This window comes from Aplidium turbinatum, chromosome 18 (genome assembly GCF_918807975.1).
Source record: "Aplidium turbinatum chromosome 18, kaAplTurb1.1, whole genome shotgun sequence".
Classification (NCBI taxonomy): domain Eukaryota; kingdom Metazoa; phylum Chordata; class Ascidiacea; order Aplousobranchia; family Polyclinidae; genus Aplidium; species Aplidium turbinatum.
In genome coordinates this window covers 3496354-3567831 of record NC_137489.1, presented here as the reverse complement: position 1 = coordinate 3567831, position 71478 = coordinate 3496354, and the positions used below count along the sequence as shown (strand labels likewise).

The following is a 71478-nucleotide window of genomic DNA, read 5'->3' as shown; positions in this document are numbered from 1 at the left end:
TTGTGGGTAGTTACAAAGTACACAATTGCTTTAGACATTTTGCCAACTATAAAACGTCATTGCATTTCTCTTTATTGACCTGCCCTGAGCTGTTGCGTCATTTTTTAATGAAATTGGGTTAATTTGGTAGGAAAAAGTGACGTCTTCTATTTGAATTTACGTCACTGACGAAGTTGGTGGTCATGTAACCACAAACAATAATGCGAATTTTGCAGCAAAACGGAAATTTCCAGAAGCTGTGAGGAAGCTGAAGGAATACTTGAAACGACTCCAAATTTTTTTTTTTTTCTTGGTTAATTAGATATATGTAAACAATATTGTATCTACCCAAACCAGACCAAACTAAAAACATTTTTCGAAAAACTGCGTTTTTGACCCCCATGAGGATGCTGAAGACAATTTGCTATGAAATCTCAAACTTTCTCATGAGTTTTTTCTCACTCATTGGCACTATTTCCCCACTACCCCGAGAGAATTACTGTAAAAACAAAAAGTTCAAAAACGAGCCAACCTAATGTGCAATCACAGTACCGCTTGTGAGCAAACAATCGTCATTGTCACGCAATTACCACCATGCGGTCCATTAATGCTGATTCGTTATCGGCTATCATCAGGGTTGCCAGATTGGCCTTTTTACGGCCAAATGTCAGAAATTTGGCCTTTTTGAAAAGTGTTTGGCTGGACAATTTTTGTTTGGCCGCTTGGCCTTTTTTTGGCCTTTTTTAGTTTCTCGATTGGCATTTGTTTGGCCTTTTTTCTTTTGGTTTTCATAGTTCTTTTGGTTATCCCTAGCAACAGTGAAAAGTTTTGGTGTAGCGTTTTACATCATGCCCATTTCAAAGACCTTGCTAGCTATGCTTTAACATGTCTCTGCATCCCTGTCATGTCAGTAATGCAGTAGAAGAGAGGATTTTTCATTACTTACTGCAGTGAAAAAAAAAACACAAAACAAAATGCAGACTGAGCTTTTGGAAACGATTTTGCGAATACAAATGGACAAGCTGCTGAATGGAAAATGTTGCACAAACTTTGATGCCAGTGCCATAATGATAAGGCGTTTCACATCTGATATTGTTTATGGTGAAACTAGCAGTAACGAAATGGCAGAGGCGCTAGCATTCCCAGAATAGTAAGGAGTGTTCATTGTGGAAGGATGTTGGACATAAATGCGATTGATTTCTCTGATTTTGCAGTGTTGGGTGTTTAATGTAGCCTACAAGTAATTGTATTGGGTATATATAAATATTGTATACTATTTCATATTGCATTAAGTGATATGCCAATATTAACTCCTTCTCACTAGTCACCAGGGTCTCACTGGTGGACGTTAATGGCTTTTTAGTCTACAGGATGATGCTTAGCCTAATGTTGTATGCATATTTCAGTTGTATTGTAATTGTTTCCATACCTATCTGTTTGTATTTTATGGATTGCATTTTTTCAGGAATTTTACTAAGCGATTCTTCTTTAACAGATAACATGTAAAACAATAGAACCTGGGTAAATATTATATAATTTGTTGTTGAAAGTAAGTGCAAAAACACCACTGATTTCAACAAAGAGAATAAAACCTCAGGTTTGGCCTTTTTTTCTATAATTTGGCCTTTTTGGGGATGCATTTGGCCTTTTTTGTTTTATCAATCTGGCAACCCTGGCTATCATATGAGTGTTTTTGGAGCTTGCTTTTGTACTGAGAATAAGCCTATAGTGATTATTGACAGCATGGAGACTGACGCGTCTGACAATTCGGAAACAAGTTTGTCGTTGTTTGATAGCGATTCCGGCAGTGATAAAGACTACATCGCAGTTTCAGGTATTTTGAGTTGTTCACGGTATGGCGACTGATGTAGCCTAAGCTATGCCAATGTGCACGATTTCATGAAATTAAGTGAAACTGCGCTCTTATCAACACCTTCTATCTAATGGAACATTTTGAACATCTTTTTAAAATTATTTCTTGTTTGATTTTGACCTCGCTGGCCGGTGTAACGGTCCACAGTCCACCACTTGCCAGGATTGCCAAACATAATTAATTATTTTCTTATGAAAATAATTGAAATTACTACTGCTCAAAAGTTACATTGACAATTTTGAGCATTGATTAATCTTAGACAAAAAGGTGTGCGTTAGTTTGAGAGCAACTACGGTACCGCACTCAATTAAAGTTAGTTGTAAAATGTTTGTTTTTCCAATGCTTTCGCCTTTCAGAAGCGCCCGCCGCAGGGTTGCCAATTTGGCTTTTTTGACGGCAGATTTTGAGAATCTGGTTGTTTTTCAACTTCCTTGGATTATTTTTTTGAAATTAAAAAAGCCAGAAAAATTAGGCTTTTTCTGGCTTTTTTTCATGTTTCATCGATTTTTTGTAAAATTAATAAAAAGCCAACATAATTTTGGCTTAATTTATCTTTCCCGATTTTTTTAGAAGAAAAATTCAGTCAGCTTCAATCGGAGCAGTAATTTCTACCTCATATTTGGTTGTAGTGTCCGATCGAATGTCGTTTTGAAGCCGAAACTAGAAAATTTTATAGTTGCTTGTCTTTTCATTAACTATGTTTCTGCGTTGTCGCTGAAGTCAAAGTTCGGTGGGACACTATTTGGTTGTGCACTTTTTATATGTGTATGTTTAATGAATACTAATTGGCTTTTTCTTGGCTTTTTGCAGCTATTTTTTACTGGCTTTTTTTGTGACTAGGTCTGACTTTTTTTGGTGAAGACAGGTTGGCAACCCTGGCGCCTGGCAGCTCTGACCATAAAACTGGTATATATTTAATGGTTTGTAAGGCCCAGGGTTACCAGGTTGGCTTTTTTCAAGCCAAATTTCTCAAATCTGGCTCTTTTTTAAGGCCTTTGGCTGGAAGATTTACAGTTTGGCTTTTTTTTGTAATTTGGCTTCTTTTTGGCTTTTTTTGAAGTCTGTTTTTTTAACCAGTAATAGCCTACATTTTTTTTACTTTTTAGGTAGTGAACAAAACAAAGTGAACATATATCATAAATCTGCAATTTTTCCCGTTGCTAATTCCCGTAAAATCCTGACTAAATGTGAACATATGTACCCTGGGATGACTACTGACCAGCCTTGTTTGACTCTTGATTGTCTGGAAAGTAAAAAGCTAATGATGGCAACCATGTTAGATGAAACAGCAGAACGTCCATCAAGGAGACGAAGCGTCAAAGTAGATGCGTTTTTTGGCAATAAAGGTCTAGAGCAGTTTTGCACCTCTAATTCAAAATAGCTTCTTCAGCTGTTGGGTGTAGATGAAGCAATACTTTCGAAGGATCCTGCTCATTGGACTGAATATGGTGCATTTATTTAAGCTTTACACATAGCAAAGGGCTTTTCAGCAGTCAATGACAGAGCAGAGAGAAGAGTTGCTGTAATCCAGGATTTTAACAAACTGTTAACTAAAGATGAGGTCCAACTTCAGTTTCTTGTGTAAGTTGTTACTGAATATAGAAAACTGTTTTCCAAATTGCGACAAGAACAATATTGTTGATAATATCGCTTCATGCAGTACTCACCAGAATTGCATTTTGAAATGAATATCGTCACCAGTGTTCCTTCTAAGGTTCAAAAATTGAGAAAATAAACGAAATTCTGTATATATATAGGCTAGATGGTTTCGTGGTCACAAAAAAGATTGTGAAATCAAGATATGGACAGATTTCACAAGTCCTAATTTCTTGGAAGGAACACTGATCGTCACATATTTTTATAGAGCTAATGCTATCGTAGGCTATCGTACCTTTTGTGCTAAGATGTGTTTTTTCTAAATAACGGCTTTTCTACTTAAGATAGCTGCATTTAATGTTCACAAAGCAGATAGGAAACTATGTTTTCTGCATCTTTTGACACAAAACCGTATGATACAATATCTCTAGCTCAAGTGGTTTTTGAGATACGTCGATTTGGTATTTTGAGGGAGGGTACAGTAGCCTACACGAGGGGGGAAGGCCACCCCTAAATCAACTTCAAACTTTAAAAAAAATTTGGAGTTATTTTTTCTGACAATCTCACCATTTGAAAGGGTGTCCCAAGTAAAATTCAAAAACTCAATTTTAAGAGCCACCCTAATGTATATACAGTTGTACACGCAAAGTGAAACCATGCAAGACTCTACTCCAGATTGGAAAGTTTGAACATTGCGCGGGGGAGAAGAGTTTCAGGTGTTGCAGTTGCGCGGCTGTCAACATCAAACGCTGGAAATTGCGCGGTTGTCAATATCAAACGCTGGAAATTGCGCGTTTGAAAATTATTTACAAAAACGTAAGGAAAATGCTTACTGAAACCTTAACTTTGCAATTGCAATGCTGTCCTGCCTCGTTGAGCTTCTTTTGGAAATAGCATAACAGCAGCAGCTTAATAACTGCGCTAAGCGTGCTCCTATAGAATCAAGGCGATCTCTATCGTCTTATAGGGATCGTCTTGTATATAATCCGCCTCCCTGGTTAATATGACATCACAAAACGGACGCAGCTATTATTGGGAGGGTGAAAAAAAGGAAGGTAAAAAGCGGCGGAATGGAGATGATAAGGCGGAATGGATATGGATTTTTTTACAATTTTACTATGTTTTTACAATAAAAACATTACACCAACGTCGAGTGTTCGATATAAGGCCCTAGGATGACTTAAAACTTATCAATTTGCATCAATTCAACTAAAAAATTGTCTAATTAAAGTTTAACATCAAAGATATAAAACCTTTGCCACTAAAGTCAGTAAAGATCAGTTGACTGGTAAAACGGGTCGTACCAGGGCAATTGATAGCACTTTAATTCAAGAACCTTTAGCCAGAGTGCATATCGATACTCCTTACCTTAGCGGAATGGTGGAAGCCTTGTGTTTGGATAGGTGTTCGTTTGACATTGATTTAGTAATTGGTAATGTGGATGAAGCAAGGCCACCTAGTGAACCTGATCCGGAGTGGGGTATATGTGCTGCTGCTGTTACGAGGGCACAGGCAAGGAAGATGGAAGATAATGTAAAGCCTCTAAGGATAACTGAGGTACAGTCTAAATTAATCGTTACGAGGAATAAATTGGCTGAGATTCAAGAAAACGACCTGACAGTCCAGTGGCGCCGCCAGACCTTCAACATTGGGGGGGCAAAATATTGACAGTGCAAGACAGTAGCATAATCAAAAATTTTGAAAGGGGGGTTGTTGACAGCCGGCGGGCGAAACCCGATGGCGTGTTCGCCGAACACGACACTTAGTGGCGGGGGGTCTGGGGGACTTCCCCCAGAAAAATTTTGAAAAATTACTTTCAGTTTGGTGCATTCTAATAGCATTTTCAACAAAATTGTGGGTATGAATATTTCTGTAAAATGGTGCTGTCCGGTGGCATAGCAAAAGGATAAGATCATGTTTTCTTCGGCATTTTTCGGAAATAAAGCTAAGTCTCTATGTTTTCTTGTTGCTAATTCCAGACTGAGATATTTGAATGTGTGGTATTGGCAAAACTCGCTTTTTTAGTGCAGTTTGGTTTAAAATTAGGCAAACTTTGTTTTAGAGACATAGGTTGATTGCTTTTTTTTGCGAGATTAGGCCTATTACAGTTTTATTATTTATCAATTTTCTCCTTGGTTGATTCAAAAAACGATCTTATTCCGGTAAATCACTAACTTTTATGCTCTAAAGTCAACCTAAAGTTTAGAAAATGTAACGTCATAGACGTCATACATCTTGATGAGTGTCAAACAAAAAGCTTTGAGACAATGAAGTTACTTTAGGCTATTTCTGATATATTCAAGTTTTGTATAACGAATAGCTGTTTAGATGTTAATCTAGATCGAACAAGCGATCTCAGCAGTTGCAGATGGCTTGCATCCTTGCACAGTTTGACGAGAAAGTACATCATAGGCTAAAACTTTTCTTGTAGCCTAAACAATGTAGAACATCCGTAAATTCAATTTGAAAGGTTGAAACCCCGAACCCCCCTCCCTTGGCTACGCCACTGGTGCAAGACAGTGGTATATTATTTAATTTCTCTTGTTTTCTACCAGGGCTGGAAAAAATGTTTAGCTTCCCGGGAATCTGTTTTTAGAGAAAAAATTTCCTGCGGCTTACAATCACGATAATGAGAACCTTATATTTTACTGATCTCCGGAGCTGACGTAAACCTTAAAAGTCATGTCGACATATTCTTGATGCCCCCCTTATCGAAAATTGTTCTTTGTAATACCGCTTTGAAGGAGGATTACAACTATGAACAAAAGAATAAATTTTAAACTTCATTTTGAATTGAAAAGACATGACGTAATGTCTTCCAACCTTAGTTATATATTTTTTCATTATGTAACGTCTTGTAGGAATAAATTGAAAATCAGTATAATCACTCAAAATGAAAGTAATGGGACTACGAATCCTCACTAAACCAATGGTCTTGTTGCACTGAAGATGACAACCTTATATTTTATTGATCTCCGGAGCTGACGTAAACCTTACGGCATAGATCTGTTAACTCAATTCAAACCCTTTGAAAGTTGGGGGGGGGCTGTCAATTCAACTTTTTTGTATCAACAGTTGTATCTCTAAAACCACTGAGGCTGCGACTACGAGATTTCTTGACTTTTCCTAACTTTCATTCACCTTTATTGAGCTTAAATTTTGAGCGAATAAAGATTATAAATTGAAAGATATAAGGCATTTCTCAGCACATCCTCTGAAATATTTTCCCACCAGCTGGATGAAAGTAATTAATTTGGCCCATGTCTCGTTAATCCTAACTGTTTCACAGCGTGAAGGGCATTGGCTGTATGTAAAATAATGTAAAAAAAATTAATCACAACATTACTATGCACGTTCTTCATTACTCTACCAAAAAATAATGTGTAAACTCACGCTACAAATTACACTCATAAGTGACCTCAACATTTCAACGTAGGCTATAGGCCTATGACCAGTTCTAAAATTCACATAGTTTTAATTTTCGGATATGCTCAGCGTGAATAATTTTACAAAGTGAATCCCAAATTTTGAAACCGTGCCAAAATAACAGAGATATCACTCCTAAAGCATAAGAAGAATTGACAGCTCCCCCCCAAACTGAGCAAGACTCCAGGAGCCCAAACTTCTAAGGGTTAAAAGTCATGTCGATTTATTCTTGATGCTCCCCTTATCGAAAATTGTTCTTTGTAGTACCGCTTTGAAGGTGGATTACGACTATGAACAAAAGAATAAATTTTAAACTTCATATTTGTATTGAAAATACATGACGTAATGTCTTCCAACCTTATCACATTTTTTTCATTACGTAATATTTACCACCACCAAACCACTTTTGACGATCGAATTTGTTAATTTATTATTCGGTAAAATGTTTAGATGATGTCACGTCATTACGCCGATTTGTAATTTCATTCATGACGTCGTATGGATGAAAAACTTTTACAAGTTTTATACTCTGCTGAGATTAAAGAAGAAACATAAATGATAAATATTGGAGAAACTGAGTCTCCTTTACAACTTAAGAATCGAACAACTCAAAACTGCTGAAACAAAAAGTTTTGTTTAAGTGAAAGAATCACTGCAAGCAACCAATGCCAAAATGCGCGCGGAAGAAGTCGTGGGAGTGTGAGGTATCAAAAATTTAACAGGTTGTTATTTTTCTACATCAATATGTGACGTCAGTTGAAACTTTAAAAAGTCTATATCTTTGCTTCGGTAGAAAATCTTTTTATCTACTGTAACTGTACAATTTAGTCATCAAGGTTTTCCATACTTTTTGTAAAGAGAGAGCTTTTACCCCCCCCCCCCCCCCATTGCAACTTGAGGTTGGGATCCAAATATTAAAAAAATAATATTAATATGTATTAATAAAAAAAAAAATTAGAAAGATGATGCCCAAAACAGCTGCCCCCCCCCCCCCCCCCCCCGCCGGTGTCACTGCCTGACACTGAAGAAATTTGTTAATATGAAAGACTCAATTAAAAGAGGAGGCAGGCGACGGCCATTTGGAGTTTAATTGCTACAGATGCGGTAGACACGGACACTTCGCCAGGGAATGCGTTGCTGACGGCGGACATTCGGAAAACAGACGTTGCCGTGACAACCATTGCTACCGATGTGGGGAGATTGGACACATAGCTTGGAGCTGCCCTTTTGATGAAAAGGCTTGCTACAATTGTCACAAAGAAGGTCATCTCGCCAAGGACTGTCCGGAGAGGAAGTGTTTCCGATTTAAAAAGATGGGTCATCTCGCTCGCCGGTGCACTGAAGACATTGAGGACGTTGAAAACTTTCGCAGAAAACGTAATTATTGTTTTGAAAAACGCCGTCCTTGGTAATTCATGCAACGATGGACTAATGAGTCGTTGAAGATAACTTATGAGAATTGTTTTATCGAGTAATTAATTGTTTTGTAATGTGTTTTGTATTGATTGTGTTGTTATATTGTTTGCAACAATATTCTAAGGGGAGGCGTATGTCACAATCAATGTGCAATGTCTCGCGATGGGTTGCTTTGTATCTTGACCGAACGCGCTGTTTTAATTACGGAATTCTTGAGCGGTATGTTATTATCGGTCAATGACCAGTAGTAACCTTTGGTTGGCTACAAAACGTTTCATTCACCTGCAAACTGGCATAGCCTAGTAAATGATTGTGTTGGCATAATTCGTTTATACCCATAAACCCGTATCAATCGCTGGGTTACTGATTGGTTGTTGGTTGCTGTCATAAAATCTTCTTCAAAATCAGATACTTTCCATCAGATACGGTACACTAACAAAGTTGTGGGTAGCCTACGTGTCGAGAGCTGCAATCAGATGACTAAATGCAGTCACTTGTTAGGCTATTTATCAGGGACAGTAGGCTAACACAAGCCTACTGACTTTTTTCGTTGCTTTATTGCATGTTTGCGATAAAACTGAAAGATAAACAAACACTCACTGGATAAATTCGATTATGCGCCCCATTCATCGGAATGGATTTCGGTGCCGGGAGCAATGTGGAGTATAATTTCAGCCACGAGAGTAGCTCGGTTCCGGCGCGGCACCAGTGTGATGAAACAACAAAACACTGGAATTAAAACTCCTTTTAAACAGGGTGTTTATTGACATATCATAGTCCATTGTCTACAAATAACAAGTAGCCTAATATGGACAACAAGATATTGACCAATTGTCATAGCTACTAACTGCGTTCGCTGGACTTAACCGCAAGGAGGATTTTTACCTGAAAGAATTCGATCCAAAACTGTTGTCATAACTAGGGCAACCAAAAGTCAAAAAAGTCAAAATTTTTCTGCCTTGTTCAAAGTTTATAAAACGTCCACAAACTAAATTTCAGGCTGACACGAAGACAGGTTTCAAAGTTATTAAGTAAAAAAAAAGTCAAAATTCATGGTTAGGTCAAAATTTTCTTTTAATGTAGTTTTTCTTCTCTCTATTGATATTTTATTAAAGCTACACAGATACTGATTTTTTTGTTGCAATTTCTGTTGCTATTCTGACGTAATAATCGATTTGTTGCAATTTTTGAGGTAATAATCTTGTTTCGCCCACATCTGACGATTGAATATTAGCCAACTACCCTGTTATTGATGAGTTGGTTGCCAGGGTTAAAGCAGTGACCATTAAAAACAGGTCAAGAAGAGCTAGTTTTATTTCCATTGGCCAACCTCCACAGCCAAATGTAACTAGATGGGCCCTTGGTTGAAAGCTGCTTTCTATTGGTCAAGAAGTCTACCGGAAGTAAGAAATATTAAGGAAGGCTTCCGTGATGGTGGTGTCTTGCTGCGGCGTGCTCAAGATGCTGTAAAAGATCCCAATTTAGCTACTCACCTTGTAGAAATAGAGGAGCAGTACAGCGCACTGTTTGATTCAATTTAGAAGATGGAAGACAGCCGATACACCATTCCAAAAGCTTACCAGAAAATGAGGTCCCTTAACTTTGGTGTTGATGGCAGCCGAATCGGAAAATATATTCAAGCAAGAATCTCAAGGAATGACATCAAGTGCATTGTGAAAATTGGACGAGATGATATTTCACCACATTTTTATAGCCTGCTGAGGAACTTCCAAGCAACTTCTTTATTTCTCAATTTTACGAAAAAATTTGGCGAGAGACAGGAACTTCAAAGGCGATAATGTGAAACATTACTTGATGTTGAAGTATAATAGTGCAGAACCCTTTCAGTAATTTCGGGACATTTAATGACTCTCCATATTTATCTTTTGCAGTTTTTCGAGTGACTTTCATTATACTTGTTCGCTAGATGTGGTGTCCTTGAGTCTTCCACATTTTTCTCATATTTCATTAGAAAAGAAGATATCCTTACTTAACAGTTTGATTTCTAATATGCTTTGTATTTTCCATTTGGGTTGCAAACGCAGAAAGCTATTGGTCACAATTAGGTCAAAATTTGTAACTTATAAAGTCAAAATTTCAAGTTTTTAGGTCAAAAAATTGGTTGCCCTAGTCATAACTTAGAGTTTAGCAGGCTGAGTAACCTTTCTCTTCTTTCCGATCAAAACCAGGCAATGTAAAATCTTGTTACTGAATCAAACAGGGGTGGCTTAGAGGCTACTGATGAATGATCGATTCGCCTTTACAATGCATTGTAAAAAAGCTTCTCCAGGCGATTAAGTTTGAACGACGATTGCCCGTTTTGTAGATGAGACATAAACTTGAAACTTTTCAGGTGCATAAAGCAAGACATATTGTTTTAGCTTGGAAAGAAATAATAATTTTATTGTAAAAATTAAATTGCTGAGAATTGGTATAAGTTGGTGAAGTTTAAGTTATCACAAAATAAAGATAGTAGCCTACTTGTTTTGGGTTTGTAGCCAATTGATTCAGGTAGATGTAGGCCTACGATCGTGCTCTCCAACGATGGCAAAATTGCTAAAATCCAAGCAGTATGAGAAAGCTACAGCACATAGTGGCAAAGGTTTCATATTTTTGATGTTAAACTTTAATTAGATAAATTTTTAGTTGAGTTGATGCAAATTGATAAGCTATAAGTTATCCTAGGGCCTTATATCGAACACTCGACGTTGGTGTAATGTTTTAATTGTAAAAAAATAGTCACTCGACGTTGGTGTAATGTTTTTATTGTGAAAAAATGGTAAAATTGTCAAAAAATCCATATTCATTCCGCCTTATCACCTCCATTCCGCCGCTTTTTACATTCCTTTTTTTCACCCTTCCAATAATCTGCGTCCAATAGCTGCGTCCGTTTTGTGACGTCATATTGACATTAGAAGCGGATTTTATACGAAAAATGGAGCACCATTGTTGCCATTATTTAGTTGCAGTCTCGCGGCTGGCCGGAGCGATTTTGCGCGGCTGAGGTTGTGATTTTTAGTGAATTGCGCGGCTGCGCTTGTGATTTTTCGTGAATTGCGCGGCTGAAACCGCGGCTGGAATTTGAAGTGCGCGGGGGATTTATCCCCCGCGCAGGCCAAACTTTCCAATGTGGACTCTACTGATGACTTTGAATCGTTTTTGTAATTTAAAAAAAAATATGATTCATGATTTCATGCCAGCACCAAATGTTTCCGCTTATATGTTGGGTGCACCTTGCAAGGGGAAGAGTGTAATTGCCCCTCTCCTAAATTGTAAGGTTATTTTGAATGTGTAGCAGTTTTTTGCTTTTTAGGTGCTCAACCAATATTTCACACTCTTTTTAAGAGTGCAATACTTCTTAGTTCAAGAATATTTTGAAGAGCCTTTTCTTAGCCAAACATATTTTTGTTCTGGCTATGCTCTCTGCATCCTACGAGGTAAAACGCGTTTTGTGCTGTTACTTCGTCCATTTAATAACACCAAGTATGTGATGATAACTTGTTTTTAGTAATTGATAGTTGTGCTTTGTTGGCTTTTTTTTGGCTTTTCTCAAAAGATATTTGGCTTTTTTATTTTCATTTTGGCTGGACTTTCAGTCAAGTTTGGCTTTTTTTTGCAATTTTGATCTGGCAACCCTGGCCTTCAAGGCCAAATATTGATCTGGCCCCAATTTTGGCCCCAATTTTGATCTGGCCTTCAAGGCCAAATATCTCAAATTTGGCTTTTTTTAGAGTCTGTTGGCCTTAGAAATTATATGGTTGGCCTTTTTTTAATTTATTCTTTATAATGCATAATCAATTTTTCTGATATATCGTAACCTTACCAGATGAAAACCATATTCACTATTGTTCGATGCATGTTCTATAGGCCTACTGTCTTGTTCAATAGTCGTAATACGGCACCCAGCCAGACTGCACTCACCCTCTAATCCAGCTAGTGGTGCCAGATGTCACCACTGTAGCGGATAAAAACTCATCCTCTATAGTTCTTTTATACTTCTTACGATATTTTTCGGCTACGGTACTTTCAGGAATATTTTTGCTACAATTAATTAAATGAATATGAATAGCCTTCCAGATACCGTTATAATATCGTATTGCTATGTAAGTTATCATGAAGGTGAAAAAGCACTACTGTGCTTGCACCACCATTATTATTATTAAATCAACAGGTAAATATTCATTTGGCCTTTTTCACCGTTACATCGCTTTGAAAAAAATGTCAAAAACAAACTGTTACATGGATATACAATACATGCCTACCTTAAGTGCCCAATACAAACGATAACCTATCTTTACAGTATGTCATCGTATCGTACTTCTTAATCTTTTCTCTACATTAGTATCAAATTGTCCTGTTTTTGTATGTTTTACGTAGTAATTGTTGCAACACCGTATTACTTTTGCAGGAAACGAGAGCAGTAGCGACGAGGAGCTTACGCCAAAAAAACAAAAGCTCACCAAGATTTTCCTAAAATCAAAGGCTAGGACGGGTAATAACAATGCATTTCTTGTGTAATAGAAAAAGCAAAACGGCATCGGGATAAAGTTGATTTAGAGAGTAGGAGGTGGTGCTGATTATGAAGAGCAATGGTTTTGGAAATATTACTGTGCACATTTTTTGGAAACACATTTTTACAGACTGTTGTCGTTTGTACAAGCCACTGAGATTGATTAATTAATTCCACATAATTATAGGCTATTAAATGCCGCTTTCCTTTTTCAGGAAAATCTCCTAAAAAACGGCTGCCAACCTTTCCCAAGTTGGAAGATAAAAGAAAAATTCGATGCTGCCTATGCTTCTCTCCAGTATGTAACCAACCTTGTTCATTATTAATTAACGTTGCAAAATTGCCTTTCTTTGTTATTTGTTTTATCATTATTACAATAAAAGATGCATGCAGCCTAACAATAATCATGCATTATTTTTCGCCGATTGCGACAACGTACAGCACACTGCCATACAACAGGAAGCAGCGAAGGGACATGTCAGCTGCTCCCCTTGTTTTGGCATGCCAAAGTGTCTTGTGCTGAGGCACAGCCGAGTTCTCTGGAGCGGTGTCAAACCTACGTCCTTTCGAACGTCATGCAGACGTTCTCACCACCAGGCCTGGAAAAAATGGGGAATCCGGGAATGACATTCCCGGGAAATTTGTCGGTTCGCGGGAAATTTTTACTGTAAGAATCACATTACTAACGTCTTTCATTCACCGTCAACCGTCATCGTAATTTGCTGACACATTGCAGTTCCGACACTGATTCGTATCACTGCGTAGTGCGTATTTACAATTTCCAACTTGTACATCAGAGCTGAATAAGTTCTTAGCAAAATTGCGCAAATATATTGCAGTAGTCCGCCCGAAAGCGTCGTAAAAAGCATAGGAAGTGTAATTGAAAAAAATCGAAATGTTTGTGGAGATACAAAAACATCCACAAATAAAAAATAAATAAAGACATTAGCAACGAGCTGCTCATTCACTGGAATGGGCCTCACATAAGCAAGTGTAATAGCATCGTGAAACAGGCTCTTAACCTACATTTCAAAGGAAAACTATGGCATTTTAGTACTAATGATGTTCGCTTGAAAATGTACAAAGTGTCTGCTGTGGTAGATAGACCAAACAACAAGAAATCGTCACCATTTTTTATGTCCTGGTAATGTATTTGTAGTAATTTCGCATGGGCAAAATTTGCTTGCGGTTTCTTTGATTTACAAAAACAGCTGTTTTAGCGTCGTAATTTTGATTTTGTTGTCAAATTAATTAATGCGTTTGGTTATTCTTCGTGTAACCGACTGGTTGTTTTGTAGGTGACAAAAGTAACTTCCCAACGTCTTGTGCTCTCACTCAGCGAAACTTGTGCATTCAGCCGTCTGGCCGTTTTTTGTGCTATATGCTTATATCGCTTAATACTTAGTTATGCTATTCATGCACATTGCACAAACTATCAACTCGTTCGAGCATGAAGCATACTGTCAACTTGTCAAGTACGTAACAAGCGGCTCATGATGTCGTATTGTTTCATGATATTCACATGGTGGTCGGTGAGTCAGTGGATCTAATTTGTAAGCATGCGGCGTCTAATTTATTAAGCCTATTGTTGTTGGCCAATGTATTCCGATCAAAACGGGCACATCAGGCACAAACAGTGCGCCATGCCTGCTTACGAATAAGATACCAAGATTCTTTATTGGAACTATGAAGCTACAGATGGCCGTCTATATTTTTTGCGTGAGGCTTTTCGCCGAAAAACTGTACAATGTGTAATTATGACGTCATTATCGTGATCGTAAGCCGCGGGAAATTTTTTCGCTGAAAAACAGATTCCCGGGAAGCTAAACATTTTTTCCAGCCCTGCTCACCACTCAGCCGACAATGCTTGACAGTGTCTCACTGATTGAGGTGTGTTCATGGTGTGTTAGTTTTTCCTGACACTGATTGAATTTGTTCAGATCGTGTTGAACATTGCTCAACATCTTATCAAGGTGCACAATATTCTGGACCCTGACAAAAGGAGGCGCCTTTGCGTTGTTTCACGGTTGGGAGAGAACAAAAGGAAAGGGAAGCGACCTTGTCCTATTTGTGACAAGTTGGTTGGACGAGTGTCTCAACACTTACAGAGATACCACAAACTTACCGTAAGTTGATATGCATTGCTCAATGCACTTATGGCATGTATATATATATATATACAGTGCCGGTCTTTGGGGTGTGCAAACCGTGCGATCGCACAGGGCCCGCAAATTAGGGGGCCCACAATTTACTCAGAAAATGCAGTAATTTTGTCATTTCCAATGGAAAAATTCAACAAAGGAATTAGCAACAAGAAAGACTCAATGGGTGCAACCTATTTCGTCCCCTGAAAAGATCGAGAGAAAAAAAAACATGGCCGAAGTTGCTGATCGGAGTTGCCGCAAACATTTCAAATTTCTCTCGATCTTTTCAGGGGACGAAATTTGATTTTGTTAACTCCGATTTCAGGGTACGAAATCGGGGTACGAATTTTTCAGGGAACGAAATAGGTTGCATCTAGACTCAACATAGCTTTATTTCCAAAAAACGCCCAAGAATGCATGATCTTATTCTTTTGCTATGCCACTGGACAGCACCATTTTACAGTAGGATAATATTCATACCCAAATTTTGAACATGCTCTCAAAATGCCCCAAATTCACAGTAATATTTCAAAATTTTCTGGGGGAGGCCCCCCAGACCCCCGCTGCTGGGTGTCAGACCGTCAAACCACCCCCTCCCCTTTCAAAATAGGCCTCCCCAGCTACGCTACTGAGTTGAATCATTGTCATTGGGGCCCGCAAATCATATTCCGCACAGGGCCCGAAATACCCTAAGACCGGCACTGTATATATACCTTGTATCTGTTTGTAAATGTTAATGAAATGTAATCGGTCAGAGTCCTGTTAGTTCAGTCATAATGCAGGCAAACATGTAATGCAATCACTAAAACTATATATATAAATAAATAGAAAAAAATACGATAGTTAAACTTTCAGTTGGTCTTAGAAAGTATCGCTTTTTACCCAATGTTGTACTGTAATGCTGCTGTATGTAGCCTACTATTATAGTGAGCGCATAGGGAAGATCAGGGAGCAATGGGACAAAAGTAGCCTTATAACTCTAAGAATTCACAAATATGAGTACCAAACCGCAATTCTTATAAAGTTCCACCCTTTGTTCATATCTTCAAAACGTTTCTATAAAAAAAGTCGATGTTTCGACATTTATTTGTAGTTTTAAATGCCGCCCACTGTTGCCTAACCTAAGGAAGCAGTGCGGCACTTTACAAAGGAATTGAGTGTACATTGTACGTACAGTAACAAGAAACTTGTTGCAAACATAAAAACATATATTTTTCATTGCTTTTATGATTTTACAATTTAAAAAAATCTCTTTGGTGTCATGCTTGAGCTGCAAAAAAGTTCGCCATAAGCGACATTGACCACTGACCAGTCTTTCAGTTCCACACGCAAAATTTCAGTCATTTACGTTTACCACGCTTCAAGCAACTGGTACTGTCCCACTGGTCACCGATCTCTCTGCTTTATAGATATAAATTGTACATAATATGCAGTTGTGTGGTAGCGGAAGTAATAGTGCGTTACTGCAGTACAAAATACTTCTTTTCCCATTAACATTGCAGAAGAATTCAAACGACTACCGCCGCTTCACGGGGAAAGGCCATTCTTTTGAAGGCGTTCTTGCTGAATTTAAAGTGAGGCATCTTAAGGCTTCTTTAAAAATGCTGAACCTTGTGGAATGCATTCCTTGTAAAAAATAAGAAATATATCACCGTATTAAACTTCACCAACACCTTGACTGCTCTATCGGTGGACTTTATGTTCATCATCATCATTAAGTTCCTTCCTCTCGTCGAGGGTTGGACTTGGAGGCAATGAGGTTCCAAGTTTCTCTGTTGTGAGATTTTTCTACTGCACTTTTGTAATTAAGTCCTGACCAGCCTTCAATATCATTAGTCCAAATTCTCGGTGGTCTGCCCTATTTCGTTTGCCGTTAATTTTTCCTTCTAGTAGTTGTCTTTCAATAGCATTGTTTGTTGCGAATCATGTGGCCAAAACATTGCAATTTTCTTGATTTAATTGTTTGTAGAATTTCCATGTTAATTTGTATTGTAGATAGTATATACGTGTGTTTGTGATTTCATCCTTCCATGAAGTTTAGAGCATTCTTGTATAAATATAAATTTATGTTAAAACTTTATGCTACAAACCAACTTATATTTACACTTGCAGGTGTTTATGCAGGGTTCCAGCGGTGGCGGCAACAAGGACTCGTCGATCAACAAGGTGATGAACGACGTTCGCAATACCTTCATTCATGCGAACGGCGTTACATTCGACGCCACCACGCTGGAGCCCATCATCATAGATAAAACAAAAAAAGACAACACGATTTACAACATCATCAACAGTATGAAGCACTTCCTTCGGTAAGTAAAAACATTGCAATAAGGGCATCTGCAGTGCCGCATTATCCATAAAGCCCAACTAGCTGAAGCGTTAGGCGTTCCAAAATTCGGCCCACCACAAATAGAGTTTCACATTGAAACAAGGTTCAATACTTGACAATGTTATCCATAGGATAATATCTCTCCATTCAGCGGCACCAAGTGGATGAAACAATTCACAGGCAACAACACTCGGAAAGTGCACTCTGCGAAATTTCGTGACCGGGCCTGCCTTAGTAGTTCAATGCTTCTACAAGTATCCAGAAATAGTCTATTAGGGTTTGTCAGTGCGAGGATAAGGATTCCTGTAAACATTAAACAATCACTCAATGTGTTGCAGATTTGCTGAAATTAACAAAGATATGTTCGAGTTGGATTTGCCGAAATTGGCTGAGTTGCAGGCTCGAATCAAGAATTGGGCAAAAACATATAAAAAAAAGGCGGAAGCTCGGTCGATGTCGATCAATTCCTCCTCTCATCGTAAGCACACTATACATATTTCCTTTCTATTCATCTGATATTTTGCATGTGAGGGAAAATATTTATAGTAATGGCTCATGTTGGTTGATTTGTGAAGACATGCGGTTTAGCAACTCATGTAGAATGGCCCCCAGTCCCCGGCAGCCCTTAAATGGGCAGGGGGTGCGAAGAATCTCCGGGTTGTCTGACGTTTCTGTTAAAAATTCAGGGATACGACTGGGAAGTCTAAATGTTGGAAGTTTGCGTTGTAGAGGTACTGAGGTGAGTGAAGAGCTGAGAATGAGGAAGGTAGATGTTTGCTGTTTACAGGAAGTCCGATGGAGGAACAAAGGAGCCAGGTTTTTGGGTGTCAAAGGACGGAGATACAAGCTGTGGTGGTCGGGCAATGATATTGGGACCGGAGGAGTTGGGATTTTGGTAAAGGAAGAGCTATATGAAAATGTTGTTGAGGTTCGTAGACAGAGTGACAGAGTAATGGCGATAGTGATGGTGGTCGAGAATGTAGTGATGAGAATAATTTGTGCTTATGCACCACAAAGTGGAAGATCCGATGCAGAAAAAGAAAGGTTTTATGATGAAATGGCCTATGAATGGAGCACAAGAAGTGATCAGGAAATTGTATTGGGTCTTGGGGACTTTAATGGCCACGTTGGCCAACAAATTGATGGGTTTGAAGGTGTTCATGGAGGGTTTGGCGTGGGAGAAAGAAATCGCGATGGAAGGCGACTACTTGAGTTTTGTGATGAAAAGGACCTGTGTGTTGCAAATACCTGGTTTAAGAAAGAGGAAGGAAGAAAAGTGACTTTCAGTGCAGGTGGAAATGAAACCGAAATTGACTTTGGGTTGGTATGCAGGAAAAACAGAAAACTGATCAAAGATGTGAAAGCGATACCATGCGAACTTCAGCATAGGTTGGTGGTTATCGATTTGGACAAGAAAGGTCTGAAGAAAACTGTAAATAAAAAAAGGGTGATCAAAAGAAAAGTTTGGAAGTTAGAAGATGCCGACACAAGAGAAAGGTTTAAAAAGAGAGTTGAAAGTCTTGTTCACAACGATGTGAATGATGTATGGGGATCCTTCAAGAATGGAGTTTTGCAAGCTTGCGATGAAGTTTGTGGGAAAACAAAAGGCAGGATGGATCAAGGAGATACGTGGTGGTGGAATGAAGATGTGAGGGAAGTGATTGGGGAGAAAAAAGTCGCATACAAGGCTTGGTGCAGAAATAGATCAGAAGAAACTAAGCTCAAGTACAAGCAATTGAAAAATCGGGCAAAGAGAATAGTTGCAAAAGCTATGAAGAAAGAAGCTGAGCAGGAATTGACCAAATTAAAAAACAGTCCTAACGAAGTATATAAGTTTATGAAGGTTATGAAGCGGGATGGGAAAGATGTAGATGGTGGACGATGTATTAAAGGAAGGGATGGAAAACTTGGTTTCAGTGAGAAAGATCGTGGAAGAATTTGGAAAGAACATATGGAGATGATAATGAACGAGGAAAACGATTGGGATCAAAATGTGGAAGCCGACGTGGTAGCAGGTCCATTAAAGAGAGTTACTCGAGAGGAGGTAACGCAAGCAATGAAGAAAATGAAATCGGGGAAGGCTCCTGGACTATCTGAAGTCACTGTGGAAATGATACGCGCAAGTGGAGAGACAGGACTGAAAGCAATGCAGGAAATCAGTCAACGTGTGTTAGATGGAAAAGGAATGCCAAATGAATGGAAGATGAGTGTGGTGATACCCATCTTCAAGGGAAAGGGTGATGTAATGGATTGTGGGTCATATAGGGGAATAAAACTGTTGGAGCATGCAATGAAGGTAGTGGAAAGGGTGTTGGAGAATAGAATAAGATCTGTGGTGAAGCTGGACGAGATGCAGTGTGGATTTATGCCTGGGAAGGGAACGACAGATGCTATTTTTATTTTGAGAAGGTTGCAAGAGGAATATCGAGACAAGGGTAAAAACTTGTACATGTGTTTCGTGGACATGGAAAAGGCGTTTGATAGAGTTCCAAGAAGAGTGATGGAATGGGCAATGAGAAAAAAAGTAATGCCAGAAGCTCTCGTGCAAGCCGTAATGGGTCTTTACGACGGTGCAAGGACGAGAGTTCGCGTTGGATCTGCCCTCTCAGACGAGTTTTCGGTGAAGGTTGGTGTACACCAGGGTTCTGTCCTCTCTCCTCTAATCTTTGCCATTGTGATTGATGTGATTACCGAATGTGTAAGAGAAGATTCATTAATGGAGATACTGTACGCCGATGATTTGGTTTTGTTGAGTGACACAATGGAAGATCTGAGAGGGAAATTTGAGAAGTGGAAGGAGTCGTTTGAATGTAAAGGTATGCGTGTGAACATCAAAAAGACAAAGGTCGTAATAAGCGGAACGGAAGGGGAAATCACAATGAGCAAAATTGACCCATGTGGCGTCTGCGGAAGAAGAGTGATGGCAAATTCTGTTACATGTACGAAATGCAAGAAATGGGTGCATGGAAGATGTGCAAAGATGAAGAGAGTGACATGCAGATCTGGAGATGGTTTTGAATGTGAAAGATGCAAGAAGATTGAGGAAGGAATGATTGGTCCTGTTGAAAAGCTGAATGACGAAGTTGAATCAGTAAATGCCTTTTGCTATCTAGGAGATAGATTGAATGCCAGTGGTGGTTGTGAAGCGGCAGTGACTGCAAGAGGAAGGTTTGGTTGGGTGAAATTCAGAGAGTGTCGAGAGTTGTTATGTGGTAGAAGATTTCCGTTGAAAATGAGAGGAAGAATTTATATTAGTTGTGTGAGATCTGCAATGCTGTACGGAAGTGAGACATGGTGCTTACGGGAAAACGAATTGGCGATTTTAAGAAGAACTGAGAGAGCGATGGTGAGAGCAATGTGTGGTGTAAAGCTGATGGACAAAAGGAATACCGAAGAACTTATGAGCTTGCTTGGGTTGAATGAGAGTGTTGATAAGTTGGCAAAAGCGAATGGAGTGAGGTGGTATGGGCATGTTTTGAGAAGGGATGAAGATGATGTTTTGAGAAGAGCGCTGGAGTTGCGAGTGGAGGGTCGTAGAAAACAAGGAAGACCAAAGAAAACATGGAAAAAGCAAGTTGAGGAAGAAAGCAGCAAGGTGGGCTTGACAAGAGAGGACGCGCTAGACAGATCGATGTGGAGGCAGGGTGTGAAGACGATTGCGGCACTTGGAGGTGAATCCGGCCACCCTCGGTAACGGGGACATCACCGGATTAAAACTGGACTACTACTACTACTACTGTCGTGTGCCAAACTGGCGTGAATAAAAGCAGCAGTCAATTGTTGTTAGGTACACCTCGCTATATGGCGACGTTCATGGGTGTTGCTACTACAACATGTTATCGTACAATGCAGCATACGCTTCGGGTAGCGCTGTTAATGCGCGGCTTGCAAACTGGAAAAAATTGAAATGTTACTCGTATTTATTCAATTTTTTTACGGTGACTTGATAGCTTAGTGGTTCCAGTGTCTGCATCTGATTCTGTGGGCATGGGTTCGATAATCTCCAGTTTTCGATACCGGTTCGTATAATACCAAAGACCATTCAAAAGTGGTGCTGAATGGATCCCGGAAAATAATGTACTCGGCTGTGCCGCTGTACGGCTGTACTAACACTGTGTGCTTTGTACACCGCTAAGAGCAACACATGTCTGCCATAGATACAGCCAACAGCGTATTTGCAACAATGCACGCAGCATAACGACAACTTATTTTGCAGAAATGCTCCTAAATTCCAAGGAGAAAGTGCAATACCTTCGTTCGCCGTTCGCAATGTCCTGCGAAAGGATGTTGCGTGAGGAGGCGCAGACCTCAGCACCAGCAGATCCCTCCAGGGGAGATATTATAGGCCATCTGATGCTGAGGCTGCAGCTGCATAACATGCAGCGGCCGAAGGCCATAGCGAGGTTGCGGTGGCAAGATTTTGACTGCGCCTCGCACCAAGCAAAAAGCCACGTGGTCAAGGTAAGCGGAACACTTTTGCGATATTTTTGAAAGGCAAATTACTATATGTACGTAGTACAACGATAACATACATCGTTTTGTTTAACATCTCTAAGCTCAGAAAATCCTTTCGGGTACTATTCAATTCTTTAAAGGGTACACTTTGTTACAGCGAAACATTTCTTGTACTTGTTGTGCACATCCCAAGTATATAGCCTACCATCATAAGTGTTGTAAAACATTATAAAATGTAGCACTTATTGCAACAGCAATACTTTTTGCAGAGTCATGACCACAAAACTGCGGAGGCGATGGGCTCTGCTTCATTGGCATTCCCTGAAGAGCTGCATGCGCTTGTCGCTGCATTCCGAAGGGTAATGCCAATCGAAGGAGAGTTCGTTTTTACCATGTCGGGGAAGGCTCTCTCCACCTCAAGCGCCACGAAGCTCATGCAGCTCGCATGGGCTAAAGGTGGCTTGAAGAGCCACTTCTCCTCGACATTGTGGAGAAAGAGCGTAGTAACGGCGGTAAGAGAATTACACCTACAGGCCTACATGTAAAGGATGTATTTGTGTCGTAGGAGAAACTGCTGCATTACCAAGATTTTAGGCTGCACACCATAACTTGAATAGTTAGTATCATGAAGTAGGTCTTTCAGATGTAACAAATCAAATCGCCGCCTAACAACACCGTAGGAGAGAGACTGGGGTTTTTTTTGGTAAATTTCCGTTCTATTCCAGGAAATGCAGAATAGTCTCGATGGGATGAATCTTGAGGTCTCCCGCAGAGATGCAAATATATCGATGCTGACCAATGAGAAAGCACGAGTTTCAAGCGAACTTCATGCCACTGAAGGTAAGGGCCAAATAAAGTTCTCTCCTCTACAAAGACATCTCGCTTTTGACAAGGCTTCTAAAGCACAAGGCATCCAAATGCTTCAAGAAAAAACATTTTTGAAATAATAATTGAACTATCTTCTTACAAATGAAATAATAATTAAATCATCAAATAAAATTTCAATATCTTCTGACGATTTTTACGTTTTTGTTTTAAAATTTGAGCTATACTACTTTGATAGCCGTCTAGCATAGCAATTTGATACAAACCGTGATGTTGAAGTAGAGTTTATTTTTACAAGTTTTAATATTGGAAAGTGCTCGTTTTGTCTCACAGACACTTCGTGCACTCATCATCATCATCATAATCCATCGTCGGTTTGTTCCCCACTAGTGGGGGTGGCACTCCTTGAAACTATTTCATTTGGGTTCTAAAGTCTTACTTATACCCATTTTTTTCATATTAGTCTATTCTATTTTGAAACAACGAACTGGTATACAAAAACACACGTTGACTAGATTGGCAAAAAAAGTGGAAGGCCTTCTCTCAGCAGTGGGCCACCACAGGCTAAAAATGATGATAATTATTTTTTGGGGATTTGTGGCTTCTTTCGTCACTTGTTTCTTATAACTTCCAGATAATTTTCGTCGCGAGAAGATGTTGCTGACCGAACAAGTTGTTGAACTAAAGAAGATGAAGGAGGTGGCTGACAGAGAGATCGCTCTTAAGGACAACGAGATCGTTTCTTTGAGACAGAGTCTTGAACGAACTTCAACTGAACTGCGGCATGAAAGACACTCAAGGAACTTGATTCAAGCCCAGGTATCATAGTTTCCAAGTCTACGTTAGCTGAAAGCAGGAATTTGATTTACAGAGTATCCAGAAGTTCATGCATAGAGGCGTAAAAAAAGACATAACCTACATACCACATTTTGTCGCAGTGCCACGTTTTTTACACAAAATATTGCAAGCTCAGCTTTCAACATTTAACTTGCAGAAGGAGAGCTGTTCTCTCAGTTAAGCTACATTTCCATGTGACGCTGGCTGGGTAAATCGGATGGTGACAGCATGAACGTGGCAAAAATGTTGTCAATGTTTCTCTACTTAAAAATAAGATTCTTTTGAGACAGGCTTAAGCGTGGTTACCAACATATTTTTAGTCGCAAATTCCTTTTCAAGCCTGCAGAGTGCAGGCCCCAAGACTAATTGACTTGTCGTGACAGTCTTTATCTTCGGACCGAGAAATCTTCTTTGAGAGCCTAATCCTGGCAATTTCGCATACTTGTAGAGGCTTTGAACCACTGAGGCAGGTTCGGTTACCGAGCTGGACAGAGTGAAGTTTTCGGACGTTGAAGTGTTGTCTGTGAATTATTCCATCCACTAGGCGTCGCTGAGAGCTCAATCAAATGAGTTAAAAGGGAACCCTAAATAAAAACTTTGCAAAGCAGCTGTTAAATATGTAAATTTCAGTACTTTTATCTTTGACACAAGTAATGCATTCACAGAATAGTGTAGTAGCAGTCCAGTTTTAATACGATGATGTCCCCGTTACCGAGGGTGGCCGGATTCACCTCCAAGTGCCGCAATCGCCTTCACACCCTGCCATCAATCGATCTGTCAAACGCGTCCTTTCTTGTCAAGCCCACCTTGCTGCTTTCCTCCTCAACTTGCCTTTTTCACGTTTTCTTGGGTCTTCCTTGTTTTCTACGTCCCTCCACAACTCCAGTGCTCTTGTCAAAACATCATCTTCATCTCTTCTCCAAACATGCCCATACCACCTCACTTCATTCGCTTTTGCCAACTTATCAACATTCTCATTTGAATAGAGACGATTGAAATTTTCTTCTGACCATCAGGGAGCCCGTGCTCCGTGGGCACCGGTCTAAAGGTTTTAACATTTTTCAAGTGTTAGGTTTCGATTTATTGATTCGTGTCAATCCACTCTTGTAGTTTGACCAGCGAGTTACCCAGCACAATGAGGTGAGCGCTTTGCTGGAGGAGAAAAGGAACGAATGCCTGCGGAAGCAATCAGAGATGCATTATCTTGAAGAGAAGTTCAACACCAGCACGATGGCAATCCAGGACAAGATATCAAGAGAACTAAAGGTAGTTACCCGGTTGCTAGGCGACAACAACAACTTTTTCAAATGTCATACACGTGTATGAAGCTAGATGTCGTTATTTGGTTTCAAATGAGAGTTCAAATAGAGATATATACTCAAGCTTAGAAGAATTGTTAAATAAAACTATCTAAACTGCATCACAACGTTTGACATTCAGAAAAGAAAAATTATGTGTGTTTATTAATTGGCTTCGATTTTATTCATGAGATCAATTAAAAATGAATAGAATCATTATATTGCTGATCGTTGTGCCAAGACCTCGTACGTTGTGGTCTGTGGGCTTCAATACCTCAGGAGCTCAAAGAATTTTAGCACTGATTATTGTCAAGACATTAATTTTAAAACTTTCTTGGTCAAATTTTTATTTTCGGATGTAAAGGTAAAGGTCCCATACTCAGATACTGAGCTTTGGGGAATGAGAAGATAAGGTTTTCATTATACTAAGCCTTCGGCACTAAGGAGAGTAGGGTGGTCAGTTCCTTTCTCTCGGCCGCCTTTACTTCTGCAACTACGCCCACCCAATTTATTACACCCTGGGTAGAGGTGAGCGGTGTTTTTCAACAACCAGCTGAAGCCGGGAGTCGAACCAGGTTTGCATAATTGGAAAGCCAACGCCTTATCCGTTGCGCCATCCCACCGCTTTTCGGATGTATTGTAATGTAAATGTAACGCATCTTAATCGCACCAACGCTATGCTTGCTTGGTACAGGACGAAATCCGTTCATTGCGACAACAACTTCGATCCACTGAACTTCAGGCCACCCAAGACCGAATCATGAAAGACAAAGTGAATATATGTTTCATTTTATTTTATAGTATGGTGGATAACATATCACTGGCATAATTTTACACTTGACGCTTATAACTATCATTGATGTCTCCAGTTGTTATTTTGGGGGAGCTGCAAAATACCTTTCTGCTTGATTAAAAATATTTGCAGTATCTCTAAACGTCATCTTATCCTTTAATTAAACGATGCTGCACCATCAATTTTACTTGAAGAGACTTGTAGTATAGCCTATTCGTTTTCAGTTCATTAAAAGTGACACTGCAGCCTTTGATACATAGCTGTCAGGGCCACCACTGATGCTTATCATGATAATAATGCTTGCTTTTATATAGCTCGGTATCCATCACAGAATGCGTTGCTCCTCAGCGCTTTACAAAGCAGACACTATCTATGCAGCTGAAAAGAGGTGCAGCTGAGTAGGTTATTACCCGAATCTATTATAAGATTCAGCACCACTTTTAAAAAGTCTTTGGTACGACTCGACACCGAGAAGGTATCGGACCCTCGCCTATCGATTCAGAGGCGGACACACTAACCACTAACCATTGAGCCTTATTGGGATTTGTTAATCGTTAACTTTGTACGTTGCTTCAGATGGTCGAAAACGTGTCCAAACTCACCCACGAAAACGCGTCGCTCCACTCCACTATGCTGGACCTAACCAAGCAAGTGGACCATGAGCGACTGATGCTGGATGAGAAGGACTCGAGAGCTGCCACTCATACGTCACAGGTAGGACTGGGAACGTTGTGGTTGGTGCCTAATTGTGTGACTACAAGTTTGGGCTAAGAACATTGCGCAACTTAAATGAGCCTGCTGAGCATTGTTATGATGAAGCTGTATTTTCGCGAGTGAACAAGCACATATGTAAGGGATTCTGTTTTCATATTTACACTGCCAGAGACTGGGACGACATGATCCTGTTGGTCAGCTATGCTGCTGATAGCTTCTTAACGTTATTGTTATTTGGTAGTACTACGAACAACAGTGGTTATCCTCATGACACTTCAGGCTTCTTTGAAACAAAATGAATGATCATGTAGTGTTACGAGGATGACCACTGTTTATAATGCTGGAAAATTTGTTGTCTAGATCACAGAATTGCGTGGGAGTGAGCAAGTTTTAACTTTGGAGCTGAACAAATTCAAAGAGTTATTGGATTACGAAAGGAAGAAGTACCACGAACTAGAGGCTCAGGTTGGTGGAAGCTGTCATCACACAATGCCAAGTAGAACCTCGCGCCTAGTCATGTAATAGTAAAAATCCTCCATGACAAGTTATTGGCACTTTTGTTCAAGCTAGTTCAATGCTAACAAGACTAAATTTTGTCCTCACAAAATCAACGATATTAGCGCCAGTTGTTATTTTGTATACAAAAGCTGGTTCTTATCACAACTTATTGTTTAGTTGAGTGACAGAATGGCGCAGCCGATAAGACGTTGGGTTTCCATTAATGCAAACCTGGTTCGACACTCGGCTTAAGCTGGTTGTTGATAAACGCTACTCAGCTCTACCCAACAGCAAAATCCGCCATTTTTACATTGATTCAACGTCTGCAGATTGGATCGTAGTTGATCGCCTAATGTTCGTACAAATAATGTCTTCTAAACGTTAGGTTATGTTCAGATGCTGAAAGCACAAGATGGATTGTCCAGTACACAATTCCACAACCGCTCTGTGCAAAGCAGGTTGGATGAGGTGGAAGCTCGATTCTCCCGCGCGGACACCGATAACGCACAATTGAGGAAAGATAAACAGATCCTTGTGGAGCACATCGCTCAACTCCAGAAAAAGGTTTGACTTAAAAAAAAGAATGACAAATTCTTATCTTGTCAGTAACCTTCACAGATGTGATACGTTTCAAGTATAACAAACTATAGAAATTCAGTACACCTAAAACTGATTTTATCTTATTATGGACTGAGTAGTCGAATAGCGAGATTATTCTGCCGAAGTTTTAAAGACATTGGTTCAATCCTTGTTTAGAAAATCCCTCTATATTTCGGTAAAACCCTCAGTGCTGTGTGAGAAGTAAGGCACAGATTTTGGCTTTATTTTCGTTTTCCAAATCTAAATCCTGGCTACAATAGATTGTAATTGCTGTTTCATTGTTATTTTCAGCTTGACTTGAGGGAAGCTGAAATCTTACGTATGGAGGCGCACATGCACACCTTGCAGAATGACGTCAGTGGCCTCAAGACGGAGATTGACAAGAGCAAGTCAATGCAGTCTCGGCATTGGGATAAGTTATCCCGGAAAGCGGATAGCCTTCGTATTAATTCCTAAAGGATTCGTGAGCAAGAGGTTGGTCCTGTTTTGTACACTCCCTTGGATTTGCTTTTTCAGAAAGCTTAATATGCTGCCGAAAATCAGAGCACGGAATTGTGGGTAGTTTCCTCACCCAATCGGTACTGTACAAATTGTGGATTCATCCAATACATTAAGCCTACCAAGTTTTTCAAAGTTTTAAAATTTAATTTTTTAAATCTTTTTCTACAAAAAACGCGCTGGCGAACTATTTGTGTTTTCTCCTAAATGGTGCTATAGTTGTAGTACCACAGGTCGACACTTTAACGTAGGGCATTTTTCCTTGCGAATCAACTGATTACAGCCATGTGACTCAGCACGTGATATTGTGAGCGTTCTTTTCGAAAGATTTTTGATACAATGTGAACGTATGGTCATCGGCAACGTTGACTATTGAGTTAGGGTTCTGGCAAGGGATGAAGTCATTTCGATAGAATGGGTTCGATTCCCGCCCCCTGCCGTTAAAATTGTTCTAGGTTACCTTTTTTAACCGGTGCACCGCACCGCGATGGTGGCAACTGGCTAGCGCGGAAAACTGTCCTTCGCTAAAGTGTCTACCTCTACCAGCACCACACGGCATGAGTTGCACATTTTCGTTGTAGAAAGGCTGTGTGTATATTTTTTGGGAACATCCTTTTTTATCTCGCTGCATGCAATCTCAAATTGAATAATATTATTTATATAAAAACCTGTGCATTAAAAATAGCCTTGGTTGGTAAGTTATTACACACTGGTGTATTTGCTTGTATTCTTTCATTAGTTTAAGTTGAACAACAAAGTATTGTTATTGAACAAAGTATCATCTCGTACAATTAATCGTTTTGCTTTTTTATTCCCAATCGTGCCTTAACTTGGTAATTTGCCTTCAGTGCTTTTAAATGGTGTTTCCAACAATGTTTATTGAAAGCCGATTATGTCAGTGCTATATTCACAGCATTCAAATAAATTCTGCAAATTGTACACGCCCAAGCGATGGAATCGTCATTTTGTTTTCTTGCCAGAGATATCACAAAAGTGCCATGGAAGTTTTAACTAGACTTTTAACTATTCATATGAATTTGTTCTGTTTATTGGTGATGGTTTAAATTTCAGTTCAGTTTTACTTTTATTGATTGTAGATCGTGGCTAGTGTTTCCAATGAGTGTAACTTACACAGCACAGCAAAATCCGTCATTTTTACATTGATTCAACAGGTGCAGACGTTGAATCAATGTAAAAATGACGGATTTTGCTGTTTGGATAAAACTTCAAATGTTTATAGCCACCTCCAGGCAGCCATGATGCAGCCTATACCAAGCCCATACTAAATCGTAATGATTGAAAAAATAGCGGTCGTCGTCTTCGTGTGAGCCTCTGGGGCCGAGGGTTCATCCTTTTACCATCCTAGATTCACGATGTTCCCGAACTACACTGGAAGGCTACTAGAGAGTAGCCGGTCTTTGGTCTCATCACCCATGACGCGCAGACCTTCCATTCTTTGGTGAAATCAAGTGATGCTGATATTTCACAAGTGCCACAGCACGATGCGCATCGGTTCGAGTCAATGTTTCTTGTTGCTTACGTGACCACACAACAAGCTTTGGGAAATCAGATCGTTGTTGCACGAGTATAGCCTACTGCATATGTATAATTTGTATATGGCACATGCGATCACTGTATTGTATTGTACGATAGTCGTATGTAGTATGTATGATACTCGTATGTAGTCTAGGCCTACTTCATATGAAAATGTTGACGTTAGAATAGATGTTTAGTACACAAACACTGTTGTGGTTTTGAATTTATTGAAATATTGTAGTTTTTCTATGTGTATCGTTTGTGCAACTATAAGAATTGTGACGTCGGTATCTTTCATAGAACAATTTGCATTTTTATAATAGCAAGCAAGTTCCACGCATGTTTTACAGTTATACTGCAGGCTGTCACATTTCACTATCGTTATGTTTTAATCTATAGAAGGCTATAGTGTAATTTGCATAAAGTCGATATAATGTTACTGGTGTGTTATCCTTGTGTTCGAAAAAAATCAAAATATAAAAGTCAATTGTGAGTAGGTTTTCTTCGTGTGAAATACTATTGTGTTCTTGTTCTTGGTGTCAAACAGTGCATAAGGTGATGGAGAAAATGTAGAAAGAGGTCCCAGAATACTGGTTCAATACGCTCCACGGCTAGTCAGTGAAAGCTTTGAGGGTTCTCAAAAGAAGTGTTACTATTAGTCACACAAACATCCTTGGTAGGTTGTGCAGACGTGTTGGCCTCAACTCAATATCTTTTAAGGTTGATTACACTTTGCAAGATTAGGCTACAATCCTCATATAGCCTATTGCAACTAACTGTTTGGTTTTAGAAGTTTCAAATAAAAGTTCCACGCTGCTGTCTCGTGTGTAAAATCCGACCATCCACAGTTTTTCCATGGTTTGCAGCTGACTAGCTAAATCTTTCGTACACAGTAGCAGCTATGTCTTGAAGGTTGATAACGCACCATGGCCGATCTTCATAGCAACTGTCCATACAAATCTTAAATATATCAGCTAATGCTATTTGGGCTAATAAAACTATAGCCTAAATATATGTTGTTGTTTTTTGTAACATTTTCTTTTTTTTTTATTTTCCCTTTATATCTTAAATTTTTCTGAAGGTGTTGCGACCGTGCCAAATTTCTCAACTCAATAACCTACTTCGGTCACAAGCACGTTTTAACGTTCGCGTTTTGTCGCTTCTACCTTTTTCTCGACCTTTGCTATGTTGATGTGTATTGTTTTTGATATGATGGTCAGAAATAAAAAACAACTGAACTGAAGGTTAGGTTTCCTCATGGCTTTTGCAGTTTCGGCTGGTTGTGTCACATTTGGTTGTGTCACATTTGGTGAGCAATTTCTAAAAGGCCTAGCTTGCTTTTGTTTTCTTGCTCTTTTTAAAAGCAAAAAAAGTGTAGTGTTTGTTGAGGTTAAAGTAGGGCTACCATATGTCCTCTTTTAAGAGGATTTGTCCTCTTTTTTCAAGAAAAATGAATTGTCCTCCGAGGACACTAAAAAATACTCAAATGTCCTCTTTTTTAACAGTTTGGGTTTTCATGCCTATAATTTCAGCGGGATTAAATTGCTTGATGACGTTTCAGCGACAGCTTGTAGGCTATTCGTTTTCTAAACATTTTGTATAGCCTACCAATGTAACTGCTGATTTATGAATTCTACAAGAAATTGGCGCATTTTATGTAACTGTTGTTGAACGTTCATTGCCTGTACCACTATAAGATACTAAATGACATTTCAACGGCCATGCTCACACTTTCACAAAAAATTATTCTTTTACCTACATACGTTTTATATTGATACAACGCTGGTAGACGTTGTTGATTACCAACTCAGTTTGGTTCGTTTGGTAGGCTACTTGAACAAATCGAAATGAATATCTATAAGTGCAATGTGTATAACTCCTTACCTCCAGCAAAAGAAATCTTGGCATGGATAGGCCTACAGCTTTGCAAGCAAAGGAACAGCTTTTTCGTTCACGCCGTTTTTACAATCTTAACCGTAATGTGCACTGTGCAGCCTACTGTTTTAGTCATATTTCTTGCAAATAATTTAACAATTTCGGTAAAGCTGCCCATTCCTTTTTGAAAAAAGTTAAGGCTTGACCTGGAGGTCGTGCCTGATTTGTCACATTTTGCAGATTTTTGCGATTATTGCTGTCTGACTGAAACTGTCTAAAAATTAGGTATTTTTTCAGTTTTGCTGACTCTTAGTCTGTCTACCGTGGGGTCCAACGGACCCCAAAACAAATTTTGCTCTGCGATTTCTCAGGACATATAGCAGATGCGATATTGATATACCTTGACTTTTCACAGCTTTGCTCGAGCTTTATAGACAATCAGTGTTGGGCGCGATAACTCATTTTTCAGTTAAGCGATAACGATAATCGATAAACGAAAAATACCTAAAGCGATAACGATAAATGATAAATCAAAAAAAAGTTAAGCGATAACGATAAACGATAAATTATCGCCGATAATGTCCGATAACGATAATTTTTTTTTTCTTGATTAGCGCTGCCCCATCCCATGCAGCAGGAACTGTTTTCATCAACATGACGAAAAATCGAACATAATGTACTGTAAAGGGACAAAACTTTGTGTTAAGTTATGCATGAATAGAATCGCAACAGCGGCAGTAGGTATCGAATCTTCAACCTCTTGATCCAGAATCAAACCACTGAGGTAACCGCCGTGCTTATAATTATACCTTCCGATACCAGTTGGATGCTTTTATCAATTGAGTTATACTGCCGCTGACGTGCAGTAGGCAAAATAATTAAATCAAATGAAAATAGCCTATCATAAAAAATTCCAAACTTTGTATTTTGCTTTCTACGGGCTGTTTACAGCAAAGTCAGCAATAATTGAAAAAATTCCAAAAAACGCGAAATGCTTGAAAATTTATCAGTAATCTTAAGCGTTATTGGTAGTAAAAATGTGCATACTGTGAAATCCATCAAGCTTGTCAAATTAGTCGTGTTTGTTCAAGAACAATAACATAATTATCGTAATTTACTGATAATTTCAGATAAATTTTTCTGTTTTCTTTGTGAACACCATCATTAAAGCAATGGCAGAAAGCTGAGTTGTTGAGATAAAAATTACAATATAAGGCACTGTATTAGTGGGAATAAAAATATTTGATTGAGCGTTGGCTATGTCGCATAGGTAAATCATCGTCGTATCCAGGCTTACGCCCGGTGGTTGAAGATTTAGATTAAGTGGACGGGAAGACAAGGAAGCCAATCTTCATGTCCACCTTCAGGCATGCCTTTAAGTGTCCTGCCCTTTCGATTGCCGTTCCAGCGCTCTCACCACTCGGCTATGCAGCATAGGTAAATGAGAAAGGTTATACTGTATTTAGCATAATTTTACCACGCAACTCGATACGCAACTGTATGCTCATGAGCGGTGTCGAACCGGCGCCCTTTCGATTGCCGTTCCAGCGCTCTCACCACTCGGCTATGCAGCATAGGTAGATGAGAAAGGTTATACTGTATTTAGCATAATTTTACCACGCAACTCGATGCGCCTATTGTCATGCAAAAACTACTACAAGATGCAAAAAGTGTGATGTCGGTCTGCATGTCAAATGCTTCAAGCAATATCATATTCTGCAATGACTTGTTTCAGTGATGGTGGCGCGAAAGACCATGTTTCCGATGTAAAAGCGGCCTCGTATTGCGACACTTTCATAAACCACTTGCCAATTTCTTTCGCTTTGCTTCAAAGGAATCTGTACCGCCTGTGCGCTTACATTTTAATTGTAAAATTCACTCGCGATTGCCGATTGCAGCAAAACAACAAGAGACTTGTTGCATGCATTTCATTACATTGCAATTTGCAACTCTAAAAATTATTGTGTTGTCAGGGCCGTCGCTGCAGGGGGCGTGCCCCTCCCATGACAACGACCTGTGCACACACACTTCAGGCACTGAAGAAGAACTGGTTATAATTTTAGTTTCATGAACTAGATGGCTAGTAAAAATATTACTTTTCATGTTCTTTCCACTTGTGTGTTGATCCGAAATAAAATTTATCGGCGATTAATTATCGGCGATAATCAAATATTGCCTTTGGCGATAACGATAAACGATAACTGAAAAAATAATTAAGCGATAACGATAAGCGATAAAAATTTATCGCCGATAGTTATCGCCGATAAATTATCGCCGATAAATTATCGCCGATAATGCCCATCACTGAATATAGTAATCATTGATCTCAAACAAAAGTTAGTATCATAGAAAAAATAATAGCATCTTGTACCGTGGGGTCCAATGGACCCCAAGCCTGCTGTATTCGAAGTAATCTTGTATTACAACAGCACTAAAAGGGGAGTCGACACTATTGACACGATGGTTAGAAAATACACTTCCAAAAGAATGACGAGAAGATGGCCGATAGCTCTATTTTAGAATATGATCGATGTCACTGCTGCCAATGCTTTTGTGATATGGCATCAATTGCAAGTCGAGAATAGTAGCACAACATTCAGCATGAAAGAGAATAAAATTTTAGATCCAACTAGGAAAAGAGCTTGCTGGATTACCAGCTTCGACTTCAACATCAACAAGACATCTAAATTCGCAACAAAATAAAAGAAACAGCTGTAGAAGATCAGGCGCCAAAATCAAAGAAGACTAGATGCTATCTTTGCGAAAGACACAAACACCAAAAATGCAGACAATTCTGTGCTACTTGCAAATTCAACGTTTGCCGCGAATATTCATTGCAAATCATTTGCAATGAATACGATAATATATAAACTCACAATATTTCTTGTGAACTAATATGTAGGCCTAATATGCGTTTTTTAGCCAAACCTCTCAATAGTTTGACCATTGCTCAAAAATAGACCAATTCCGTACGAGTTTGGTTTGTGCATGGGTTACTGTATATCGTTTGTTAAATTTCGAGTATTTTTGGTTTTTCTACAGTGTTTATAAGTTAAGATTTTTGTAGTCTGTGACGTCCTTTCCTATTGAGCTTTAATTTCATCATCGGAGCTGATTTTTTTTGTCTAAAACAAGTACATTGAAACTTGGGGTCCAATGGACCCCAACGGTAAAACTTGCATATTTTTTTTTCGGTAGACAGAGGGTTAAAAATATAAAATCATTTGTTGTCTTAAGGAAGCGTGAGAAAAATAAGTTAAACGTTCAGTCAATCTGTTTTTGTTTTTTTTGGTAACTTTTGCTGCGTAGGCCTATAGCCTACTCTACTGTAATGATCTAAAAACATGTAAAAAATTCTTCAAGCGTAAAGTTCTACTTGCTGGCGAAACGTGTCCTCTTTTTAGGCGATGAAAATATGGTAGGCCTAGGTTAAAGGTTACTCTAAAGATCATTTCTTGTTGTAACTGCATTTAATAAAGTCTACTCTAGGAATAAGCCATACGCTTCAGATGTTACAATGATTTTATTTGGTTGCATTATCGGTTTTCAAACTGGAGCACGCGCGAGAAGTAGGCCAGTGAGGGTGCGCGTGCAACTTTTTTTCGCTTAAAATTATATATCAAGTGGACCATTGTCAAAATAATTGTTATCAAACCAGGAAAGACTAATTCATTACAGCTCATATTGGTACATAGGCCTATGCTAATTTTCAAAAGCTGAGAAGCTATATTATTTCCCCAGCAGATCATGCTCAAGGTATGTAACAAACACCATTTTATTTCAAACGTTTTTATTTCCAACTGTGACTCGTATGTTCAAAAGAGACAATTTTCGTTAAACTTAGTTGCTTTTCCACCGTACAAGTGCTAACTTTCACTCACTTTTGATATTTCAAGCAAATTGCTTAAGCATTCGCCTTTAAATGATGTTGCTGTGTCAATAGTTGGGTTATTTGTAGCATTGGGCAGCGACATAGTACACTTGAGCAAGCTTCTGCCCTTGCCCATCAGCAAAAGAGACAGTTTTCCCTCGTTTCGATCTATCCGGACCAGGAAACGGAGCAGAAACAGGCGACGAAATATTCGAAGGCTCTCCTAAATCTCCAGATTCTTCGGCTTTTTCACGATTTATTGCGCAATTTTCAAAACCGATGAAATCTGACTGCATTTTCCTCTCCTGGTCTATGCTCAGATCTAAAAATTCATTCACAAGCTCTGCAGCTTTGTCTTCAGTCCTAACCCTGCAGCCCATGATTTCATGACATTTTTTATAGCAACAATAGAGAAGACTGCGACATTGTAAGTTTACGCTTGCTGGTGTTTCAAGTCAAATATAAAAAAATTCTTTGCAAAACATTTATCTTAAAAATTGTGGTAAGTTTGACTTTTTCTCATAATTATGACGTAATAAACATTTATTACTAGCCTACACGATTTTTGTAAACAGTCAAAAATAATCGCTCCTGTTCGCAATGTTCGGTAACATAGGCAGATATATTTATTATTTATTTAGATAAAGAGTTCGTTCGCCTTGGTAAAAGCGACTTTTTAAGTATTTTACTCAAACAACATATAAGTTATAAAAAGATGGTTTTCAAAAAGTTCTTGGTCTTAAGAAGTTGGTTTGATTTGATTCTATTTGAATAACTTCTTTTGCGCTTCTCGGAACTACAAGGGGTCATAATTCATTTTTCTGCTAAGGCTTAGAGATTTGAGGCAACTGGTTGATAGTAAGACAGTACACAAAAATATGGTTAGGTTATGCGGTTCTGTAAAAGTAAAATTAGTTAAAGAATTTTATTAACCTTCTCTTGCAGAGACGTATAGCCACAGCCCAGACAGCCACTTTATCTGGCGCAGATCTGGTAAAGATGTGATCAGATCTGTACCCGATCTGGTAAGGATCTGAACTAGATAAAGTGGCTGTCTGGGAGGGGACTTGACGGAGCAATCGCCCTCAAAATTTTAACTTGCCCCAAAAATATCGTTTTTATGCAATTACAACGTTTTAATAACATTGTAGGGCCATTACATGTTGAGTGACATTTCATGAATATTTGGCTGCATTCAGTAGCTATCTAGGTACCCTACGTCATTGGTTTGAAGCTCTGGTTTTACAAGCCCATGCAGTAGGCCTAGGCTGTGTTAGCTTATAGAGAATGGTTTACAAACATCTCAATAATTCCTGGAGAAACTCTGGAAACGTTTGAATGTCAGACTCAAAAATCGTTTTGCATATACAGTTCTTTGAGGAAGTAACTTACAAGAATAGAAAACCTCAAAACATTTACCGTCTATAACAGAAGCACAACGTGTTCAGATGTCGATACTATGTAAGAAACTCACAGCATTAAAGCCTAAATTTCCTCGCCTCCAGCATGTGAAATGTTTTGCAAGAGCAAGGACAGTTGTTGCGGTTACCATGGGTGGAGCAAAACGCTTGTTTGAAATGAAAAAAACACGACATACAATAGCTGTAATTGTAAGTAGCCTGCTACAGTAACAACTACTTGCATAAAAAATAATAATTTTGATTTCAAAGGTACGTAAAAGATATCGGAGCAGTTTTTATATTGAGCTTGCCACTTGCTCTTGGTTTTCCTTGATGCTTTTTGCAAATTCCGCCTCTGGCGGTCATACCACGGAAAAAATTGGTCACACGTTAAAATTTATTTTGCTGGTCAGCTCATGCTTCAGTTCAGGTTTCACCAGCTCAGTGGCCGAGTGGTTTCGTCTTCGGCTCTGATGCTGGTAGATCTGAGATCGATTCCAGGTCGGGTCAAACCGAAGACTTGAAAAACGGTACCGATTGTGTTCTTTCTTGTGTAACGCAGGGAGAATATATCGGGTAATAATGTGATAACATCGTAAAACCAGATATAAAAAAAATTAAACATGAGCCCTGTCGCTAAAAGACCTTAGCTGTTGTAGAGCGACAATAAATAAAACCATAACATTATTATTAGTTCAGGTTTGAATAAATCGTGAGCGACTGTAGCCTACACAGGAGCAAAAATGCAAAGCAAAGTAAACTGTATGCAATCAACTGTTTTAGTTTAGTTCCAATTGAAATAGTTTGTTGTAGATAATACTAATATATTCCTGTATAAATTTAAACTTTTATTAAACATTTTTAACAAAGCTTTGGCGAGGACTCAGTCTACATTGCTATTGCACCAACTCAGAAAGCTATGTAGCCTAGTTTAACATAAGAGAACAGATTTCGTGTTGGCTACATAAAGTTTTTTTCAATTAGCTTAAGACTTAAGTAGGCCTATTTTTGCACTGTTGCAGATCCATGGGGATAGCTGACGATCACGTGCTCAAACCGAGAAAAACATGAAACGTTTTTGGTTTTGCGAATTTTTTCGCTTCCTCGAACGCGCTTCATTGTTGATAACTGACGAAAGGCTCGCTTGTTTTCATCAGTGAACATAGTTGTTGACAGTTAGGCTATGTGCCCCTCTAGAACTAATAAAATATTTCGAAAACATATTGCTTACTTAACCAGTTGACAGTAAAATACATATATTCCAATGTTAACAGAGGAGAAATGTGCGTTGTATAGGCCTACTAGCCTATAATAATAATAGAGAAGGTGGTGGCAAATCAGATGGATTTTTGAAACTTCACTGAAAGGCACTCCATCAAAAAAAGATGACAAAAACTTGGTTGAAAGATAAATTATAAAAAAATTGTGTGGTTATAAAAATATTGGTGTAATAAAACACATTTAGTTTAAGTTAACCTTTGTCAGGCTTTACTAAAGCTAGTTGCAAACTTAACTCTATGAAACATAAAATAGAACGATAATAAAATGCGCTCATACCAAACAGCATGCAACGCTTCCTAGACACTGCCCAGTGCCGGTCTTTGGGGTGTGCAAACCGTGCGATCGCACAGGGCCCGCAATTTACTCAAAAAATGCAGTAATTTTTGTCATTTCCAATGGAAGAATTCAACAAAAGAATTAGCAACAAGAAAACATAGAGACACAACCTATTTCTTACCCTAAACATTTCGTACCCTGAAAAGATCGAGAGAAAAAAACAACAGAGCCGAAGTCGCTGATCGGAGTTAACACAAACAATTCAAAATTTTTCTCGATCTTTTCAGGGGACGAAATAGGTTGAAATTCGATTTTGTTGACAACGGACAGCACCATTTTACAGTAATATTCATACCCAAATTTTGTTGAACATGCTCTCAGAATGCCCCAAATTCAAAGTAATTGTTCAAAATTTTCTGGGGGAGGTCCCCCCAGACCCCCGCCGCTGGGTGTCGCCTTTGGCGAACACACCATCAGGCTTCGCCCGCCGACCGTCAAACCACCCCCTCCCCTTTCAAAATATCTACCTACGCTATTGAGTTAGATCATTGTCAATGGGGCCCTCAAAAGCATATTCTGCACAGGGCCCGAAATACCCCAAGACCGGCACTGCACTGCCCTGCAGTATGAGTGGCAACTCATCGAGTAAGCAGAGTCACGCGGCAATTAACCAGCCGCAGAGTCACGCAGCAATTAACCAAGGGAAACACAATAGCAATAATAGTAACGCAATAAAAACGCAATTTTACGACAATTTGAAACCAAACCTTATAACTCCAAACTTTACAGAAATCAAATTTTATGTTTTTAATGTTTTTTTGGGCAGCTCCCCCCCCCCCCCACCAGTCACTTGTTTCTTTGGACCGCACTTTTTACATCGTTCATTGTACCTTACATAGCCTACTTTTATTTTGTGGAAACTCTGGTGACCCACAAATTATTTGTAGACTCGCTACTACTAGGCTATTGCTGTATATTGTAGCCTAGTGATACTTAGAATTACATATTTTTGAATTGTTATTTAGAAACGATAAGTAATCAATTAGGTAAACAGTCATGTGCTATCTCATTGTTTTTATTCTTTGCATTGTGACGTCATGTTTATGTCAGGATACGATGACGTGTTCGAGAACAAGTGATACTTTCCAGCTTCCTTCCACTAACTATCCTCCTCCTACGTCATCAATCGTGGCTAGGCCTGGGAAACGAGGAGCAAAAGGGATAAAGGGAGACATGGGTCAAAAAGGAGCAATTGGGCGACCCGGCTTCAAAGGAGAATCCGGAATGCAAAACAATTTGAAAATATCTGCATTGGAAGGTATTCCAATTTAGTTTATTTTTGTTTGTAGTAAAAGAAATGATGCTGTTAAAACACAGCAAAATACTGGAACAAAACCAGTAAAAGGAAAAGTTGACGAACCATGATGATTTAAGATCATTACCTGGAACGTAACCGCGGGTGGGCTTGAGGAAAAGGGGGCAATCGCCCTCCCAAAAATGTATCTTTCTCCCCCTAAAAAATGTTTTAATACTATTAAAATGTTTTAATTCCGTAGTAATTTATGGTGAATGATGTTTGCTCCCCACAGTTGTTTTTGCCCCCCCCCCCCCTTAAAATTTTCTTTCTAGCCACGTCTCACTGGTACACTGAGACGCAATCTTAAAAACGTTTACCACCGCCAAAGCCGTTTGCTGTTTACTGATGTAGAGCGACATTAAACATATCAGTTTGTTGTTGTTTCTTTTTGCAGGGAGAATTGCAGATTTGGAGCGGGAGCTTACTAATTTACGACAAGGTGACTATTTCCAGCACATCTCTGCCACTGTAGACTTAGTCCCCGTCAGTGCAACAATGATTACGCAAAGTTCATTGTTCGTGCAGACAAGTCACTTTTATTTTGTTTATCATTTCGGTCTCAAACTTTTATTCCTTCCACTTTTTCATGAAACCCCACCGTATTGTAGCAACTGGCATGAAGTATTTTTCGTTTTGATACTAACAAAGGAGAATAAACTTAAGTGCACTGAACTTTTTGCAGCAACATTATAGGTATTAGGACAGTTTTTCTTTTTGTTTGCAACTAACGTCATTAAAAATTGTCTAAGAAAGTTTTTTTTACATACGGTGTTTGATAACATAAACTTTCTCTGATTGTTATTGCTTGCATTGCAAATGTTTAGGTTCGTTTTTATTCGCAAAATAGCCCACTCTGAAGATGAGCATCGAACAAAATCTAATGAAGATGTTGTATATGTTGCAACAGGGATCATGAACACCAGCATCGGGTGGTACAACGGGCTCAATGGATACCAATACAGATTGACTCCACAGACCCAAAACTGGGGTGAAAGCCGAACAGTATGTCAAGGTCTTGGGGGCGACCTGGCCGTAGCTGGCGTTCAAGGCAACTTAAGGGTGTAAGAAACATTTGGATTATGTAATATTTCTTCATACCATGACGTGGTTGTAACAAGGAGAGTCGCTTGTCCCTGACATGTAAAATGTAAAAGCTAGGCCTTCAATTTGCAAACCTTTTATATCAAAGTTTAAAACTCTGGAAAAATCATAATTTATTTAACTGTAGTTATAGTTTAGATCAGGGTTTCCCAAACTGTGGTCCGCGGACCATTGGTGGTCCGTGACGACTGCACAGGTGGTCCATGGCGATATGACAAGAAATTAAACAGTCACACATATACATTGTACAGTAGGCTACATATTTTGTACATATTTTGTACATATTTTGATATTTTGATTTGTTAACATATTTTGATTGTACATATTTTGATACATTGTACAGTACGTACCCGGTCAAAGATAATTGCCGCAAACAAACAAAATAACAGGATTTATAAAGAAACTCAACATATGGAAAACAAAGATAAATGATAATATTGAGCATATTATGTTTCCTGTTCTGTGTGACTACATTACCAACAAACCCTCAATTAATACAGAGTTGATTTTCTCTGACCTTAAACAACATTTGGAATTGCTTTCTGCACATTTCAAGAAGTACTTTTTGAAAGAGACATATGAGAATTTTGACTGGATTTTAAACCCTTTTGTTGTTACAAAGACTGATCTGTCAGGACGCGAAGAAGAAGAATTAGCCGAATTATCATCTGATCGAACTTTAATGCTTAGTTTCAATCAAACAGCTGTTGCATCTTTCTGGTTGAGTGTTGTGGAGGAATACCCATTGCTATCGCTAAAGGCAACTAAAATTTTATTGCTTTTTGCCACGACCTACATGTGTGAGACAGCATTTTCAGCTCTTACCAACATGAAGACAATACAGGTCCAGACTTTCCGTGGACCCTGACTTACGAGTTTGTCTTTCACAAATAACTCCGAGAATTGAAGGCTTATGCAATAAGAAGCAATCCCATTCGTCCCATTGATGTTGTCACTTTTTTTAAATAAACAAAATTCGGTTTTATTAATTTTTAGCTTTGTATTGGGGGTCCGCGAATAAACAGATTTACAAATAGTGGTCCGTGGCCCAAAAAAGTTTGAGAAACCCTGGTTTAGATAGTTTGCATAGAGGCTCAAGTCTCCAGTAGCCTAATTTCTCACATCAAACGGTTTCAAAAACATAAACAACTCTTATTTTATCTCGAAGTCATGTATTCTAACTTCATGTGCTCAACGAAGGCTTACCGCATGTGAAGTTATGCTGAAATAAACTGTATTGATTCACTGAAGAATGTTGAACTTTGAATATATTATTATTTACTTTGAACGTGGTTGGATTCTTTGAAGTTTGCACCCTGTAAAGCCATCAAAGCTTTTCTATTCTTTTACACAGGAAGATCTTCCAAAACATTGGAGGTACCAAGCTTCGAACTTGGGTTGGTTTATCAGACATGGCGCGCGAAGGTCAGTTTCTTTGGATTGATGGGACATTGTCTACAGCGGCTAACACGCCATGGCGTAAACCCAATGAACCGAATGGGGGTAGAGATGAAAACTGTGTACACACTCTTGAGGATGAACCATATTCACACAAGTTCAACGACATAATTTGCTCTACAGCTTACCGTGGTTTGTGTGAGAAGCCAATCGGAATGTGAAAACTGCACTTCGATAAAATAAAGAAATGTTTGATTTGTAAAAATATTCAAGTTTTCCAGTAAAAAGAGTTTTTTCTTTAGCCAAGCAACAAACAATAAAGTTATAAAATTGTCTTTATTCTTTAAATTTATTTCGCACACAAAAAATTGAAAATAAAATATATTGCAGACATAATAGGCTAGTGTTATTCTCAAACAAATGCTTTTATGTCGATAGGAATTCCTTAAGAATCCAATATACAAACTAAAATTCTAAAAATCAAATCCTAGTATGAACATATACAAAGGAAGTAAACAATTAAGAAACAATTCAACTGCCTGGACGATTGTTAGGAGTCTTTTGCAACGTTGCTGAAAGACGAGCAAGGAGTTTAAAAGATGTTGAACCAACGACCAGGAGACATGGGCGTACGATTAGAGTGAGAGTTTAACTCAGTGGTTCCCAACCTTTTTGGATTACGGCACCTTGTAGAAGAGAAAAATATTGTGTAGCACCCCTTGACAGGCTAACGATCTTTCACCTACTGGTTATGCAGCTGGCTGTTGGGACAAATCTTAACCGTTTCCACCAAAGACTTCTAAAGTTATATTCATGGCTTCTCTGCTTGACTTTCAGCTCTAATGCAGTGCGGAAAAAAGTAAGCAAGTTCGCTTTGTTGTTGAGTTGCAGACTAGGCTAGCTTTGGGAAAGCGGATAGTGATATTACCTTTAAAAATCAACATAATAATAGTAGCACAGCAATTTTACTTGAAGATTGAGTTATTTATTTCGAAGCTAGTGTGAAAGTTGTTCTTAGTTTCTCGTGCAAATCTCCTTTACGTCTGGATGCACATTCGATAGAGCTGCCCTAATTTCTTTCTCGAAACAGTTTAAACTTACTATGTTTGGCAAAAATAAATACAATCGTATACTTTGTGATGTGATAAGTTTCATATAATTTTGTAGCCTATACCAGGAAATTTATACTTTCAATGGTAGTAGCCTTGTCCCCGGTTATTAAGCCCGCAGTTAATACGTCCACCCGCTTAAGCCCAATTTGGTCCATTCCGGGATTACTAAAAGTATAGAAGTGACAGAGAATCGTCCCTTGCTTAATAAGCCCAAAACTGTCCGGTCCTGATGTGGGCTTAATACGCGGAGACCACCGTATTGAAATTGATATTAAATTGCAAAGTATTTTGAGCAAAATTATATGCTTCCGAAACGTTTGGGTCACAAAGAATTAAAAGTATTGTTTTTAGGTTGTCCCAACCAGTATTTGCGGCCCCCTGGTCTAGGATATGATGCGGAAAACTGTAGTTAAATACCAATGCCTTTTCTCCAATTACACTGGTCTACAAAAAAAGAATTTGTTTTTGCGCCATGAACTTTGAAGACTGATTTAGAGTAATTTTGGGGTGCTGAATCCGAATCTGAGCTCAGATTTATCCGATCACGTCAGGTTTGTGAGATATGATAACAACAAATTGTTACTTTTGTCAAAAGTGGAGGATTTGACGTTGCGTTTACCAGCAAAATATGCAGTGCTATAACGAAAGGTTAGTGTTAGACAGGCCAAAACAGTCTAAATAAGGTTACTGGACAAGCATCGCCACAGGCCTGCTGATTAGACCTTTGTGGTTTCATGCAAAAAATTGACGCGGGGGAGAGGTCAGGTATACTTTTAGCTTGTTATTACTGCCTTGTTAATAATGTTGCTTAAAAAACAAATTGGTATCAAACTTGTAGTTTGTAAGTGTATTTCAGCTACTTATGCACCACATGGCCTAGATTTCTGGATATAGCACTATATGTGATGAACGCAACGTCAAATTTTCCACTTTTGACAAACGTAACAATTTGTTGTTATCATATCTCACAAACCTGACGTGATCGGATAAATCTGAGGTCAGATTCGGATTCAGCACCCCAAAATTACTTTAAATCAGTCTTCAAAGTTCATGGCGCAAAAATCGTGTAGACCAGTGTTATATTCACTTCTAATTTTATCTAAAACTCATCGATCGGCACCTTTCTGTGTATAGGCTTTATATTTCAATCGTTACAAATGTTTACCAGTTCTTCTTCCTCTTGGAGATTCAAAATAAATGCTAACATAGACCTCTTACCTACACATAATTGTTTTGTACCTTGTACGCAATGTTGGGAAGTAATTCTCAAATTTTTCCACCAAAGATCTGAGATGCTGTCTAATCAATGAAATCATTTCTTTGTTTTTCGTTTTAGAAAAATTGAATACAAACAAAAAATAAATATGTGACATAGCCGCGGCACTCCAGACTAATGTAAGTGACACCCCAGGGTGCCACGGTACCGCGGTGGGAACCAGAGGTTTATCTAAAACTTTTAATAAATCCCTTAGACATCGTTTGAAGAATTATCAAGCCTGCAAACCTTAAACTTTATAAAAGTAACAAAGAACTTTATAAAATTACTCTAAATTAAATAAATTTTAATTTGAGTTTTAGTAGGCCACTGCATCCATTAAAACTATCTGAGCAAGTGTCCATTGGATGCGCTATAGAGCACCGACTGTTTTTTTTTTCTTGGAGTCCGAGACAAGGCATAGCCTAATAGCAGCAATCAGCTAACATCAAAAAAGGTTTAATCAATGAAAACATCAGTTGGCAAAGGAGCATAAGAAATACAATGACAACATTGCTATGATGCAAACAAATTTATTTTCACACGAGTCATACAATCTCAAACAGCTAAAAATTCTATTTCGAACTGCTAGCAGCTAGATCATCTTCAGTTAAGCTGAAAGCAAGAGTTAAAATGCTGCAATCTTACTATGTCAAAGAATTGGTGGATATGTCCAATCATTAAAAGCAAAACAAAAAGATGCAAGAGTGTCCGCCCCATTAGCTCAGAAGTTATGCGCCCGACTCAAGATCAAGCAGCGCTGGTTCGGCTCTCGAGGTGTGCGCTTGAGCAACGCATTTCAAGGACAGTTCTCCATTCAGCGCCAGCTAGTGGACGGGGAAGTTCGGCAAACAACACTTCAATAACTGTCGGAAGCCCCACTCTGTCACGGGGTCTGGTCATTGATTTAAAGCCTCTACAAATATGCAAAACTGTCAGGATTAAGCTCTGCATGAAGCTTTCCGTCCGAGGATAAAGATTCAATCAATCAAGAGAAAGTATGTAATCAAATCCTTTGTTGTAAGTTTGACATCAGAACATATTTGTTTCCTTTTGTTGAACATTGTTAGGCTATGACTAATTTAGTTTGTAGTTTTGGTTGTGGCTCATTTTCTTGCGTAGCACAATTGTTTCTTATTTATTTACAACAAGCTTAAAGGGGTATTAAAGGAAAAACCTGACTTGGCGATTTTCCACGTTCTTTGTGTTTAACATGCTACCATAAAACGATTTTCAATAAAATTTTGCCCCATTGCGGTCTGACCACCATTGTGCGCGTGCTTTTGTCAGAGCTTTCAAAACGAGATTGGCCTGAGCAACGAAGCGTGCGACTGTAAAGAACGTCATAAAGTCTACGTCATAAAGTCTAGCAATCAACCGATCACGCAATAATTGTTACTGCGGGCGATTTGACTGTAGGCTATGTATGTATTTACATCAAAACAGCACATTTTAACATCAAAACAGCAGACAGTTTGCTCAAAACATCAGATTGGTAACGTGGTTTTTGTTATTGCTGGACTTTATGACGTATTCTTGAGCTGTGTTTGCACGTTTTGGTCATTTTGAAAAAAATGAAAATAAATGAAACACTGGACTTTGGGCCTTGCCAGCGCCATTGAAAACAAATTTTTTTGGGTAATTGTTTTTGAAATGTATTCTTGAATGTTCAGTTTACTCATTTTAATGCTTAATTCCGGTTTGAAATTTTCCTTTAGTATGCCTTTAAACAGTGCAAACGACGCATCGGATTTCTCGCGCATTTACAAAGGGTTCACACAATATGGAATAACAAGAGATTTCCATCATGTGCAGATAAGCTCCATTTTGGTTTCCCTGCGTTCCCGGAACCACTTGTGGAGTGTCATCAACACACATCGCATTGCTGGAATGTTTGTCATTATGGCCTCCACTCATCATATATCCAGTGTACTCTGTGTACCAGCCATCTGGACATGTTTCTCTTCCGGGAATCATCAGCTGCAAATACGTTGAAGAAGGAATCAATTATTGTTAGGGAGCATATTTGTTTCCTTACGATTATTAAGTAATTTACGTCTAAAATACAATCGTTTACAAAAGCCCTATGTAATGATACAGCGTTATTTCCTTTATAATGGAATAAAAAACGCTGAAACTACATTTCCACCATAGTATCGTAAAAACCGATCAACTCTCAATCAATCTGCACAAATGGATCTGAGGAACAAATCATGTGATCTATGAAATAGCAAAGCTCACATAGGCTACTTCTGTTCACTAGTCGACTGCGATAAACATTCTTCTCTAATCCATAGCCTACTGGGGAAATCTATCAAGTTCAGAAGTACAAAAGCCTTGCCAGGCTATGGCAACACGACTCAGTGACGTAGGTAGAAAGAAAATGTTAGGTGGCAAAACCAACTTTTGGGGGCAAACATCATTGGACATAATTTATAATTCTATCAAAACATTGTTATAATAATAAAACATATTTGTTTTTGAGGGGCAAGACAAAATTTTAGGAGGCGGTTGCCTTCCAGTACTACGTCCAATGCAACACGTTATAGAACTGGTGAAAACATCATGGATTAGCAATTGCCTATGAAAGATAATTTAGATCCCAAAAGTACCTTATTGAGTCTCGCTCTAGCTTGGCATATAGCACAAGGGACTGTGTTGAATTGAAGTGTCCCTTCGGTGAGAGATAAATCAAATAAATTGTTCACCCAGGCAGCATCGCGGTATTCCATGCCGTAAAAGTAAGCATTAGCTGCAAGATGATACAGTGTTGAGGATATTTAAAAAATCGCAATGTTCATAGGTCACGCCGTCTGGCAGGTATAAAATCACTACACTTATATTTTACAGGGCTGAAAACTACATGTTTTTTACATAATTATATCATTGAATAGGTCTAGTATACATCGAACTCTATAGTGTCAGTGTGGACAGAGTATTTTATTTATTTATCTTTCAACAACGAATACTTTGTTTTGATACTAGGACGTTAGGTTGAATGATTAAAAGCATCGTGTTAGTCATATTGATACCTATGAGGCAAGTGGCAATTAACTGATCTGCATGTGTTTTTCGTTGCCTCCGTGGTATAGCGTCAACATAAATAAACGTAACATTTTCTACTATTCTGCTTTGAAACGAATGTGGCGCAATCCTTAAACAAACTTGATTGATTAATTAATTTAGATCGAACTTTTACATTAATACCTTGCTCTCCGTCAACATAACGACCTGGGGTGTATGTAACATTCATGGCTAAGCAGGCGTGGTTAGATGGTCCTCCAGTGTGAGCGTACCAAGATCCTGCTGCAATACCTGAAATGATATAGATTTACAGCGTCTGTATCTACGACAAAAAAGATCTTTCAGCGACTTGAAAGATTGTTACCTTAAAACTTAAGTTCAAGCTAAAGTTAAAGCTAAAATTTCAACTCTTAGCGCATGAGCTACTAACCTCCTGTTAACTCAGCATGAAAAATAAGACAAACTAAGTAGCAAAAAACTAATAGTGAAACAAGGTCCTTCAAACCGTGATAAATGAGTTTGTTGTTTGTCCCTGAGCAGTCCCTTCTCCCCCATCGTTCGTATGTCACGCCCCCAGAACCTAGCAAAGGAGCAAGAATTTTCGTTAGTCACTCGCCTAAATATTCTTTTAAAATTAATAATCTTAGGTTATGCTTGGCAATTGGCATAACAACTTTACCAATTACGGGTCAATGCCTAAACAACGCAACTTTTCCTTAGACTGTAGGTTAGTATAAACGTAAAACAATAAACATTCAAGACACAATTTAATGAAGAAAATTAAGCACAAAACTATCAAAGTAAAACGAGATAAAAAGGTAGATCTACAATTACTGGCTGTGAACTATAGCTGCTTGGCTGCTTAAACAGAACAAGAGCTTTATTTTATCAACTTACCAAATAAAGGCGTCTGCAAAAAATAAAGTTTTTATTAGTTGGCTGTTGGTAGTCTAGATTACTAAGGTACGATTAAGGGCAACTAAAATCAAAAGTTCCGATAAATTAATTAGTTTTTGTTCAAACAATCCATGTGTCTTTAAGTGTAGGCTATGTCTACGTGAAGATCTTATGCTGCATGGAGAATCAATGCAAAGTAGCCAACATCTACAGTAAGTATAGATTAAAATGTCAATGAAGTGCAAAGCATAGACTTATGTTCTCAGTGGGTGTAGATCTGTTCCTTTCGAATGCCAGTGAGAAGTTGCTATCACTCGATAAGTGAAATTTTGTTTCAAATTAAAGCAACATTGACAGATACACATTAAAACTGTCACGATGTGTAAAGAGTTTTGAGTGCCCTGCCAAGAATTGCAACGATAAAGATCGGAACAACAATAGTAAAACAAAAGGTATAAATTGTCTAGGTCTATTGTATTTACAAACTAATATTTTCTATTATTATTTAGTTTTTAAGATATCAAATTCTTACCACCACGAGATCATCAGGTCTTTCGACGTCGTTCTCAGCGGCAGATCTTTTCTCTCTAACTTCATTCGCGTCGTTGAGGGATTGGGCCAGCTTATGGTTAATGATCGCGTCCCTCTTGACGCGATCCGTGAGCTGGTAGTTTCGTTTCAACACTTCATTGATTTGTGATTGAAGTCTGCGAAGAGATTTTAAACAATAAAGAACTGACTTGACTTTTCCTTTTTGTATTTGAAGACTTATTGAAAAAGTAATTAAGTTACATCTTTAAAATGTTAAGGCAGCGTTGAGATCGTGTATTTCATTGGTCAAACATTATCAGAGTTTCTTGTGCGTTTTGAGTTTTGCATTTTGTTTCTAGTTTACTACAAGATGAAATTGCTTTTAGTTCCAATCGAAACAAACATAACATTTTTATCGACATTTGTGAAGTAAACAACAACCATGCTGCTAAAAGTGACTCAGTCTATTGCAAAGATAATCCTTTTAGCTTGGAAATAAAATGTATTTACTTAAACAGCTGCAATGGCTTACATTACATGGAATTACACTTGAAGATTATTCAAATAGATCATATTTACTTACTTCTGATTGGTATTAACTACAAACATTATGCTCCCAACGCAAACCGCAAAACTACCAACATAGGCAAAAGCTCTGATAAGTCCAGAAAAACTTCTTCGTCGCATTAAGATGTGTGGATGAGGACTTGATTCAAGGAAGACTTTGGGCTCCATTGCTTCACTGACCTGGTGATTATTTCATTGTATTTCGAATGCTCTAATGCATATGATTTTACTCGCCATCGAAAAAAGGAATTAGTACACGAATTAAATTTTTTTTTTTAATTTTAGAAAAAAGATATAGATTATCGTTTAAGTGGAATCCAATAAATTCTTTCTGCATTGTTTTTATTTTCTCGGAAAAATCACATGCCAAATTTTGAAAGTTAAACACAGCTTGATGAGGATAATCTTTTACAACCTGTCAATTTCTGCAGATAATAAAATTGTATACTAACAAAGTAAAAAGCATAATCCGTTTAAATTATTTTTTTTCTCAGTTTCCGCTCATTTGGTGAACAATCACTGCATTGTTTGCTAAGTCATCTAAAATTATCCAAGGTGAAATCACAACCACTAGCAATAAACTTTGCGGTGCGATAAAATGTTAGAAAATAAAATTTGATGGATTTTTGAACTTTATGGTACGCTACTAACTTGGCACAAATTACTGGATAACCGTAAAAAAGTGTTTAATTGGATAAAGTTAGTTGTTGTTTTTCAAAACAATCAATCTGTAGGAAACTTTCCGGGGACCTTCCAGCCTAGAGGGAATTACTTGCAGTATTAGCTTTATGTTTGTTGCAGAGGAAGAGGCAAGAACCGCAATGGTGACTACGTGACAAAAACAACATATTAAGAAAAAGATTATTTTTTTTTTTCATTCTTAACAAACAACAATAGCGTAGACAGGGGGGTCCAGGAGCTACTTTTGGACCATGGCCCGGGGTAATTTTAGGGCTCAGAACCTTTTCAAGGGGCCCGGTTGTAAAAGAGAGCTTCGGAGCTGGAGGAATTTAACATTTACGTCTGCTCCAAAGCCCTGCCGGAAAGATGAAGAAATCACAGCGTATTCTTTGAATACAGTAAGCCTACGGTACGTTTTTCTTATAAATGTTTTGATGTATAGAGCGTAAGGATTTCATTGGTACCGGGCTCAAAATATCCTCTCACTGGCCCTGACAAAAATGTACGTCGTGGTTTGAAATCTAGTGTCAAAAACAAGAAATCTTTAAGTTAATAAAAAGTTATTTGGGCAAAACAAAATAGGAAAATACTGTAGAAAAACTTCTTTGTTGCTTAACAACACGTCACCTGCACCTATAGTAGCTTAGCCATAGGGGAAGGCCCACCGTTAGAAATGCGTAGCCTACGTGTGACCTCACCATGATGGGATTCATAATAATTATAATAATAAATTAATTTGCAGTATTATTAATATTGATGCAACTATCGTGATAAAACAAACTCCTCCAAGGGGAGAGATGGGAAGTAGTAGAATACACAAAACCCACTATAGTTGCGCTGGTTTGCATGCCCGGTAGACTCCGTTTGACATCAAGTATTAACCAGAAGGACTGCCTGCTTTGCATGACGAGATTATAGAACGGCTTCTTTCCATTAGCCTTTTCATTGTTGTCTGGGAAATATCGCGCACATTATGAAAGCTAATAGAAAGATAAATGTGGACCTCAAAGGCTCATCCGACAGCGAAGTAATTCCTTGGAGCGATTTGGAGGTTCAAATGCAATTTTTGTCCAGTTTTTTAGAAATGGATTTATTGTACAATCTTCTGTCTACCATCTACAACGACAGACTCTAATTATGACAGGAGAGATACATGATGGACCACAGTGCTACTTAAAAACAATTTTCTAAAAATGTATTAACCTATGTTTGCTACTAGATCTACTTTTGATGGTTTGTTTCATGTACTTTTTAAGGTTAAGGCTTGGAATCTTTCGATAGTATGGTGAGTCAAGTTTTACATTAGAATGTTTGCATGCTAATGTAAATGTGAAGCTTTTTTGTTGATTTATTTCTTATTGATCGGTTAAGCCAGGGCTTCCCAAACTTTTTTGCTCGCGACCCCTATTAATCTCCTAAAATGTTTCGCGGCCCCTTACGATTAAAACGACGAACAGTGCGAAATATACATTTGTGATATTTATTGAAAAGCTTAAATCTAACGAAAACCAAAAACAATTTACCGTTCTCGGTTCAGTTTACTGGAAACAAAACTGAAAAGCAAACACATTTATTCAGTATGAAGAAAGCAAGTCCAGCCGTGGTTCCGTGCTTGTTAATGGCAATGCAGGCCTCAAGGCGATTTCAATGTTGTTTAGGTTGGAACGGTAGGCGAAGTGAAAACATTTCAGATAAATCATTTTGAAATTTTGGTTTCCAGGTGTTAAATTTTTTGATAAACGCATCAATTTTAAATTTCAATGCAAAATATGGATGTCTTCTCTTAGCAGGGACAAATTAAATTCGTTCAGTTTTTCAAGCAAATCTGACATTTGACATAACTCCAAAAGCTAGATGTCATTGCGAAAATGGTGGACCAAGACTGAATTTCATTCTGTTGGAAAAATCACGATTTCGGTTTTCAACGTTTATTGGCTAGCCATTTTAAAGCTTTGACTTTTGAAAGCCACCTCACTTCACAATGCAGTGAAAGAGTTTTTAACTCCGATTCCATTTCACTCCTTAAATTTTCAAAAATAAGGGCAGCCTATTGAGTCGCCGACTCTTAATAAAGTTAATAACTGTCACAGCATCTCGCACAGAAGTGTTACTATGCAGTAGCCTACCTTGTGCAAATTAGTATACTTTCTGCGACCCCTGAAGTAAGTTACTCGATCCCTTGGGGGGTCGCGACCTCCAGTTTGGGAAGCCCTGGGTTAAGCTACAAATGTTTTCTGTCTATCATTTGGTGTCAAAGACGTCTTAATATAAAATAAAGTCCTATCCCTAGTTATTTACGCCTCTACAGCTTAATAATTAAACTGTTGTCAAATAGTGTTTCATGAAGTCAGTGGAGTTACATTTGCCCTCTTTCCTTGCATTAGCCCGGAAACTTAGACCACTAATTACCCGGAACTGATTCATGTACAGTAGCCACGGCCTACTGTTCTAGTAGGTCATACAGTGGCTTATATAGTTGGCTGGTTGGTTTGAATCTTTATGACAAAGCCTTACTGACAAAGCCTCCGATCTCCTGGCAGTTTCACATACTTGAAGAGGCTTTCAACCATTAACCCAAAGATTGAGAGAGTGAAGTGTCCTAAGAATTAATGCATACATATTACATAAGGTGCCGTTGAATGGAGAGCTGCCCTGAAATGTCTATAGCTATAGCCTCAAAGAACCTAGTCTATTACCTGACTTTTAAAAAGTTTCTTTACTCACTCTGGGTTTACACTGAAGGTGTACATCATGCTTCCAATTGAGGCTACACCAAAAGCAATGAACACAAAATTTTCATGATTCCCCATAGTTGCTTTTGATTCATTGAGCTGGCTAGACGATAAATTGGTTTGAAAGTCATTTTGGATTTCACATCTGAAGTTCGTCTGTCAAACTTCATGATGAACTGCTAGTATTTAATAATGCAAGACTTTAAGAAACTTAACTTTTTAAACCTATAAATAAAACAAAAAGAAATAGAAACCAGCATTTGAAAAAACGGTAAAAGCGTTTTTCTTGCTACTTGTTTGGCCAGAAGAAATTTTGCATAAATATAAAACAAATTGCCGGACGATACGTTTCCTGACGGCACTTAACTTGCTTTTAGATATAGCGGTAGTTTAATCAAATGTTTTGTTTTATTTACTTAAGATCAGCACAACAGGGATTTTTTATTTTGCGCAGTTTTTGAAATATAGCCTACATGAGCTACCTAAACAAAGATCGGTACTTAAAGCTTATTGTTGAAAACCTCCTATTGAAGACAGCCCCATATTGAAGACAGCCCCATATTGAAGACAGCCCAATGACAAAGCAAGTAGGCTACAATCGTGGCCTGTTGTACTCCACTGTAAGATAACACCATGCGATCTTACTGCTTTCTTCTATAAACTATAAGAATACACTCTAATGCATTTTTATTTAGATATTTATTTTATGTACAGGTTGTGGCTATCAAAAGCAATGCATTTATTTCAAGTAAATGTTTAAGGAAACCAAACATAAACTTTTGTTACTTCACAATCTGTCTCAGACCATATTGGTTTTTTCCAATGTGACAAACCGTAGTTCTTCTAAACTTTTTCCAGATCTTAAACAAAGAGCACTGCAAGTCTTAGTTTCATTGAACAAATGCATGTTGAGTTAAAACACAAGAAATCAAACGCGAAAAGGATTTTTGTTATCACTGCACGCTACGTAGCAAATCTCTTAACTATTATTCTGCAAGTAAAATGGTTTTGAATTTTGTTTTTAAATGCTCTTTCAGGCTTAAAAACGTGGCTATATTGTGCATAAGCATGAACTACGTAAGGAATCATTTGAGGTGAGAATATTTTTTACGAAATTTATGAAACCAATGAATAGATGGCAACAATTCAAACCTAAAAATATAAAACAAAATTGAGTAAAACTATATAGGCTAATCTTATGCCATGTACGGCCTGAGACGAATTAGCAAAGTGAATCTGTCCAGAGATTTAGTGGTTAATCAAACCAGATTTTGTGAAGAACACAAACGTCTTCATCAAATTTGCATATTTTGGTTGAAAATGCTTCTACAGAATCTTTTTATACATGATCGTCGTATCTAGACCGGATCAGAGTTGCCCCCCTGAAAAGTTTCGATTTGTTTGTTTTCTGACCCCCCCCCCCCCCCCCCCCTTAGACAATCCCGACACCATAGTCTCATAAACACATAGGTTAATAGTTTTGTAATCAGAAAGCGGTTATATTGTGCAAACAACACATCTGAGTTCACGCACGTTGACAAAAGGTTCGCACAACACAGATACACATCTTGTTTCCACCATGTGCAGGTAAGCTCCACCTTGACTTCCTTCGGTTCCAGGAACTACTTGTGGGGTGTCGTCGACACATATTGCGTTACTGGAGTGCTTATCACCATGTCCACCACTCATTATAAACCCAGTGTACTCCAATGACCATCCTTGTGGGCAAGTCTCTCTTCCAGGAATCATCAGCTAAGATATATTTGAAAATTGTTTGATTGTTTTTTGTCTTTTTTTTTCATAAAAACTTGACAAATATATTATAGGTCTGCAAACAATAGAAACGACAAAACCCAAACGAGAGATGCACTTGATACCAAAAAGAGATAGTAAAAAAAATAGGAAACGATGGCAACACTTTCAACAACATTGCTAGCATTTCTATACATTGCTGGAGCTTTATTTAGGCCCGAAATACCTTTGTGAATACCACCAGTACATTCAAACTAACTTGGAAAAATAACTTAAATACCATGTTCTTTTACGTTGACGTGACACATTTACGTGAAGCCAACATTTAAACCACGTGGTTGTAACATTCGATACTTTTATACCTTCGTGCTTTCAATGTGATTTTGCAAGTGTTAGCCTATATACAAAAACTTATGATCTGTCAAGAATTTAAAATAGCTTGTTGAATGTTTTTCAACATTTTTTTTGCTGTTTATTTACAGGATTATTGGTTTAACTTATGGATATTTTGATACAGTGGCCCAGTCTAGTGGTGTCACAACAAGTTTTAATTTCTTTGTCGACCAACTTGGAGTTTCAGATCTGGAAGTATGAAAGAAGTACCGTAGGCCTAAGGAATGAAAGACTTTGTAGCATTTGAAGCATGTTAGAACAAGCACGATTCTGACAAACAAACTATTATTAATCTTATTAAACTTGATGTTGGTAAGGAATTTTGCAAGGTTAGTCTTTGACAAAACTTAAAATTGATCATTAAAACTGATGCAGTTATTAAACCAACCTGATTCACTCTTGCTCTTGCCAAACATATTGCACATGGTACAGAGTGGTATTGCAGTGTCCCCTCAGTTAAAGATAGATCAAACAGATTGTCTACCCAACTGGAATCTCTATATTCCATTCCGTATAAGTAAGAGGCACCTGAAAGCCACTTATGCCATTTATCAGTCGTAGACGTTGCGAGTAAGTCGCACAAATCATAAAAGGATGAAATTTATAATTTTAGTTGCAATCCTCAAAACCCACACAAAGTTTTAAATTGTCAGAAAACGCATCATTGAAAACGCTTTGAGAAATATTCAAAATTCAAATCGAAAAATTTGGCATCAAACAAAATGGTACAAAAATCTAGTAGGGTTAAACCAGCAATAATATTACGATTCTTTTTTATCACGATACAAAACTATCAGAATATCAAAATGAGTGTGCCCAATGAAAATCATTCAGGCCTACAGATTTTGTGGAACTTGTAATTTTTCTAACTGATGCAACCTTAAAGCTTTTTGTTTGCAACCTTTGTCTAAATAGCCTAATTGTAGGTTTTTGCGCAGGTTTGCAATTTTTTATCAACTAGGTGTTGGAGAAGTGGATGACAATTGCCCATCTGCCCTCTGACTTTCACGCCTATGAGTATTCGTTATAGATCAACTACTTAACACGTAGCCTACAATGGACAGTGAAATAGTAAATGTGCTTTAGCTTACCGTTTCCACCATTCATGTACTTCCCAGGAGAATAAGTAACATTCAAATGAAGACACAGATGGTTGCCAGCTCCTCCTGTGTGAGAATTCAACGATCCGGCAGCGATACCTACACACGACAATGTTTGTAACATAACTTTTATTGACAAAGGTCTACATATCATATGAAAGCGCAATGCCAAAAGTTTCAACATTTTGTGAACCTTAGCAGGTTTATTCTGAGGCCGAATAATAACATCACAGAAAGTTTTTTTCCACTAACTCTAAGAAATATTAGATTTAATATTTATTTCAGGTAAGCCTACTTTATTTACAATTAGGCTATAATAGTCATCGAACAATAAAGGGTTGACGTTTGTTCTAACGTGCTTTTGGGGTGCAATGTCTCATCATTCCCTTTGAAAATCAAAGTTTTAAAGAAAATAACACGAATAAATCGACAAGTACCAACATAAACAAGTGGAAGATAGGTTTTGCAACAAAATTTGACAATAGCCTGAACATTTCAATGTGGTAGGCTAACCTCCAACTTCCTGTTGGTCAATTGTTAAAATTGTAACCTAAGTGCCTTGTATTTACCATGATAGATCAATTCATTATTCGGTCCTGAACATTCTCTTCTTCCCCATCTGGTGTACGTCACGCCTCCTCCTTCACAAAAGTAATAAACCGTTGATTGGTAATTATATAATCATAATAATAATAATGATATGATCATAGGCTTGCTTGCGTTCCTCTGGCAACTTTAAGTCTTGTGAAAACGAATTTTTCTGTAGATTGAAGTCACGTAGCTCTTGTTGTGTGATCTGTCGATCTAAGAGGCTAACCTAAGCTTAATTGAGTTGAAACATCTGCAATCTCCTTCATTCCTTGGTTTAGGTTCCGTCAAGTTTGGTCAGTCTATGTTAATTATCATTTCTTCATGTTAATTATCATTTCTTCATGTTAATTATCATTTCTTCAGTCCATGTTAATTATCATTTCTTCACTGATCAATATAAAAAGTGGCTTGTATCAGCTACTCAACTCAAGCAGAATAAATTTATGCAAAAGTTTATGCACAATTTTATGCAAAATGATCATAATAATTCTGTCAAGAAACTCAACTTTAATAATTCGAAATGTTTAAACTGATTAATGATTTTAGCTTAAATTATAAAATAATCAAAATTCGAAACCGTGTGAGGACCATCTTAGCCGCCCCCCCCCGAAATCTACTCGTGGGCCCCTATCTTTACTTTGCCAGGTAACTAACCTTCAAAGAGAATACCTCACAGCCCACGAATGCAACATGGATTGGCTACGTGATTGGCTACATGGATTGGCTACATGAAAACTGCGTAGACAATAGCGTCACACGAAACAACAACGGCACATTTACCTCAAAAATTCAACAATTAAATTTATTTGATTTTAACAATTAAATTTATCACTTTAATTGTTAATTAAATAGACTATTTTAGTGAGCAGTGTTTACTTCGGAATATTGCATTATTTTATTAGTTTTTGAGACACATAATATCTTCACCACCTTAGTCCACTGTTGACACTATGCATGCCCATTGCCCATCATCCCGGTGAGGTAAATAAAATGTGGTTGAGCAAGCAAAGAGAGCGAGAAAACTTTGCAAAAATGGAAAAAATACGTATTTAATGTTACCGGTAGGCTACGTGTAAAATTACAAGCCAAAAAACGCTGCATAAACTAATTACAAGTGGGCCTCTATGGAGAGGTGGGCCTCTGGCTGCGGGGTGAGAAGCAGTAAAGATGACCTTGCATGATTTAAGGCTTTTCAATCTATTGGGTAATGAGCTTAATATAGCAGATTTTTTATTTTTTAAACAGTCGAAACGCATTATTAAAATGAGGGGCCTCTAGACAGCCGTGGCCTCCCGACTGGGGTGTACGGGGGCGGTTACCACTGCCCTGATTTGAAACAATTGAACAACGCAAAAACTTTGGATTTTTTTAAACATTTAATGAAAATATGGATCAGTTTTGTTTAAAATTAGACCAATAACAAAATACTCACCCAGTGAAGTAATCTGAAACATAAAAGCAGCCTGTTAAGCAGAGATATATTTCTTATCATTTTTAAAGCTAGCTAGATGCAAGCTAGATGCCAACTAGGTAAAGCAAGCTAGATGTAACATTTTTGATATCTTATAAATGTCAACAGGTAATAGGTAGATTGTGTTTATTATAAAAGAAATACAAACAAAGTATTTATTGAGACTGGCACAGTTAGTCTACAACTACGCTTGTCCTCTCACCAATGGATTTTCTTGTTCGCCTTCATTGATCCCATCTCCTGGAGCTCTTTTATATCTCATGCTTTCTTCTCTTATTTGGTCGTTTGAAACACTTCTCCTGAAGCGATTTTTATGAAAATGGTTTTTCCTCATGGCCGAATCAAATTGAGATTTCAATCTGGAAAACCATAATAAAATAACAAAATTTTTTTTTTAAGAAAATGGCATTTTTGAAAAGATATGTTGGTAGCCTACTCATTGCAATCAGGTTTCAATAGCATCCTTACTGGCGTCGAGTAATGAAAACTACTGAGAACTACTATATTTGAAATGATTAAACATTAAACAAACTATATAAAGTCTATAGTCATAATCTCAAAGAACCAAGTCTATTATTTTTAAAATAGATTCTCCACTCACTCTCGGTTTACGCTGAAGGTGAACATCATGCTTCCAATTGAGGCTACACCAAAAGCAATGAACGCAAAAGTTTTCATGATTACCCATAGTTGCTTTTGATTCATTGAGCTGGCTAGACGATAAATTGGTTTGAAAGTCGTTTTGGTTTTCACACCTGAGGTTCGTCCGTCAAACTTCATGATGAACTGCTAGTATTTAATTATGCAAGACTTATGAGTCTTTTTAAAACTGAGGAAAAAAAAGAAATACAAACAAGTTTTAAAAAAAGTTAAAAGCGTTTTTCTTGCTACTTGTTTGACCAGAAGGAGTTTGTTAAAAGAAGCCTGATGTTATGTTACCTGAATTACTTAGCCTGCTTTTAAACACAGCGGTACCGGTAATCTATTTGTTTGAAGATTTTGAAACGGGTTTAATCACTCACCAAATTGTTTGTCTCGTTGGTTACTTCCACTTTACATTTTTTCATTCACTAGGTGCCGCTAAACAGAGAGCAGTCCTGATATGCGTTGCTCAAGCGCACACCCCGAAAGCCGAACCAGCGCCGCGTGATCGTGAGCCGGGCGCGTAATCACTGAACTAACAAGATGGACTCATTTCAATATGGAAAACCATAATAAAATAATGAAAAAATAATATTTAGGAAAATTGTTTTATTGTAAAAAATTATTTTGGCGTTTGTCATTCGGAACAGCTTCTGGCAGCATCCTTAGTGCAGTTGTGGTGCAAACTTAAGGGAGTAACGTCAATTATTGAAAATATTTTATTATTTGACAACAGTTGAATTATTAAATTGTAGAGACGTCAAGAGTAGCGTTGCCAGGGAGGCCTGGAGGGGTACTTCTGTTGTGGACCGAGGCCTGGGATAATTTTAAGGACACGTATCCATTCTAACGACTATAAAAGTTCGCACATGGCCAAAAATTTATAAAAAATGAAAAAGAAGTTTAAGCTTTAATGATGAACTCACCCAGACAACCTTTTTATCTGGTCCAGACCTTTACCAGACCGAGTACAGATCTTACCAGATTTTTACCAGATCTGGACCAGATAAAGTGGTTGCTTGGGCAGCTAGCCAAAGCAGCGATTCTTACGTCATTGCAACGTCACCGGACTTTGAAATGACGTAACAATTGTCAAATTTCGTTAGCTGGAAAAGAGTAATGTTACTTGCCACTTCCCAGACATCAAAATTTGTCATTTTTACATTGATTTAACGGCTGCAGACGTTGAATTAATGTAAAAATGACAGATTTTGCTGTGTGGGTTATTCTCCTCTTTTTAAAATCTTAGTCTCATTTTACTTTTTCGTTTTCGCAAACCACATTTTTTCTTTCCTTACAATTTATGCTGCTACTTCTTCTTTAAATCTATGCTCATATGGAAAGTTTTACCGTCTTCAACACAGATAGCACCTTCATCGACTAATGACCAAGCAAGTAGGCTACAAACGTGGCCTGTTGTACTCCACTTTAAGATAACACCATCCGATCCTACTGCTTTCTTCTATGAACTATGTAAGAATACACTCTAATGCATTTTTATTTAGATATTTATTTTATGTACAGGTTGTGGCTATGAAAAGCAATGCATTTATTTTAGGAAAATGTTTAAGGAAACAAAACATAAACTTTTGTTACTTCACAATCTGTCTCAGACCATATTGGTTTTGTCCGATGTGACAAACTGCAGTTCTTTTAAACTTTTTTCAAATCTTAAATAAAGACCACGACAAGTCTTAGTTTCATTGAACAAAGGCATGTTGAGTTAAAACACAAGAAATCAAACGCGAAAACTACGGTACATAAAAATATCAGGATTTTCGTTATCACTGCAAGCTAGGTAGCAAATCTCTTAACTATTATTCTGCAAGTGAAATAATTTTGAATTTTGTTATGAAACGTTCTTTCATGCTTAAAAACGTGGCTATATTGTGCATAAGCATGAACTACGTAAGGAAGCATTTGCAGTGAGGATAATTTTTACGAAATTTATGGAACCAATGAACAGGTGACAATAACAATTCAAACCTAAAAACATAAAACGAAATTGAGTAACACTATTTTAGCCAACCTATGCCATGTACGGCCTCAGACGAATTAGTAAAGTGAATCTGTTCAAAGATTTAGTAATTAATCAAACTAGATTTTGTGAAGAACACAAACGTCTTCATCAAATTTGCATATTTTGGTTGAAAATGCTTGTATAGAATCTTTTTATACATGATCGTCGTATCTAGACCGGATCAGAGTTGCCCCCTTGAAAAGTTCCGAATTTTTTTGTTTTTTGACTCCCCCTTAGCCAATCCCGACACCATAGTCTCATAAACACATAGGCTAGTAGTTTACTAATCAGCAAGCAGTTATATTGTGCAAACAACACATCTCAGTTCACGCCCGCCAACAAAAGGTTCGCACAACAAAGATGCACAAAATGTTTCCACCATGTGCAGGTAAGCTCCATGTTGATTTCCTTCGGTTCCCGGGACTACTTGTGGGGTGTCGTCGACACATATTGCGTTACTGGAGTGCTTATCGTTATGTCCACCACTCATTATAAACCCAGTGTACTCCAATGTCCATTCTTGTGGACAGGTCTCTCTTCCAGGGATCATCAGCTAAGATACATTTGAAAATTGTTTGATTAATTTTTTTTTTATAAAAACTTGACAAATATATCATAGGTCTGCAAAAATTAGAAACGACAAAACACAAACGTGAGATGCACTTGATACCGAAGAGAGATTGTAAGAAAAAATTAGAAACGGTTGCAACAACTTTCAACAACATTGTTGGTATTTCTATACATTGCTGGAGTTTTATTTAAGTCTGAAATAGCTTTGTGAATACCACTAGTAGCCTACATTCAAATTAACTTGGAAAAATAACTTAAATACATGTTCTTTGGCGTTGACGTGACACATTTACGTGAAACCAACATTTAAACCACGTGGTTGTCAGATTCGATAGTTTTATACCTTCATGCTTTCAACATGATTTTGCAAGTGATGTTTGCCTATATACAAAAACCTATGATCTATCAAGAATTTAAAATAGCTTGTTGAATGCTTTTCAATAAAACTTTTTGCTGTTGATTTACAAGATTATTGGTTGAACTTGTTGATATTTTGATACAACGGCCCAGTCTATACTGATGTTACCACAAGTTTTAATTTCTTTATCGGCCAACTTGGAGTTTCAGATCCGGAAGTACGAAAAAAGTAGGCCTTAGGAATGAAAGATCTTTTAGAATTTGAAGCATGTTGGAACAAGCACAATTCTGACAAACAAACTATTACTAATCTTATTAAACTTGATGTTGGTAAGGAATTTTGCAAGGCCAGTCTTTGAGAAAACTTAAAATTGATATTAACACTTACATAGTTATTGAACCAACCTGAGTCACTCTTGCTCTTGCCAAACATATTGCGCATGGTACAGAGTGGTATTGCAGTGTTCCCTCAGTTAAAGATAGATCAAACAGATTGTTCACCCAACTGGAATCTCTGTATTCCATTCCGTGCAAGTGAGAGTTACCTGAAAGCCACTTATGCCATTTATAAGTCGTAGATGTTGCGAGTAAGTCGCGTAAATCATAAACGGATGAAAATTATAATCTTAGGTGCAATCCTCAAAACCCACACAAAGTTTTAAATTGTCAGAAAACGCCTCATTGAAAACGTTTTGAGAAATATTCGAAATTCAAATCGAAAAAGTTACCATCAAACAAAATGGTACAAAAAACTGGTAGCGTTAAACCAGCAATAATATTACGATTCTTTTCTTTCACAATACAAAACGATAGGAATATCAAAATAGTAGCTGAACTTTAGCTTACCGTTTCCACCATTCATGTACTTTCCAGGAGAGTAAGTAACATTCAAATGAAGACACAGATGGTTGCCAGCTCCTCCTGTGTGAGAATAATGCGATCCGGCAGCGATACCTACACACGACAATGTTTGTGACATAACTTTTACTGACGAAGGTCTACATATCACATGAAAGCGAAATGCCAAAGTTTCAACATTTTGTGGGCTTTAGCACTTAGCAGGCTGATCCTAAGGCCGAATAATGACATCACAGAAAGTTTTTTTTTCTACTAACTCTAGGAAATATTTGGTTTAATATTTATTTCAGGTAAGCCTACTTTATTTACAACTATAATAGTCATCGAACAATTAAGCGTTGTACGTTTGTTCCAACGTGCTTGTAGGGTGTAACGTCGCATCCTTGACAACATAAACAAGTGGAAATAGGTTTTGTAACAATATTTCAAAATAGCCTGAAAATCTCAATGTGGTAGGCTAACCTTCAACTTCCTGTTGGTCAATTGTATAAATTGTAACCTAAGCGCCTTGTGTTTACCATGATAGATCAATTCGTTACTCGGTCCAGAACATTCTCTTCTTCCCCATCTGGTGTACGTTACCTCTCTTCCTTTGCAAAAGTAATAAATCGTTGATTGGCAATTATATAATTATCATAATAATAACCATATAATCATAATAATATTGACTATATGATCATAGGCTTGCTTGTGTTTCTCCGGCAACTTAAAGTCTTGTGAAATAAGTAGATTATCGTTTGTGAAAACGTATTTTTCTTTAGCTTGAAGTCAAGTAGCTCTTGTTGTGTAGTCTGTCGATCCAGTAGGCTAACCTAAGCTTAATTGAGTTGAAACATCTGCAATCTCCTTCATTCCTTGGTTTAGGTTCCGTCAGGTTTGGTCAGTGAAGTCCATGTTAGTTATCGTTTCTTCACTGATCAATATAAAAAGTGGCTGGTATCAGCTACTCAGCTGAACTGCACAATTTCATGCAAAATGATCATAATAATTCTGTCAAGAAACTCAACTCTAACAATGCGAAATATTGAAAGCGATTAATGATTTTAGCTTAAATTATAAAATAATCAAAATTCGAAACAGGACCATCTTAGCCCCTCCCCCTGAAATCCACTATGTGCACATATGGCGCTTGAAAATAGGATAAGAAAGCGTTTAGGGCCACAAACTGTCTCAATGTAGGAAATCAATTTACATTCATCATATTAGCAAATCTAGGCCTACAAGAACTCTAAGATTTTCCAGAAAAAAAAAGTTAACATGCCAACAATGCAGTAGTAGATCTTCGGAATATTGCATCATTTTATTAGTTTTTAAAATACATAAAATCTTTACCCCCTTAGTCCACTGTTGACACTGTGCATGCCCGTTGCCCATCATCGCCGGTGAGGTAAATAAAATGTGGGTGAGCGAGCAAAGAGAGCGAGAAAACTTCTTTGCAAAAATGAAAAAAGGATTTAATGTTACTGGTAGCCTACATAAATTACAAGCCGAAAAACGCTACATAAACTAAATACAAGTGGGCCTCTAGGGAGAGATGGGCCTCCAGCCGGGGGTTGGGAAGCACTAAAGATGACCTTGCATGATTTAAGGCTTTTCAATCTATTGAGTAATGAGCTTCTATAAATCGCTATAGCAGATTTTTATTTTATTAATTTTTTAGCTTATTTAACGCATTAATAAAATGAGGGCCTCTATAGACAGCCGTGTCCTCCCGACTGGGGTGAACTAGGGGCGGTTAACACGGCCCTGATTTGAAACAATTGAACAATGCAAGAACTTTGGATTTTTTCTAAACATTTAATGAAAATATGGACTCATTTTTGTTTAAAATTAGACCAATAACAAAATACTCACCCAGTGAAGTAATCTGAAACATAAAAGCAGCTTGTTAAGCAGATACAGTATATATTTCTTATCATTTATAAAGCTAGCCAGATGCAAGCTATAGATGTAAGCTAGATAAAGCAAGCTCGATGTAACATTTTTGATATCTTATAAATGTCAACAGGAGGTAGGCTAATAGGTAGATTGTGTTTATTATAAAAGAAATACAAACAAAGTATTTATTGAGACTGGCACAGTTAGTCTACAACTACGCTTGTCCTCTCACCAATGGGTTTTCTTGTTCGCCTTCATTGTTCCCATCTCCTGGAGCTCTTTTATATCTCATGCTTTCTTCTCTTATTTGGTTGTTTGAAGCACTTCTTCTGAAGCGATTTTTATGGAAATGGTTTTTCCTCATGGCTGAATCAAATTGAGATTTCAATCTGGAAAACCATAATAAAAAAATAATTTTTAGGAAAATGGCATTTTTGAAAATATATGTTGATGCTCATTTGGATCAGCTTTCAATAGCATCCTTACTGGCGTCGCGGTGTAAACTTAAGAGAGTAATAGCCTACTGGAAACTACTGGGAACTACTATATTTAAAATGATTAAACATTAAACATACTATATAAAAGCCCTAGCTATAGACTCAAAGACCCTAGTCTTTTATTTTTAAAAAAGATCCTTTACTCACTCTCGGTTTACACTGAAGGTGAACATCATGCTTCCAATTGAGGCTACACCAAAAGCAATGAACGCAAAAGTTTTCATGGTTCCCCATAGTTGCTTTTGATTCATTGAGCTGGCTAGACGATAAATTGGTTTGAAAGTCGTTTTGACTTTCACACCTGAGGTTCGTCCGTCAAACTTCATGATGAACTGCTAGCATTTAATAATGCAAGACTTATAAGTCTTTTTAAAACTGAGGAAAAAAAAGAAATACAAACAAGTTTTAAAAAAAGGTGAAAGCGTTTTTCTTGCTACTTGTTTGACCAGAAGGAGTTTGTTAAAAGAAGCCTGATGTTATGTTACCTGAATTACTTAGCCTGCTTTTAAACACAGCGGTACCGGTAATCTATTTGCTTGAAGATTTTGAAACGGGTTTAATCACACACCAAGTTGTTGTTTGTCTCGTTGGTTACTTTCACTTTACATTTTTTCATTCACTAGGTGCCGCTGAGCACAGAGCACTTCTGAAATGCGTTGCTCAAGCGCACACCCCGAGAGTCGAACCAGCGCCGCGTGATCGTGAGCCGGGCGCGTAACCACTGAGCTAACAAGGTGGACTCATTTCAATATGGAAAACCATAATAAAATAATGAAAAAATAATATTTAGGAAAATTGTTTTATTGTAAAAAATTATTTTGGCGTTTGTCATTCGGAACAGCTTTTGGCAGCATCCTTAGTGCAGTTGTGGTGCAAACTTAAGGGAGTAACGGCAATTATTGAAAATATTTTATTATTTGACAACAGTTGAATTATTAAATTGCAGAGGCGTCAAGAGTAGCGTTGACAGTGAGGTCTGGGGGTACTTCTGGTGTGGACCGAGGCCTGGGATAATTTCAAGGACACGTAACCATTCTAACGGCTACAAAATTTCGCACATGACCAAAAATTTATAAAAAATGAAAAAGAAGATTAAGTTTTAATGAAGAACTCACCCAGACAACCTTTTTATCTGGTCCAGATCTTTACCAGACCGAGTACAGATCTGACCAGATTTTTACCAGATCTGGACCAGATAAAGTGGTTGCTTGGGCAGCTAGCCAAAGCAGCGATTCTTACGTCATTGCAACGTCACCGGACTTTGAAATGACGTAACAATTGTCAAATTTCGTTAGCTGGAAAAGAGTAATGTTACTGGCCACTTCAAAGACAGCAAAATTTGTCATTTTTACATTGATTTAACGGCTGCAGACGTTTAAAGCTTTTGCTGTGTGGGTTATTCTCCTCTTAGACCGAGAGCCTACGACAGAAGATTTCACCCCATAAGGTACAAAAGGTTTGAGCCCTTGAAGTTACTGGGGTCAACCATGTCACTCACAAAAAGTATGGAAGATTGACCGCACCGGGTGGATCTGGACCCTAGAGCCCCCTAAAAAGCCCAAAAAGGGGGTTAATTTCACCCCATAAGGTACATGGACCAAACTTGGTGAAAACGAAGTTCTATGTCAGGACATCACAAAAATATCAAATCTAACAATATTTTCGAGTGGAAAGGTGATGTAAGACTCCCCCCAAAGTGACCCCCCAGGGGGTTAATTTCACCCCATAAGGTACATGGACCAAACTTGGTCAAAACGAAGTCTTATGTCAGGACATCACAAAAATATCAAATCTAACAATATTTTCGGGTGGAAAGGTGATGTAAGATGCCTTCAAAGTGACTTCCCTTAATGTGACCCCCTCGGAAGGTTTATTCCACCCCATAAGGTACATGGACCAAACTTGGTCAAAATGAAGTCTTATGTCAGGACATCACAAAAATATTAAATCTAACAATATTTTCGGGTGGAAAGGTGATGTAAGATGCCTTCAAAGTGACTTCCCTTAATGTGACCCCCTCGGAAGGTTTATTCCACCCCATAAGGTACATGGACCAAACTTGGTCAAAATGAAGTCTTATGTCAGGACATCACAAAAATATCAAATCTAACAATATTTTCGGGTGGAAAGGTGGTGTAAGATGACTTCAAAGTGACTTTCCTTAATGTGACCCCCTCGGAAGGTGTATTTCACCCCGTAAAGTACATGGACCAAACTTGGTCAAAACGAAGTCTTATGTCAGGACATCACAAAAATATCAAATCTAACAATATTTTCGGGTGGAAAGGTGATGTAAGATGTCATCAAAGTGACCCCCAGAGGGTTTATTTCACCATAGAGTACATGGACCAAACGTGGTCAAAACGAAGTCTTCTAGGAATCTAGGGCACCACAAAATATCAAATCTAACAATACTCTCAGTTGGAAAGGTGATAAAAGACCTACCCAAAAGTGAATCTCCTCCTATAGTTTAATTTACTTCATCCCTTTCTCGAACCAACCTTGGTGTAACGAAAGTGCTATGCCAGGACAGTACGAATGGATTAAATTTAAAAATATTTTTATATAGGTTTTGATGAAATACATTCACAAGCTGTCCCATGATGCATGAAATGGAACTATAGCCTACTTTACAAAAAGTTTTTGTATAAATCATATTAAGTCAATCGAAAAAAGGCAACAGGACATGACAATACATGGCTTTGTAACACCAAAAACAGAAAGTACGTAAGAAGCATATAGGCTACAGTAGCCAGAAAATTGATCCAAGATCTTGATACCACCACTAAATGTGGACTTAATCGAACAACTGACTATCCAAATCAAAACGTTTCGAAATGAATCATTTGGAACGTTAATTTAGGCAGTAATGAACATTTTCCAGCTGCTACTATTTTGCCAATAAACCCAATGTAGTAAATTTTTGTTTAATGCCATTTGCTTCATGTCTCCAATCAGTTATTGTAACTGTTCATTCATAAACAGAGATTGTTTGTGTAAATGTAAACGGTAACTCAATTGGTTAGCGCGTCACTTCTGGAACGAAGAAGCTTCAAGATCAATAGCGGCGCTGGTTCGACTCTCGGGGTGTGCGCTTGAGCAACGCACGTTAAGGGCTGCTCTCCATTCAGCGGCATCTAATGGATGGAATAATTCCCCGACAACAAGCCTTCAACAATCGGAAACTTCACTCTGTCAATCTCGGTGACCGGGCCTGCGCCAGTGATTCAAAGCCTCTACAAGTATGCGAAACTGCCAGGATTAAGCTCTGCAAGAAGCTTTCCCAGTCCGAGGATAAAGATTCAATCAATCAATCAATCACTGGTGTCGCTTTTACTTTCTTCGTCTTATTCTTCAGATTCATACAATTCTCCTGTTATATACAGAGAAATAAAGACTGTACGAAACAATTGCTATTATGCACTACAGATATGCGTAACATACAATAGTAATTTTATTATCTTTTACAGACGTCTATTTTTCTTCGAATAATGCAACATTGCAACTTACTATTAACTGGAAAAAGTTCAACATTTATTTGTTATTTAGTGCACCCAGGCATTTTTCTCAAGATTGCAGAAACTATTGGTTATAGGTTCCTAAAACGAAACTTTACAGCCAGTTATTGGCTAATGTTTACAGTAAGAAAGTAAACGACTGATAGACCAGGAGAAAGTTTTATATTTATAAAGGGTAACCCAAGCGACATCCAATGCTGTTTACCTTCTTCTTGACTTTCCTGGATGAGATCAGATTCCACGCAGAGACATCTAAAGATGCTTTATACCTTTACCTTCAAACCACACCACTTTATAAGAACCTCCTTCTTCTTTCCAGCCATACTCTAGCAGCAACGTTGCTGCTTGTTCACTTCTAGTTGAAGATAACCACCATCTTGTGATGAGATGTGTGCGCCTTGTCTTCTGGAGAAGTACTCGTAAACAAAGTGGTAGAGTACTACTATCTACAGTAGCTTCTGGTATGCATGATATCCTTTCATTTTCTTTTTTGGGTTTGTAGCCGTCTAAAATCATTTGTAAACGGACTTCGTTGACATAATTAATTTTCTTGTTTTTGTACATGTTACACACAAAGTTCTCTATGGCGATGATAGTGTCTTCACTAATTTCTTTGTCGTGTCCGAGTTGGCTAAAAGCTGCCTGCGCTTCGTGGTTTCCTTGGAGTAATTTCAGCGGCCGCACTTTCCCTTTCCTGCTAAATGACGAGGTGTAATCAGAATCTGTAAAGGCATGATATGCAGGTAAACACTTGCAAATCGTCACTCCAAGTGCGGTAGGCCTATGCAGCTGGTTGATGTTGATGTACCGCTGCGTGTTATTGCTTTGCAAGCCAGCTTCTATCCATATCTTTAATGAAGGATCAAAAGTTCCATAGCAACCTAAGCCAATTACAAGACAGTCAGTGTCAGACGTGCGGATAACCACATTGCTTGGGGCTGGTACATCGCAGACAGCTTGCTTTATCTCTGTATATAACAGGAGAATTGTATGAATCTGAAGAATAAGATGAAGAAAGTGAAAGCGACAGCAGTGACAATGAAGAATAAAGAAACGACCGTTTACATTTACACGAACAATCTCTGTTTATGAATGAACAGTTACGATAACTGATTGGAGACATGAAGCAAATGGCATTAAATAAAAACTTACTGCATTGGGTTTATTAGGTTATTTATTGTAGCAGCTGGAAAATGTTCATTACTGCCTAAATTAACGTTCCAAATGATTCATTTCGAAACGTTTTGATTTGGATAGTCAGTTGTTCGATTAAGTCCACATTTAGTGGTGGTATCAAGATCTTGGATCAATTTTCTGGCTACTGTAGCCTATATGCTTCTTGTGTACTTTCTGTTTTTGGTGTTACAAAGCCATGTATTGTCATGTCCTGTTGCCTTTTTTCGATTGACTTAATATGATTTATACAAAAACTTTTTGTAAAGTAGGCTATAGTTCCATTTCATGCATCATGGGACAGCTTGTGAATGTATTTCATCAAAACCTATATAAAAATATTTTTAAATTTAATCCATTCGTACTGTCCTGGCATAGCACTTTCGTTACACCAAGGTTGGTTCGAGAAAGGGATGAAGTAAATTAAACTATAGGAGGAGATTCACTTTTGGGTAGGTCTTTTATCACCTTTCCAACTGAGAGTATTGTTAGATTTGATATTTTGTGGTGCTCTAGAAGACTTCGTTTTGACCACGTTTGGTCCATGTACTCTATGGTGAAATAAACCCTCTGGGGGTCACTTTGATGACATCTTACACCACCTTTCCACCCGAAAATATTGTTAGATTTGATATTTTTGTGATGTCCTGACATAAGACTTCGTTTTGACCAAGTTTGGTCCATGTACTTTATGGGGTGAAATACACCTTCCGAGGGGGTCACATTAAGGAAAGTCACTTTGAAGTCATCTTACACCACCTTTTTACCCGAAAATATTGTTAGATTTGATATTTTTGTGATGTCCTGACATAAGACTTCGTTTTGACCAAGTTTGGTCCATGTACCTTATGGGGTGGAATAAACCTTCCGAGGGGGTCACATTAAGGGAAGTCACTTTGAAGGCATCTTACATCACCTTTCCACCCGAAAATATTGTTAGATTTGATATTTTTGTGATGTCCTGACATAAGACTTCGTTTTGACCAACTTTGGTCCATGTACCTTATGGGGTGAAATTAACCCCCTGGGGGGTCACTTTGGGGGGAGTCTTACATCACCTTTCCACTCGAAAATATTGTTAGATTTGATATTTTTGTGATGTCCTGACATAGAACTTCGTTTTCACCAAGTTTGGTCCATGTACCTTATGGGGTGAAATTAACCCCCTTTTTGGGCTTTTTAGGGGGCTCTAGGGTCCAGATCCACCCGGTGCGGTCAATCTTCCATACTTTTTGTGAGTGACATGGTTGACCCCAGTAACTTCAAGGGGTCAAACCTTTTGTACTTTATGGGGTGAAATCTTCTGTCGTAGGCTCCCAGACTAGACCGAGAGCCTACGACAGAAGATTTCACCCCATAAGGTACAAAAGGTTTGAGCCCTTGAAGTTACTGGGGTCAACCATGTCACTCACAAAAAGTATGGAAGATTGACCGCACCGGGTGGATCTGGACCCTAGAGCCCCCTAAAAAGCCCAAAAAGGGGGTTAATTTCACCCCATAAGGTACATGGACCAAACTTGGTGAAAACGAAGTTCTATGTCAGGACATCACAAAAATATCAAATCTAACAATATTTTCGAGTGGAAAGGTGATGTAAGACTCCCCCCAAAGTGACCCCCCAGGGGGTTAATTTCACCCCATAAGGTACATGGACCAAAGTTGGTCAAAACGAAGTCTTATGTCAGGACATCACAAAAATATCAAATCTAACAATATTTTCGGGTGGAAAGGTGATGTAAGATGCCTTCAAAGTGACTTCCCTTAATGTGACCCCCTCGGAAGGTTTATTCCACCCCATAAGGTACATGGACCAAACTTGGTCAAAATGAAGTCTTATGTCAGGACATCACAAAAATATTAAATCTAACAATATTTTCGGGTGGAAAGGTGATGTAAGATGCCTTCAAAGTGACTTCCCTTAATGTGACCCCCTCGGAAGGTTTATTCCACCCCATAAGGTACATGGACCAAAC

General features: G+C 38.1%; 5 protein-coding genes across 5 annotated transcripts; 2 read left to right on the top strand and 3 right to left on the bottom strand.

Annotated features, from left to right (window-relative positions):
- Positions 1-21629: 21629 nt before the first annotated feature.
- LOC145787535 (uncharacterized) lies at positions 21630-29819 on the top strand. The gene is made up of 10 exons (XM_082599294.1): positions 21630-21734; positions 21998-22240; positions 22454-22568; positions 23188-23372; positions 24501-24656; positions 25383-25460; positions 26058-26195; positions 26556-26660; positions 27090-27257; positions 27585-29819. The coding sequence occupies exons 1-10, from the start codon at positions 21651-21653 to the stop codon at positions 27747-27749; spliced, it is 1437 nt and encodes a 478-aa protein (XP_082455420.1). The 5' UTR covers positions 21630-21650; the 3' UTR covers positions 27750-29819.
- Positions 29820-39070: 9251 nt separating this feature from the next.
- On the top strand, positions 39071-42268 carry LOC145787971 (CD209 antigen-like protein A). The gene is made up of 4 exons (XM_082599809.1): positions 39071-39348; positions 39782-39826; positions 40295-40448; positions 41843-42268. The coding sequence occupies exons 1-4, from the start codon at positions 39087-39089 to the stop codon at positions 42105-42107; spliced, it is 726 nt and encodes a 241-aa protein (XP_082455935.1). The 5' UTR covers positions 39071-39086; the 3' UTR covers positions 42108-42268.
- A 2428-nt stretch (positions 42269-44696) lies between these two features.
- Positions 44697-49472, bottom strand: LOC145787455 (uncharacterized). The gene is made up of 7 exons (XM_082599199.1): positions 49289-49472; positions 48707-48881; positions 48175-48187; positions 47783-47857; positions 47461-47568; positions 46866-47005; positions 44697-46233 (listed from the first exon to the last, which is right to left on the bottom strand). The coding sequence occupies exons 1-7, from the start codon at positions 49438-49440 to the stop codon at positions 45979-45981; spliced, it is 918 nt and encodes a 305-aa protein (XP_082455325.1). The 5' UTR covers positions 49441-49472; the 3' UTR covers positions 44697-45978.
- Positions 49473-54160: 4688 nt separating this feature from the next.
- LOC145787729 (uncharacterized) lies at positions 54161-58733 on the bottom strand. Its single transcript, XM_082599536.1, has 7 exons — positions 58594-58733; positions 58195-58351; positions 57954-57966; positions 56500-56571; positions 55922-56029; positions 55219-55358; positions 54161-54437 (listed from the first exon to the last, which is right to left on the bottom strand). The coding sequence occupies exons 1-7, from the start codon at positions 58695-58697 to the stop codon at positions 54183-54185; spliced, it is 849 nt and encodes a 282-aa protein (XP_082455662.1). The 5' UTR covers positions 58698-58733; the 3' UTR covers positions 54161-54182.
- Positions 58734-60161: 1428 nt separating this feature from the next.
- LOC145787532 (uncharacterized) lies at positions 60162-65115 on the bottom strand. The gene is made up of 7 exons (XM_082599291.1): positions 64962-65115; positions 64550-64706; positions 64294-64306; positions 62958-63029; positions 62428-62535; positions 61987-62126; positions 60162-61207 (listed from the first exon to the last, which is right to left on the bottom strand). The coding sequence occupies exons 1-7, from the start codon at positions 65063-65065 to the stop codon at positions 60953-60955; spliced, it is 849 nt and encodes a 282-aa protein (XP_082455417.1). The 5' UTR covers positions 65066-65115; the 3' UTR covers positions 60162-60952.
- Positions 65116-71478: the final 6363 nt, after the last annotated feature.

Coding starts and splice junctions, on each gene's coding strand:
- LOC145787729 (XM_082599536.1), bottom strand. CDS start 58,697: ATGAATCAAAAGCAACTATGGGTAATCATGAAAACTTTTGCGTTCATT. Junction 58,352..58,593: donor ACCTTCAGCGTAAACCGAGA/GTGAGTGGAGAA, acceptor ATGGTTTTCCAG/ATTGAAATCTCAATTTGATT. Junction 56,030..56,499: donor TAATGAATTGATCTATCATG/GTAAATACAAGG, acceptor TGTCGTGTGTAG/GTATCGCTGCCGGATCGTTG.
- LOC145787455 (XM_082599199.1), bottom strand. CDS start 49,440: ATGGAGCCCAAAGTCTTCCTTGAATCAAGTCCTCATCCACACATCTTA. Junction 47,006..47,460: donor TTATGTTGACGGAGAGCAAG/GTATTAATGTAA, acceptor ATCATCTTGCAG/CTAATGCTTACTTTTACGGC. Junction 46,234..46,865: donor CTAGAGCGAGACTCAATAAG/GTACTTTTGGGA, acceptor ACGTATTTGCAG/CTGATGATTCCCGGAAGAGA.
- LOC145787532 (XM_082599291.1), bottom strand. CDS start 65,065: ATGAATCAAAAGCAACTATGGGGAACCATGAAAACTTTTGCGTTCATT. Junction 62,536..62,957: donor TAACGAATTGATCTATCATG/GTAAACACAAGG, acceptor TGTCGTGTGTAG/GTATCGCTGCCGGATCGCAT. Junction 61,208..61,986: donor CAAGAGCAAGAGTGACTCAG/GTTGGTTCAATA, acceptor AATGTATCTTAG/CTGATGATCCCTGGAAGAGA.
- LOC145787535 (XM_082599294.1), top strand. CDS start 21,651: ATGCAGCGGCCGAAGGCCATAGCGAGGTTGCGGTGGCAAGATTTTGAC. Junction 25,461..26,057: donor ACCGAATCATGAAAGACAAA/GTGAATATATGT, acceptor ACGTTGCTTCAG/ATGGTCGAAAACGTGTCCAA. Junction 26,196..26,555: donor CTGCCACTCATACGTCACAG/GTAGGACTGGGA, acceptor TTTGTTGTCTAG/ATCACAGAATTGCGTGGGAG.
- LOC145787971 (XM_082599809.1), top strand. CDS start 39,087: ATGTGCTATCTCATTGTTTTTATTCTTTGCATTGTGACGTCATGTTTA. Junction 39,349..39,781: donor GAAAATATCTGCATTGGAAG/GTATTCCAATTT, acceptor TTCTTTTTGCAG/GGAGAATTGCAGATTTGGAG. Junction 39,827..40,294: donor GCTTACTAATTTACGACAAG/GTGACTATTTCC, acceptor ATGTTGCAACAG/GGATCATGAACACCAGCATC.